This window comes from Leptinotarsa decemlineata, unplaced genomic scaffold (genome assembly GCF_025532065.1).
Source record: "Leptinotarsa decemlineata unplaced genomic scaffold, Ldec_3_MD MMD2_tig00004433_RagTag_RagTag, whole genome shotgun sequence".
Classification (NCBI taxonomy): Eukaryota; Metazoa; Arthropoda; class Insecta; order Coleoptera; family Chrysomelidae; genus Leptinotarsa; species Leptinotarsa decemlineata.
This window is the reverse complement of record NW_027412608.1, coordinates 170,976-243,064: the sequence shown is the minus strand read 5'-3', so window position 1 is coordinate 243,064 and position 72,089 is coordinate 170,976. Positions and strand designations below refer to the sequence as shown.

General features: G+C 35.2%; 2 protein-coding genes across 2 annotated transcripts; both read right to left on the bottom strand.

The window, feature by feature from the left end:
- Positions 1-25,018: 25,018 nt before the first annotated feature.
- LOC141484107 (uncharacterized) lies at positions 25,019-26,303 on the bottom strand. The gene is made up of 2 exons (XM_074179166.1): positions 25,923-26,303; positions 25,019-25,859 (listed from the first exon to the last, which is right to left on the bottom strand). Exons 1-2 carry the CDS (start codon positions 26,072-26,074, stop codon positions 25,559-25,561), a joined length of 453 nt encoding a protein of 150 aa, XP_074035267.1. The 5' UTR covers positions 26,075-26,303; the 3' UTR covers positions 25,019-25,558.
- Positions 26,304-27,224: 921 nt separating this feature from the next.
- Positions 27,225-31,217, bottom strand: LOC141484106 (uncharacterized). The gene is made up of 2 exons (XM_074179165.1): positions 30,656-31,217; positions 27,225-30,597 (listed from the first exon to the last, which is right to left on the bottom strand). The coding sequence occupies exons 1-2, from the start codon at positions 31,215-31,217 to the stop codon at positions 27,323-27,325; spliced, it is 3,837 nt and encodes a 1,278-aa protein (XP_074035266.1). The 3' UTR covers positions 27,225-27,322.
- Positions 31,218-72,089: the final 40,872 nt, after the last annotated feature.

Here is a 72,089-nt window from a genome sequence, read left to right as displayed (position 1 = left end):
ATGAATTACATGACCAGTATAGGAAATGAATTACATTGCAGATGTGTAACATACTTCATATCAGATCAATATATATGGCTACTGCTTGTAAATAAGCTAACATTGGAAAACACAGAATTATCAATATAGTCCCCCCATCATGAAAATGAAGTATTGTTGCTTATTTTCAACTGAGCAACAAATTTACAGAAATACTTTATTCACGATTTTGCAAACAACAAAATAATGTTCATGTGATATATCAATAATATATTTATCTATGTATTATCATTGCATAAAGAGTAAAGTAAATATGTCTTCAGAACAATTTCTTTGCGTGTTGACATTTTTGACGGCGGCTAGTTAAAATAATATTAGTGTTCCTTGTTGTGAACTGTCATGTGTGATGTCTATGGTGTTAAGCGTATTGTTTAAGAGTCTCAAACTACACTTCATATTGAGTGTTGTGTGGACTTTAAACAATACGCTGAAATTTACAAAAACAATGTAAAAATTATAGTTAGAACAAATTCTTAACCACTGCTTTATGTTGCAGGGCAATAAGGTTTAAAAAAACAGCTGAATTATTATAGATTTTTTATTCAGAACATTTCAACATTGAACATTTTGTGTTTATATGTTCAGGTTGCTTAGAATTATTTTTCTTTATTCTGTTCAAACGAATTTTATTGGCTTGTGATTTAATTACATTTATACCTGTATACAGTTTCGATTTTCCCTGTATAATTTGATTTACACGCTTGCACAAATTATGTGTGATAGTTATTATGGTGAATTTTATAACAAATTGAATTATATTATTTTTATGTTCCTCTTTGTTGCAAGATAAGAATTCAAAGCTAACCTTGCCTTTTATTGTATTTTCAATTATACGAATTAAATGTTTGGAGTATGGTTGTTTATCTAAACAATAGTTTATCACTTGGATAATATCATAAAAAGAAGTGAGAAATGATAACGTTGGGTAACACAATCTTCTAGTGAAAGATCCACCATATTTTCTAAACGAAATTAACAAATTTTGGTGTGAATGATAATTCATTGAGAACATACAATTCTTACAAACTGAACATGAAACAGTTTTCCTGATTTTTTTTCAGAATATAACCAGCTACGTAATTTGTGGCCAATTCATGTAACTTATGTGACAAAGATTGTTCAGATTCTGCTAATTTTGTACATTCCCCAATATCAGATTCAATGATGGCTATTGTGCTGTTATCTTGATTTACAAAAAGTTTCTTAATTAAAATAAACATATTTTCACATTTGTCATCCTCACAATTAAAAGAATTTTTGTAAAAAGACAGAGCAGTGTTAAACAGCAGTATTTTAAAATTTCCTACAAATTGGTGTGCAGAAGGATTGACATTTTGAGCTCCAAAGCTCCTTAATTGACCAAAGGCATTTTCCAGGGGATCCAGATTCAACCTTCTTGTTAATAAGTAAGAAAAATCTTCTGATTTCAAAATACCCCAAATTGATTTCATGTTCTTTAAAGTGAAAGACCAGTTTTTCAAACTTGGAGGTCTTGATTGATCTCTAGGTGACCTCTTTTGAAACTGTCCAGAAGGGGCAATGCTTCTCTATTCCAGAAATCAAGATGGTCAGATTCATCTGGTAAACCAGCCCGTAAACATTTTCCAAGATCAGGAAGTTTGGTGGAACCATTTACTGAATCAAATAAACGGTTGAAAAAATACAATAATTCAGCATTGTCCTCAACATTTTCCTCACATCTTCGCTGCAAAACACGACTAAAACACTAACAGCATACAAAGGTATATTTTTTGTGAAAACTTCAAGGGGTAACTTATTTTGATGGAAACATTTGTTTGTCACTACTTCCAACATGGAGAATTTCAATAGTATGGTTGAATTTTAGTTTGAAACACAAAATGGCTGAAAATACACCCATATTCATTATTTTCTTACCAAGTTGACTAACTAAACGCAGTGTTGCAGCCAACCTTTGGCTAAATATTTGGGCAGCGTGCTTGACCTTCATCCATTCAGCCATTAGAAGGCATTTGGGATCGGCGCCCCACCACACCCTACTGAAACATCGTATTACATTTATTCCTTGATTAGCGCGTTTAATAATGTTAGTAATATGTTTATCCCATTTGAGGTTGTGTATGATTGTTACCCCTAAGTATTTAATTTCTTTTATAAGTGATGAGTTGTTTGAATCAATGCTGATTGTGAGATTGTGGTTTACTTTTTTATTGTTAAAGAACCATATAGCGTCGCATTTATGAATGGCCATCTGTAAATGATGGTTGTCCATCTATTTCTTTATTTTTTGTAGTGTACAGTTAATTTCGTTTTCCATTACTTTTATATTTTTTCCTTTGACCAATAAAACTAAATCGTCCGCGTATGCAATGAGTTTACTACTGGAAGAAACAACATCATACAAGGATCTCAGATAAATGTTAAATAGTACCGGACTCAAGGGAGATCCTTGGGGTAATTCCCTTGTTGTCAATCCAGGACCATGTAAATTATCTTCATTATCTAAGACATATGTCAGTCGATTATTAAATATTCTAAAAATTAGATTGGCCAAGTCGTTTTGTATTCCGTAATGTATAAGATAACTATGCAATTTAGATAAGTTAATATTATCATATGCACCTTTTATATCTAGCAAAACTGCTACCGCCATCTGATTTTGCCCAAAAGCAGTCTGTACGTATGTTACCAAGTATGCTACTGTGTCCATTATTCCTTGTCCTCTTCTGAATCCTGTTTGGAGGGGAGACAGAATCTGATTATGTTCAATATACCATTCCATTCTATTTTTGATCATCTTTTCTGAAAATTTTAGTCCGCAAGCTTGGAGGGCTATAGGTCTGAAATTGTTAAAGTTATCCGCTTTCCTATTTTCTTTCAAAATTCCTAATATAATGTATTCCTTTCAGTCATGAGGTAAACTGTGTCCTTTTAAGATTTGGTTGTATTCTTCTAAGTTTGAATTTCATTATTTCTGGGAGTTTGAGAAACATGATATATGGAATATTATCCCGACCAGAAGCCGATTTCTTTCTTAACCTGAGGCTGATATGTAATTCGTTCATCTGAAATGGTTTAGAATAGTTGGTCTCATTGGTGAGTTCGAAATCTGGATTAATGTCGCACACCATGATTTTTTCTAGAATGGATTTTGCAATATTACTATCAGGCAGTTTATTTGAGAAAGATGTAATTATTTTTTGATTCGAAAATTTTTTAATGACCCCCCATACATAGGAAATGTTCATCTCTCTATTTAATGGAGCACAAAATTTTTGAAATCTTAACTTTTTTTTTCTTTTTAAAAATCGTATGGTTCTAGCTATGATCTGCTTCACTGAGATGTAATTTTCTAATGATGGAGTGTTTTTGAATATTCGTATAATTTTTTTCCTATCCTCTACTTGTCTGTCACAATCACTATCCCACTATGGGCATACAGGATTTGTGCTCTTATTTGTTTTTTTAGGAATACTTGATTCTGCAGCATTTTTCATAATGTCAATAATATCTTCATATGAATAATTATGATTATTATCAATTTTGTCCGACACATAATTATAATATTTTTCCCAGTTGGCTTTGCGATAAATTCTATTGTTTTTATTGTTCGTGATTACATTTGTGTTTTCATATTCTCTGTATGTACACATAGTGGGATAGTGATCACTGTTACTACAGTCTAGTAGTACTGTCCAGTCACACTTATTAGCAATATCGGCCGATACTATGGTTGAGTCTATAGTGGGCTAGGAGAATGGGAGGGGTTAGTGACTCTGGTGGAGGACCCATCATTCAATATAACTAAATCGTTTTCCTCTAAAACTGACATCAATACATTACCGTTATAGTTACTATTATTGTTATGTCTGAAGGTGGGCCGGGAGTTAAATAATACTTCCAACACTAGTTGATCAGGTTTTACTTCACTTTCTTTACAACTCACACTCCATTGTCCTCTACATAGCATCCCAATTCCCTTCCGGAAGTTATATGTGCGCATGCTCGCCTGTGTGGCGGCAAATACAAACAGTATACATCAATTATTGCTTCCCCACATGGAATGATGAGCATTCATGTCTCCCATCCATATTATTTTCCTGTTTACATTTCCTATCATTTTGTTCAAAATATTTTCTGAAGAAATATTATTCGGAGTACAGTACAAATTTAGTATATGAATGTTTCATTTGAAAGGGTTATATTTTTAGGAGTGATTAATTTTTTGGGAAAGAAAGTTTTTGGCTTTCTACTACTCCATCTGATACAAAAAAAATGGATGAGAGAATCTTCCAAAGAAAGGAAGGATTAATCAATTTGAAAATAAGTAACTCTATACATGGATATGTAGATCATGCAAAGAAGTAACTTTCAGACACAAACTGAAAGAAAGTCCTCCTGAAAGAGCTACTTTCATATAAACATTGAATTACACGAAAGAAAAAAAATCTTTCGAAACAAATACTTCTATATGAACACTGAATGATTTTACTACCATTCATTCAAAGTAGAACTCATGTGAATGATATCTGATTCTTATTCCTCCACAAATGTTCGATATACAAACTGAATAGAGAAAAGTATCTTCTGTATAATTCAGTGTTCATATAGAAGTATTTGTTTCGAAAGAATTTTTTTCTTTCGTGTAATTCAATGTTTATATGAAAGTAGCTGTTTCAGGAGGACTTTCTTTCAGTTTGTGTCTGAAAGTTACTTCTTTGCATGATCTACATATCCATGTATAGAGTTACTTGTTTTCAAATTGATTAATCCTTCCTTTCTTTGGAAGATTCTCTCATCCATTTTTTTTTTGTATCAGATGGAGTAGTAGAAAGCCAAAAACTTTCTTTCCCAATGAATGTTTCCTATTTGTATTACTAAAAATTGGTAGTTATCATTATTAGTTCCTCCATCAGAATTGATCACTTTATTTTATAACCCGATCTGATAAGAATGCAACCCCCCCATATCCATCATCTCTGTCTGCTCTAATTATATTGAAGGATTTAATAGTGAATGTGTACCCACGTTTCAGCCAGGTTTCATTTAATAATATAATGTCAGGGTTGTAATCATTATAAATTTTGATTATTAAGTTATGTTTATTAGCATTCACACTTCTAACATTCCACTGAATGATCTTCAGATTTTCCAGAGTAACTATTGGATCCAGATTGATAGATTTACCGCTCATGATTTGGGACATCCCGATCCCTATATGCTTTTAATTGATTTATTAGTTTAACTACTGTGTCTTGAATGCTAGGAGGAATTTCTGTAAATAGAGTCATGAATTGTTTTATAACGTCGTTGTCTGAGGGAGGGCTTATTCTGACATTTGATGAGCTGGCACCCGTTGGGCTGCAAAGTCTATCCTCATTTTCCTCACCACTACTTTTGTTGGTATTTATTTCGAAGTTATTGTTGATAGGGTTGTTTATTGACATAATTCATCATCACCTCTTGTAACAGAACAATATACATCTCGGCATCATTTATAATCTACCAACAATTATTATAGAACTCAAACCAGAATTGGAAGGGTTGCGCCTCTCGCCTATAGGTAGGAGAATCAAAAGGTACGAAAATCTTCAGTTTTGATATTTATAAAAAGCCACCAACTCTGAAAAAACTGTGTGCTTCGATCAGGAACGAGATTAGGAATTCTTGTGATTCATTGAATATTTCATGTTAGAAGCCTTAGGGTGTGTAAACCCAGATATTTTTTTAAAATATTACGTTGTTACCTGGTTCTAGGTGAGTCTAGTCGGTTTAATTATTGTTCGATTCTATTAACTAAAAATTCGATTGTTCTAGCTCTTTTGTGAACCTCTCAACTCTGTTATCTCTCTGTGAACCCACCTACAATCTAAACCCAGCGGGATTAAAAGAAGAGCCTTCTTTTAAAGTTCCTCTACAACTTGTCGCTCAACTTGTGGCCGAGAGACTTGAGAGGGTACAGTGTTTTCAAGGACACTTCAGTACACACCGCAATGGCAGAACGAGAACAGCAGAAAGAAGGCATGGTTAGAAACTACCCTTTGAGAAATAGAATGCAATCAGTGCAAACAATTAACACAATTACACAAAGTCTTAGTAGAAGTAATCCAGAGAATGATATGAAAACCACGGGAACCATTCCAAAAACTAGTCAGGCAGGTGGTAATGTAGATGGTCAAAAAACACCACTTACTTCAAGAAACTCAGGTAGGAGACGGTTTTCTCTGTCAAACAATTTCCCCAACATGTTAACCAAGTTCAATCAAGAGAAAAAGAAGATTTACAAGAGATACAAGTGAAATAGGTATTTGTAGTGATCCACCTCTAGCTAACGATAGTAATAGTATTTTTAAAGCAATCAGTCAACAGAATGTGGGTAATAATAATAATAACACGAGTGCAGAATCATTTTTGCTTCAAAATCAGACTGGGTATATTGATAATGAAAATTGGCCACTAACAACACAAGTTCATACCTCAAATCATGTATATGGAAGCACAAATGGATCTGCTTACACCACAAATGCTAATACACTGAATACACAGCAAAACGAACCAGTAATTAATAGAACTCTTCCTATCTGGAAAAATAATAATGTTAATTTTGAAAATAAGAGCAGGAAGGTATCAACTTTTATTGTAAAAAATTCACAAAATGGTCTTGAAAACGTTTCTTGTATGAATCAAGGGGTAAATGCATTGGCATACACTGCTCCACATATGGTGTGGAGTCAAGAACATGCTAATAATGAGGATATCCAAGTGATGAGAAATGAATACTATAGATACAAGGAACCACATTGTGGTGCAAATGCACATGCATTTACTGTTAATAACAATAGGGTTAATTTTCCTACCTTGAGTACAAACATGCCACAAAATAATCAGTATATTAATGTAGGAGGCAAAAATAAGGAACATCCCAATGATTTCGGTTTTGTTAATAGTCTAGCGATAAATAATAGCCCATTATTAACCGAAAACAGTCGGCAGATTTACACTGCTCAGCGACCGTCAAGTACCACACATCCAGCTGATAACGAGGCTAATATTTTTCGTACAAATTATACACATTCATATAATAACCAATATTCTGGTAATGAAAATAAGGCTAATGTGACTGAACAAATAGATTTATCCTCTATAGTCAATCAAGTGATTGAAAAAGTGCAATCTTCAAATTATAGAGGTATGGTTAGAAATGTAAACAATCTGGAGGCGAATAGGCGTTTACCCATTTTCGATAATTCGGAAAATCCAGCACCAATGGAGTTTTTAGAGCAAATTGAATATGAGTTTTATCAAGTAAATATGCCATTTGAAAGATTCCGCTTTTTGATTAGTTCTCAGTTCAAAGGCACCGCAGCATTATGGAGCCAAGCATGTATGAGTACTTTTTCAAACTTTAATATGTTCAAAAAAGCATTTATCGATCAGTTTTGGTCTGAAACAAAACAGCTCGAAGTAAGATTGGCTCTACATTCAGGTCATTATCGGGAAAATGAAACTTCATTTGTGGAACATTTTATGAAATTTGTAGGTATGTCCAAATATTTAGAACCACCTTATCCAGAGCATATTACGATAAAAACAATTGCACGTCATTTTCCACCAACCATTTCAGCAGTGTTAGTCGGGAGTCAAACGTTCGAGGAAGCTACGGAAAAATTGCGTCAGGCAGACTATTATTTCAATTTAGAAAATAAAGTTTCGAGATCCAACAACTCATCATCAGAGACAAACCGGGAAAGGGTACATTTTCCGAGCGGGAATAATCAAATTTCAAGTTTCAATCAACAACCTTCGGAAACTGATCGCGAAAAAAATCGTGTAAACACTTTTTCGAAAGAAAAGCAATATCCTAGGAAAGAATTTTCTCGACAATTCGAACCAAAACGCATGTCAATAATAGAGGTTGCAAAAAATGAAAATGACTGTTCGGGAAACGAGTCAGGGCCTCTCGGTCTGTGAGTCCGGATCAGGAGGCGGGTCAGATAAGGAATAGGGCCGAATCGTGTCTAAATAATCCTAGGGATGATCTATTAATGGACTGTGATTTTGAATTTGATCAAGAAACTCTAAACTCGCGGTCACCTATAATCTCATTAAAAATGTTTCATTACAATTTTCCTGCTTTAGTCGATACCGGTAGTGAAATATGCGCTATCAGTTATGAGGTTTGGTCACAGCTGGGGGAGTATCATGAACAATTTCCAACATTTCCTTGCGCTGGAGTGAAAGTCACGGGGGCATTCAAAAATAAACAACGACGAATCAATCAACTGTCGTTAATTTCTTGTTCGATATTAAATTGTTCATTTTTTCACGAGTTTTTATTAATACCGGACCTAGCTCATCCAGTTATCGTAGGATCAGACTTACTTAGATTGTTCAAGACTAAAATAGACTTATCAGAAAATTTGATTTTGTTTAATATAGAAGGCAAGTTTGTGATAGTTCCGGAAGAAAAAACAATGTGTGAATTAGTCGTTCTAGAATCACCGGAAATGAAGCCTACCGCTAGCAAAAATATATACCGATTGAGTTATATTAAAGAAACTAGTTTTCCCAAAATATCTGAAGTGGAAGACATGGTTGCGAAATGTAAAATTTCAGTAGATCAGCAAAAAATATTCAAGGATATGTTATTAGAATTTCAGGAAATTTTTTCTGAAGTACCTGGTAGTACACATGAATACGAACATGTTATTAAGCTAAAGGATAATAAAGAATTCTGTCAGAAACAATATCCGGTACCTCTTAGCCACCGAAACGCGGTTAGTGAACAATTAGAGACGATGGAAGAATGGGGTGTGATCAAACGCATGGCAACTTCATATATTTCACCTATCATGACAAAAGTTAAAAAAGATGATTCGGTTCGGATTTGTTTAGATGCACGAAATTTAAACCGAGTTATGGAACGTGAATATGAAAATCCGCGGTCTATAGAAAAGATAATGCGTACTTTGCCAAAAGTTTGCTATATGTCTTCTATCGATTTTACTCATGGCTATTGGCAGATCCAACTTTCCCCTGATTCACAACAATATACAGGGTTTAAATTTAATGGAAGAACGTATTGTTTTTGTGTACTACCCTTCGGGCTGAGTTCAAGTGTTAGTACCTTTACACGTTGTCTCTCGAAAATGTTTGGTTCAGAATTTGAAGTTTTTGTTACAATCTACGTGGATGATGTGTTAATAATTTCCGATAGTTTTGATTCTCACTTAAGTCATCTCAGAAAAGTTTTTTCGCAGCTACAACAAGCAGGGTTTACTCTAAAGTTGAAAAAATGTTCTTTTTTCCGAGAAACGATGCCTTATCTTGGATACGTGTTGAGTGCTACCGGTATAAAGCCAGACCTATCTAGAACACAGGCTATAGTAGATTATGTGGCTCCACAAAATGTCAAGGAATTACAGCGATTCTTGGGGTTGGCTAATTTTGATAGATATTTTTGTCGGCACCATTAACTAATCTATTACGGAAAGAATCGAAATGGTGTTGGACCACCCGAGAACAAATAGGATAGTGATAGTCGTAGTGGTCGGACGTATTAAAGTGCTCCACAGTTAAATTCAATTTCCAGTGGGTTATAATTTACTTTATACAGTGTGTTAGATATCAAATGCTTCAGAATACAACTATAAACAACTTCATGTAAGTCTCAATCAAGCATAACACACGCTAAAGAAGCAATTTGATGAAATTTAATCAATTATACACACGAAACATAACTCCAAATATTGGCGTACTAAAGAAGTAAGAGCACAAAGATATGAGTCGGTCGTGTGACGATATATACAATCTCCTATTAGATATTAAACAGGAAATTAATGTGATTCGTAGTGACATTGCCGAAATAAAGTCGAATAATACCTGTTTAGAACTGAAAGTCTCCAAACTCGAGATTCGATTAGAATCTTCTGAGAGATATCTCAAGAAGTATAATCTTATATTGTATGGCATATAAGAGAATAAGGACGACTATCAAGAAGTTATACATATTATCAATAATATTCTGAATGTAAATTGTGAAAAAACAGATTTGAGGGATTTATATCGTATTGGCAAACCTGAGGAAGGTAAAATCAGACCTATTATCATCGAAGTCGTTCACTACTCATTGAAACAAACCATACTTAATAACATTAAGTTTCATTTGGAGGAACTGAAATTGAACAAGTTAGGCATCTCGCAGGACTACATTCAGAGCGATTATACGAAACGTAAACTCTTACTTGAACACCTTAAAGCTGCCCGCACAAGGAATCTGAAAGCATCATTAATAGGAACAAAGTTGGTAATTGATGATCAAGTTTGTACATACGAACAAATAATCAACAGAGCAGGTCCGTCGGTAACCTCCCCCGAACTCAATAGTGAGGAGAAAAACAAGGCAGAGTTCAATCGTCCAAACAACAGGAGTGCAGAAGAAAAGAAAACCAACAAAAAAAAGAAAAATACATGAGTCGAATGCTGCCGCTGAATTTCTCGAATGAATTTCTATCAGACAACACTCCAAAACTCAGAACTCCCTTCCTAAAAGTCCTACTTCTTTTATTGTTCTGAATTATCTCAGTATTTCTTTGTTTTATCTGTTTCTTATCAAATAAGTTTTTTTTTTATACTGAACATTTATGTTGTTATTATTTTCGATAAGGATACCTCTCTCTCTCTCTCTCGAACTTGAAAATGATTAATATACCTTTTACATTTTCTCACATTAACACAAGATTTATGTTGTCAAGCTTTACAGATTTCAAAAATGCAGTTCATAATTTTTTCGATGTAATTACTGTTTCGGAAACCTGGTTGAGTAGTTATATAACCGATGAATATGTTACGCTAACTGGCTATAAGTTGTATAGACGTGATAGGGCGTTGGGAGAGGACGGATCGGTGAAGAGAGGCGGCGGTGTGGCAATATATGTAAGAAATAAATTCAACTGTAAACGCATCAAAGACATAGGAGCAACATGTATAGAACAGCTATGGATAACTCTGAAATATGAAAATAAAACTACTAGTATAGGTGTAGTATACAGACCCCCTGATTTTCAAGTACATCAATTCCTCGATGAGCTTGACAGTACTCTCAACATATTAACTCCTAAGTCAGATTTCATATTACTTGCAGGAGATCTTAATATAGACTTATTGAACGAAAGCAGCAATAATAGCTGTTGCTTGCAAAGGATTATTGATTCTTATAGCTTAAAACAAATCGTAGATCACCCCACAAGAAGAGATAAATTACTAGATTTCATTATATCATCCGAAGAACTTAAAATTAATAACGTTAAAGTTCATGACTGTTCTTCTTTCACCGATCACGCTTTATTATCTTGCTCTGTAGGTACCGTTAAAATTAAACGCGAGCCCTCAGTCCATTTTTATCGTGATTTCAGAAGTTTCGATCCACATTTATTCGAAAATCACTTGCTCCACACAGATTTTCCAGAGATATTCCGTACTGATAATATTGAGGGGAAAGTGAATTTGTTCAGTGAGATTATATTAAATTTGTTTGATATCCATGCTCCGATGCGAAACGCTACAGTCACAAAAAAAAGGGCACCTTGGCTCACGGACACTCTGAAAATGATGATGAGGACACGCGATAATGCATATAATAGATTTAAAAAATCTCGAGAGTAGGAGATTTGAGCCGGTTCTAAGCCTCCCCCCACCACTATGACGTATTAATTGCTTTTTTATTGGTTGTTGTTTGGTGAAGTCACTGTGATGTGACCTTGAAGGGTGTGGTGTATGGATCGTTCAGAAATTTTTTCCCGGTTCTAATCCTCCCCCCACCAATATGACGTGTTATTTGCTTTTTTTTGTTGTGCAGTGAAGTCAAGGCGTTGTGACCTTGAAGTGTCTGGTGCATGGATCTTTCAGATTTTTTTTTTCATATGAGATTTTGTGTGTGTATGTGTGTGTGTGTGTAAGAGAATGCACGGTACAGGGTTTCATCATGTGCTTGTTTGTCTATGTACAAACATACGTCTGCATACTTCGAAGATCCTCCAAGTAATGAATGCTCCATCGGTGTGAGGGCACCAAGTTAGTAGTGGAGTGACGTCACAGCAATAACCGTTCAACGGCTAGAGAGCGACATGTTCACTCCACGACGTGTGGCAGAGTAATGCGTATTCATCGGTCTGCTCTCACCTCCCTCGATGTAGTGAAGGATGTGACGTAACGCATCGCCCCAGACTCGCCATCAATGGTGACACGCAGGCGGGCGAGGACTGTGCTAACGTCTGTCCTCTCCGAATGCGCAACGACAATTGCTTGTTCGTGTCGCTCTTGAAGCAGTGAATGATGTGACGTAACGCATCACCCTACCCTCGCTATTGATGGTGACACGCAGGCGGGCGAGGACTGTGCAAACTTCTGCCCACTCCGAGAGCGCAACGACCACTGCTTGCTTGTGCCGGCAACTGTTATCGCATCAAATTGGGAGATGGGCTTGGCTGTGACGTCAGGCATCTCTAGTGGATAGCAACTAGCAATGTGAACCTTTCACGGTTTCATGGTGGGGGTGACTCGCACTGTTTAATATAAAAGAAATGCGTGGCACACTATGAAATCAGTAGACGAATATATCTGCAGCAGTTAGCAATTGGTAGAGTGTTATTCAGTTCGTAATAGAAGGAAGACGGTGAGTGTATTTGTCTGTTGGAAATTGTTTATATTTTCATATATATTATCATCATGTCCGTTTCAAAAGTAGACTTGAATAAAATTAATAATTTGATTGTACAGGAGGTTGAAATACTAGAGCAAAAGGCCTTATCATCATTGCCAATTGATGAAGTGTACATAATTAAAAATATGTCAACTTATTCTACACGATTTGGTAAATCAATTTTATTAACTTTGCAAGATGTGAGCAATGATAAATTATTTAAAACATGGCTACCAAAACGTATTGCAATTCAGTGATGACGATATAGCTTGTATCAACTCATCAGGTGGTAAATATACGATGGTGTATTTAGGACAGAGCCAACAAAGTTTTGCTGGCATGAAAACGCGATCTCTAGTTAAATTCAATATGATTGAATAATAATTGTAATAATTTATAGCGAATTTCTTTAGGTCATAGCTTACAAAGTTTTTTGGTGTGAAAACGCTAACTCTAGTCAAATTCAATATGATTGAATAATAATAGTAATTATAATGAATTTCTTATTGTTTTATTAATATTCATATATTAGATGATAATTATATGGAAATATAAACATTACTAACTTAGTTGAATACACCCACTTTGTAACTACAAGTAAAATGGGAATGTGAGTATTATATCACTGAAAAATTGGAGGTTGCTTATTGTTTTTTTATTCAATTTCAGTTCCACCATTTAAAGATGTGGATGCAGTACGCAAGTCAAGATTGGGTCGATGTTGTAGATCTCAAATCATCGGTTCAACATTTGTCGTCTAAATTGAAGGTGTTGGGTGATGGAGCCGAACATGCAAGCAATTATGATATGAGTGTATGCTATGATGAAAAACAAATCGAATTATGCCTTCGTGATGCTGAGAAATATTGGAGTGGTGCAGAAGTTTGTAACAAATTTTTGGATAATGAATTGGAATTGTGGCAACTTTGTGAGGTTATGATTGAACTGAACCTATGAAGATTCCTGTATAGCCTCCAACCATACTTGCCAGAATGGATTATTCATCACTTTGAAGATGGTCGCGAAAATGATGATTATGAGGAAGAAGTTATTTTAGATAGTCTGTATGTTCCTGTAAATCATAAATAATGTCAAATAAAAAACTTTGTATTATTTCCATGTTTTATTTATTTAAATCTCATGAAATACAATAGAAAATGATTACAAAACAATAAATATGATTTAAAATACAATACATGATATAAGTCAGTTACAAATAAAAAAAAGATCATAAAACAGTATATGATAGAGTGAAAAAAAGTGTCAATATCTGCTATGAACTGAACCATCCAATGCATTGTATGTTAAAACTGTATCATGCAAAATTAATGCATATACTTTAGTGTTGTCTGGAAACTTGGTCTTCCTCGTCTCAAACTCAATCTTTATATCAATAGTTGATAAATTGCCCAATGTCCATCAGAGGTTCACTCATATCTTTATCATAATAACTTCGCTGGAAACTCTCAAAAGCATAATAAGCAGGAGCATCAAGTTTTTTATCGAAATTCAAATTCCAACGCTCATATGGATAAACTTCAGAATTCAAGTATACTCGAATACTATTGATATCAGCAGTTGTGAATTTTGTAATATCTTGTGTTCTATCTTCAGATGTGGTAGTACTTTGGAATGTGATGATGACAAAATGAGGAGTTTCCAATGCATTAGTTGTTTTGATGGCCCATATGTCTGAAGAAGTCCCACGTAATGCTGGTAGTTCATAGAGGTCCCACATACGATACGCCAACTTGATTTTGGCATTCAGACCGCTTTTGTTTATTCTACTCAAAAGTTTGAGCTTGTGTTTATCATCTGGTACAATATGTCTTATTTTCCATTCGATTTTATTTATTTCCAAATCAGCATCAACCTCACCTATATACGAGTTTTTGAATGATCGAGCGATAATCAAAATCAATTCCTGTTTGGCATTCAAGATACTTTTGTTGTAATCTTCAGCAAAACCCATCAAATATTTCAGTGGTAGTTTTCCACTAAAAACATGACTGTTTGTATCCAAGATATCTTGCTTCAATTGTGAAAGTCCCAACCAGATGTCAATAATGTGTTAGCATGAGATTGTCCAAATGATATCATGGTTTTCATTGTAGATGTTATCCCAGGTTTTCTAACAACAGCCACTTGTTCACCACCCATTTCATAACGAATTTCATCAAAGAGAAATGCAATTGCATTATTCGAGAGATAGCATGTTTTCGCTACATCTTTGGGGGTGAATTTACCTTCTATGTAAATGAAGCTGTCGGCAATATCTAGTATAACATCTTGATTATTGATTGCAATTCTGATTTCATCCGAATTCCTGAATAGCGGTGATCCATAGGGCTTATATGTGTGCTCATGTAAACTTATGAGAGAATGATCGAGCACTGGTTCATTGAATATATTCAACTTTTCACTGTTTGTTTCGAGCACCATTGTTATTTTCTCACTTTCAATCCAATTGATTTCAAAAATTTAAGATCACTCACAGACAGAGCGTTATGTGCTTACTGTTTAGCATACACTTGTGGAATGAGCTTCTTTTTATGCACACACTTTTCGAATGAGAAAAGAATGTGAGATTCTTCACCATTTATATATGAACCAGATATTATATTGCAATCTAAGCGGATAAGTCTCACAGTTGTAATGTTTATTGGTAATGATGATTCATGTATCTGATTTGGTGGAAATATTCCATGAGCGAACCCCATCATTTCTGCTATAGAATTTGGATGTGTCAGATCAATTTCATATTTGGATCGCATTTCACATTTGAATGTATTATTATTGGCGTGTAGATAGAAAATATCATCTGCAACGACATCATTTGGTTTTTTATCATGAAACAATCTGAACATGATATGTTTCTGTATGACGGCATTGATCTCTTCTATTTCGTAAGCACCACATGGAATTTCAATTGTCAACTTTTGGGGTATCGATGAGTTGTCATTACTGATTCTGAAACTAACTAAGTTATTAGCTTCAGTTATATTATTGATTGTATTGCATCCATAGAATCCCAAAAGTCCTAATCCATAACGACTGTTCCTATCCAATTCAATTGGTGGAAAAAAATCCGCACTCAAGACACTTGTCCCGACAGCTTGAAGCTCGAACTTTCGTGACATGACTGATGAATATTTTGAAACACATTTCAATTTATTATTGTACACAGCAACAGCACATTTGAGACAATTTACACTTTTTGGAAGGTGTTGTATTGTAATAAGTATCATTTTTATTGATACCAATATTCACATCCTCTATATTACAAATACAACACATAGATTTTCGAGGTATAGGACCATCATTAACATCCGAATCTGAATTTTGATCGTGGTGGTGCTCATAACAATATCTATGTTTCATTATATCGATGTCATCTTGCAGATGCTTAGGCAACTTTTCCCAAACATATGCAATCTCATGTGCAACACATGCAAGTATCACTTCCTTAGGCATATTTGCAAGCATCACTTTATCCATTTTTTTCAAGGTACCATATTTTGAAAACATTCTAAGTGAAAACCCCATTCCCTTGATAGCCTCCCGATCCAGTTTTGGTGTTGAATCCATTTTTATTTGGAAAATTATTTAGAGAGAAACTGCAAGCACAAGTGACCACAGAGAACTGTATTAAATTTCTGTTGTCGATCATAGTTATATTTGATTTTTACATTCGAACATTTTCGAAAGAATCGAGTCAATTCCAATGGTGGGGGTAGATCTCCAAAACAATCGAAATATGTGACTTCTTTCCCACATTTTTTATATGCCACCCAATGTGTTCCTGGTCCGCTTATTCCATCTAAATTAACAATAGCTGTCTCGTTTTGTTTTGGACCTGAAGATGGTAATCTATCACGCATAAAAACACCACGAAAATGTGGAATTTTCATTTTTTGTGCATAATAACTGAGATCGAGATCAGTAAGAGGCCTCTGAGGTAGGGGTTCAATCAGTTTTTTGTTTTGTTTGTGGCTTTGTATGGTTTTAAATATAGTCCTAAACCTTTACGGTATGGTTTGAGATATATTCCACTTCCGCGTTTGCCTAATGCTACAGCCTCCATGGTTTTATTGTGACGATTGGCTTCCATTAAAGCCGCTCTGCTGGCTTTTGCCGAATTCACGGCCTTGGCAATACCAACAGCGGCTCCCGCCAAACTTCCTAGTGCGGATAGTCCAGCAAAAATTGGTATCAATGGTAAAAGTCCACCGATCTTGGGAACAGGAATTATGCGTGGTGTGCGGATTTTCTTCTTTCCACCGGCAGCTTTAAGGTATTTACGTGCCGCTTGCAATGCCACAGTGATAGCTTTATTGCTAGTATTCGTCACAAATTGATTCCCACCAGCTTTCTTCAATACATTTCGCACTTTATGGACTATCCCAGCACCAAATGCAACTTTTTTAATATTATTTTTCTTCGATTGTTTCCTCTTACATTTTTTCTTATTGGTACTACAACCCATGCCCATATGTCTTTTCGCTTTCATAATGTTGGTGACAAGTAATGCAGCTGCTCTTTCCCCAATACTCGCGTCCTTTGATTTAACCCTATCCCAAGCGCTGTATTCAAGTTCTTTGTCGGCTAAATGTCTTGCTGCAAGATTAGATGGATGCTTAGAATATTGAATATCGTGTTTTTTGCATTCAATATCTAATTTATTGATTCCAGGATCGTTACGAGCTAAACGTTGTTTCAATTTTGTACCCGGTCCACAGTATTGATATCCTCCAGGTAGATGTAATTCGAAAGGAAGTTTGTTTATTAAATCATTAACAAAACCACAACCTCTTTTAATTTTACGATCACTTTCAATACGTCCGTATCGTTTGATGGTACACATTGAAATGAATAAGCTAATAACATTTATATAGTCTCCAACCACGGCACGATGCGCATTGTAAAACAGAAAGAAAAGTTTGCTGTAGATAATCTAGATGAGAAATTTGGGTGTGGATTGAATGGACAAAGAGTATTCAGACATGGTCCACTACTTCCATCATCAGTTCGAGGACCTTCAAATTGTGGAAAGACGAATGCAATGATATCACTATTAACACATCCACAAGGATTGAGATTTAGAAATATGTATCTCTATTCGAAATCACTCAATCAACCTAAATATCAGTACTTGCGAAGTGTTTTGGAACCTATAAAAGGATTAGGTTTTTATACATTCAGCAATAATGCAGATATAGTGGAACCCTCCGACGCTAAGCCTAATTCTGTTTTCATTTTCGATGATGTGATATGTGAAAGCAAGATATTATTAGATCATATTTCTGTATGGGACGTCATAAGGATGTTGATTGTTTTTATCTAGCACAGACATATTCACGGGTACCCAAACAGTTAGTGCGTGACAATACCAATTTCATTATAATGTTCAAACAAGATGAGACGAATTTACATCACATTTATTCAGATCATGTTTCACCCGATGTAACATTCAAACAATTCCAATTGATGTGTGTTAAATGCTGGGAGGATCAATATGGATTTCTAGTAATTGATAAGGATAGAAAAATAGATGAAGGTAGATATCGCAAAGGATTCGATAGTTTTATATACCCATGATCTTGTTTTTGAAACTTATTCGATCACTGAATATTGTAGAGGTCACTTCATCAACGAATTGAGCTATAATTTAAAAAGGGCATTATGAATACAAAAAACGATTCTGAACATAAAAACAATGAAATGAATTGGAAACGTCAACTAATAGAGACAACAGAAGCTGTCAGACAGAAATTCAACTCTATCAAGAATGATAATATTGAAAATCGTTCGACACTTGAAAGATTCTATGAGCCCATAATGAAACCATTGAATGTTTTATCATCAAACGCTACTTCTAAATCAGCAGTGTTATCACCAAATCGTGGATCTGTTCAATCTACTTCAAATTATCCCATGAGTACTCCAATAGGAAGAAAACAATCTTTTGATGGTGTATCATCTGTGAATAGTGACACGAGCACACTTCAAGACGATATGAGAACAACTCTATTCGAAACACCATCATCGTCCCACATCGATTCCTCGGATCCTGACATCTCACCTGTTATGAAAGAAAGTGGTGAAGATGTTTTGATGAAACATTTGAATAATGTAAAATCTAGAAATCCAGCATATGATGGAACATTTGGCGTACGTATGGATCCAATTACACAAAAGCTGAAAATGGGAAGTCTAGTGGTACATTTCAAAGATGGAAACATTTCATTTTGGGATGCTAATAAAGTGAAAAAATATGAATGCGCAGGTTGAAGAATCCACAAGATGTTGATAATGAAGAAACTCGTCAAGTATATTCCAAAATATTGAAAATAACGAATGCTCCATAAAACAATATCATCTGAAGAATGGTTTTAAAAATACAAATTCTAAAAAATTTCGTGAAGTTATCAAACCACTATTAGACTCACGACAATATCCAATAAGGAGTAGAAGTAAAATTGGTGGAGCACTCAAACGAGTGAAAATGGAGAAAACATATAATTCTAAACCTGCGAATTATGTGTACTGGAATTCACCGAAAGAGTTAGTTGCTCGCCTACGACTATTGGTAGCTTCAAAGTCAGCTGGACATACCGGACATGATAATGAAATAATTTCAATAATTGAAGAATTACGTGAAGAAGGTATAATATGTTAATATATATCCACAAGTAATGATCACTGTCACATCATCATTCAATGCAGTAACATTATCACTTTTTTTCTCTTTAATCATATTGAAATAGAATGACTAATGAAGTAAGTGATATCAAACGACAAGTTGTTAATGAATTACATAGACCTGCAAGACGTAATTTTCGTAGAAGAATAACTACCATCAAAGGTTTTGCAGATCTATGGCAAATAGATCTAGCTGAACTACAACCTTATGCAAAAAGTAATGAAGGATACAGATATATACTTGTAGTAATTGATTGTTACTCAAAATATCTATGGACTGTGTCAGTTAAAGATAAAACAGGTAGTACAATAACTAATGCAATGAAATATGTACTGAAGAAAGCCAAATTTTCCCCTAAACATATACAAAGCGATCAAGGGAAAGAATTTTTTAATAGAAGCTTCTCATCTCTCATGCGAGAATATAATACCAATCATTATTCAACATTCAGCACAAAGAAGGCAGCTATAGCAGAAAGAGTGATTCGTACAATGAAGGCATGGCTCTACAAGGAATTTTCGATGAGAGGTCACCACAAATGGCTTGATATTCTTCCAATTATAACTAGTAGATATAATAATAAAGTTCATCGTACAATAGGTATGGCACCCATCAATGTTGAGTCAACAACAAAATTGAAATTCAAGGGTATCAATGGAATTGGAGGAAGACAAAGTAAACCCAAATTCCAATTGAATGATATTGTACGTATAAGTAAATATAAAAATATTTTTGAAAAGTCTTACACTGCGAATTTTACCACGGAGCTATTCAAGATTGTTAAAATTAATAAAACCATCCCAACGACTTATAATCTTGAAGATATGAATGAACAGCCGATTAGAGGATGTTTTTACGAAGAAGAGTTATTACGAACCGAGAATCCTGACGTATATCTGATTGAGAAGGTGTTGAAGAGAAGAAAAAATAAAGTATATGTAAAGTGGTTAGGTCTTCCTAGCGAACAAAATTCTTGGATTGATGAATCAAATATGGTTTAAATGTATCTAATAGTGACTTTTATGAATAAAGTAATATTAAAGTTCATTATTGTTTTCATTTCAATTATAAGTATGTGAATTGAAAAATATTGCAGCGGTAAACATTGCCCCAGCCATTCGCAATGTTCTGTGTATACCAAACCAAATTAATTGTATACTCCATTCCCGCTTATATTTTTCAACTCACGATATTGAAAACACATTATCATTCCCAAAATTAATCGCCGTCACTTTGAAATGCAGTATCCAACTCTTTTTGCCAATTATCTCTCACTGATAATGCCGTCTCATAAAGCTTAGTCGACTCCTCAAGCTCAGCCTGAGCTTGCATTCTCGAACGTTGATGGAATTGCTTATCTTTACCAATTTTTGAACGGAGTTCATCAGCATCTTTAGACATTCTAGCCAATTCAACCTTCGCTAATGCAATCTTGGCATCTAATGCTTCAAGAGTTTTATTATCAGCATTAATAGCTCGCTCACTCTTTTCAAGTTCAGCAATAGTCATCTGTGCCTTTACAAGACGGCATTTTGCTTTCCTTTTCATTTCCCCAAACCGATGGAGGGGACTGAAAGAAGATAGCGGTTCAGCTTTCAAATCACTCTTCATTTCTTTAGGAGTACCTTTTGGCTTCCTCTTCGATCTGTCACTTTTCGTTGCGGGTTTTTTCTGTCGCACAACACTTTTGGATTCTTTCTTTTCTTTAAAGTCAGTGACAATCGATGAAGATGCCTTAGTAACCTTTCTCTTGATTGTTCTAGATTTCTTATCAACACCAAGAGGAAGGGTAGATGAAGAGTGTTTGAGTGATGATAATTGCGAAACGATCGGATTTTCAATAATAATTTGCTCATTTGATTCTGGCACATCTGCAAAGTTAACGAAGTCGTTAATATCAAAATCATTTATCGAATCTTGACTCGATAAATGTAATACTGGAATATTTTCAAAATCAGTCTGATCGATATCAACAAGTGGTGAACCATCTTCAGCAATCAATAGCGGCATAGAGCTCATGATTATTAAGGTCTGAGGAATGATATGTGATAGCAATAGAATGTGGATAGGAAAGGTGATGATGTTACTGAGACCTCACCATTTATAGAAGAAAATAAACTAGCGCATGCGCTCTTTCATCAACTGGCACATGCGCTCTCTCACTAAACTATTCACGCATGTAACAATCTTTGTCATTTAAGAGGAAAACTTTGTGTTGCATGCATGTATTTTTAAATGTTAGAAAATAATACAAATAAATTCAATATATATATATATATATATATATATATATATATATATATATATATATATTGGTTGGTGTTGGTGCGTCAAACACCAACATTGAAAAAATGGATTCTCCTATTGGGGTAGAGTTGACCAATCTTCTCACACAGATCCCAAGTACTTCTACATGCATTGCATACATGATTCCAACAATTCATGGAATATGTATCACAACGCAAACAACGTTGCAGTGGAGCTGGAACGGCAGCACAGGTACCACAAATATTTCTACAGATACCTATATTGTTAAATATTATAGGTTCGGAACACTTCAGACACTTTAACTGTTGTTGACGATAATCCGATTTTGTTCGCTTCGGTGGATGAGAAGGAGGCGATAGTTGAATCCGCAACACGCAATCACTACACATACCAGTACATGGATTGATTGAATCCTTAGGTCTACTTATTTGACAAAAGTAGCACACAATAGCCCCTGCAATCATCATTGGGTAGACACACACTTTTGGCTTTTCATTCCACTCTTTTGGAAACGGCATTTTACTAATTCGATTAGAAATATTAAGAGATGACTTACAGAAACTCTGAATGCTCTCTCCTATACCTACGATCTCTATTTATACAAATCAACATCATGTGAAAGTATAGTGGGATAACTTCTCCTACTCTTCCACCCTAAACGAGTCAAGTGGGAGTCGCATCACTACCTATATAAGTCGACTTGCAAACCTAGAGTTCATTCATTCACTCTGCAACTGTGAGAAAACGTTAAGATGAATACTCAAAAAATAGTTGCTGCATTAAACAGAATATCTGCTATTGATACAAATAATTGGATAGAAGAGACAGATGATGAGGATGTCAACATTCCGCTAGAGGAAGTGATACTTGAAGAAGGTGTTGGAGTTGAAGAAGGTGTTGGAGTCGATGAAGTGGAGATTGACCTTGAAGTCAACGAAGTTGAAATTGAGGCTGAGAGCGATGAAGATGAAGACATGGTCGTTGAGCTAGTCGTAGATGGTGAAGGTGAAGATGAAGGGGTTGTAGCAGACTCATCTGAAGGTGATAGCGCTTTGAGAATCGGTCACCGAATGCTCAACATCACCGATACCTTAGAAGATCCTGCCGATTTATATTGCGTGATGAATGCGCATGTGCAGATCGAAACGATTGATGGCAGCATAAAAAAGTTATGTTGGTGCTGTTTCCGATTTTATTCAATAAGGAACAATAACGGTGGCTGGTATCAACACGTTAATATCCACGATACGGTCTCTATGATGGAGATGGGTCAATATTGGTGTGAGGCATGTGAAAGACCGCTTACAAATTTCACGAGAGTATCAGCTTGCGTAATATGCAATAATGTGAAACCTGTGGCAGAATAACCCTGGACCTATTGGTCAAAAAAAAACAACAGCCCTTTTCAGGGCTACATTATTCACACAAACAGTAGTTAGTTGTATTAGTATTCATAGATTATATGACAAATGAATACTTTGACTAATAAAAAGTCTAAGTTGGAAATTTGTTAGTCTTTGAATATCTATACATTATATGACAAATAAATTACTACTTTGACTGAAAAGTCGATATTTGGAATTTGATAGTCATTGAATATCTATGCATATGATGAGTACTACTTTAAATGAAAGTTGAAGTTGGCATTTTGTCAATCATTGTATGCATATAATGATGAATACTTTTACATACATACATTTTGTTTGAGACTATAATGTTAACAATGGTATGAACCTGTTTCTGTTTGAAAGTATAATGATAGCTCTGAAAAGAGCTATTTTTTTTATTGTTTCAGTCTTCAATTGTAGCCCTGAAAAGGGCTGTTTTTTTATTAATCCATGCAATGGTATGGACTAACGCTCCTCATCATCATTAGAAACAATGATGATTGTATCATCATCTGTATCTGATGATATACTGATGATGTCATCCTCATAATCATCTGAATCAGACGATATACTAATGGCATCATCATTAGCATAATTATCTAGCTCGTTATCCTCTAGATCGTCTAACTCATTGACATCCATCTCTAACTCTGCCTCTACTTCCTCTTGCATACCTTCTTCCATACGTGCCGGGAAATCATCAGGTAGATCATAGATACGTTGCAGCATTTGTGCAAAATTTGTACTGAAATGATCGAACGTTGAATCTATTCCATGTACCTGGATGGGGCCTGTACTCGTCATAGAATACTCTGGTACACTCATCGGTTCGGTGGTGGAATCAGCACTCGACATTGTGGAAGAATGATATAGAACTGGGATTGATGCTTTGTTTATATTGGAAAAAAAAAGGAGGGGGTGAAGTGTAAATGTAGAACAATTCAGTGTTTGAAATTCGAAAGCAATAAGAATGACAATTTTCTTGAAATTCTAAGTGATTATTATTATGAGAAACTCTGAGTGATTATTATAAAAAAACTAATAAGAGAGAGGGAAAAAGACACTGCCCCAACCTCGCAGTGCCTCGTGTACACCAACCAAAAAATGTGTACTCCGTGGAAGGAAAGGAAAGGAATAGAAAGGATGGGAAAAACGAGGAAACGATTACATATCATCGTCTGAATTCAGGACTTCATCAATCAGGATAGGGGATGGTGGAGGACTATCATCGGACTCATTGTCAGCGTCACCGTCATCATCGTCATCGCTGTCGTCGTCGTCTGTGTTTCCGGACTGTGTATCCCATTCGTAATCATTCCGCCAATCATAGGGATCTGGATAATCCCCATCAGACAGGTCCGCTTGATCGGTTCCAGTAACGTGAAGCACTTGTATCCGATCATCATAAATTATGTTATCATAATTCATCGAGTGAGGTGCCGTCGTGGAGGTAACGAAACCTTCATGGATAGAAGCCCTGTAAGGATGTTGATGCGCTGGGTCACTGTACGGCTCAGTAGTTGAATCAGGTTCCATGTTGAAGGTGGCTGATCAACTGAATATTCCAACAGATAATTCCTACTTTTATACTTTTGAAAGGGAGTGGGGGAGGAGAGGGGATTAAGTGGGAATGAATTTCAAAAATGACATGAGCTATATTCCATGAAAGAGAAAATTGAAAATACTATATGAATTATATGAAATATACTTATTGATTTCATTATGAAACATATTTTCTTCCCAAGAGATTATTTACAATAGATTAGAGAACACAAAAAATGATGTGAGGTATTTGCATAGAAGAACTTGTAATTGAAATAAAAAAAAGGAAATAATAATAAGACGAAGTGAAGAAAAATGCTCCAACCATCGCATTGTTCAATGTGTACCAAACCAAAACAATGTACACCCTTAATTTCACTTCTTTTTTTTTATTTTATTTTTATTTCCTAAAACTACAAACATAAACTTAAAACTATCTTAATTAAATATTCCTAACTAACCTAAAACTAATCTTACTACACTTACACTTAATCTATGGGAAAGTTTTTATAAAAGTCACTAACTTTTTATAAGTCTCTATGGAAGAGGTATCTGCTTCACACTTTTTCTCCAGAGATGCATACTTCCGATCTAGTTCGGCTATTTCTTTTTCTACTTCCCTCCGTCGGTTAACAATTTCAGCCATTTCACGCTTCCTTTTAACCAACGCGGCCTCACTAGCTCGAGAAGCATGTTCTGCTTCCTTACATCTCTGTAGAAAACTGTCCAACATTTCACTAACCTCTCCGATAGGCTGTCGCACTTGTGGCACTAACACTTCAGGATTCGTCACCGGTGTTGCCAGCATCGGCGAAAGCGGCACCACCGACGGAGTGAATACGATGGGAGCCTCCTCCGATGGGGACAATACAACTGGTGGCTCCTCCGGAGAAGGCGCCCTAGGTTGTTCCACTACTGCTGCGGGTGGTGTGGAGGGCCTTAAGCTGTTTGGAGCGGTCGACCAACTACCTGCATAAGGATTAGTCCTATTGCAAGTAGCTCGGTACTTAGAAATAGAACCACCTTCGCTGCAGGTCGTTGGCAAACCTTCTTCACAGGCCTGACTTCCTCCTCCTCCTCGAATAAGTCAGGGCTAGCAGATCTGCACCTAACTCGCGAACGCGAAGTGGTTGCCTGGTCACCCGGCACCGCTCCCGAAGATGCTGCCTCCTCCTGGTCAGCGGACACCGGCAGAATAGAAGCCACAGCATTATTCACCTCCTGTGTATTGGTTGCCATTCTGAAAAAGAAGAAATAATACAAAGTTAGTTGATATAAAAAATAACATTCTTAATTTACTTACTCAAATATCAAGTTGGTCGTTGGAAGGTACTGCCTTGTTGTGGAGTGGACTGCTCTCGATGAGATGACTTCTCGAACTGAATGTTGTGGAGTGCTCTCCGGAGGGTATCGACTTCGATGCGTGAGTGGTGGGAAAATGGTGGGAGCGCACATGCGCGTTGAGGGTAGGGGTGTACATGCGCAAATGTTGGGAGTCGGGGGGGCGGGGCTCCGGGGAGGGGCGGGGCGGGGCTTCGGAAAGGGGGCGGGGCTTCGAGAAGGGGCAAAAAACGCGCCCCGGATGCAAGTGGCGGATGTTGAGCGCCCCAGGCCGCGAAGCGGCCTGCTGAGCGATGGCTTCACGATCGCGAAGCGATCGCTTCGCGATCGCCTATTAACCTAACGTAAGTATGCAGCTAACCTAACGTAACTCTTAACCTAACCTAACGAGGAAATACTAACCTAACACCTAACCTAACGTAACTATGCAGCTAACCTAACGTAACTATGCAGCTAACCTAACGTAACTATTAACCTAACCTAACGAGGGAATACATTCACCATGTTGGTTCCATTAATACATCATCAGTTGGTTTTGGTTTTGGTTGTATTATTCTATGATTTGGATTAATGTTCAGTCCTGGATATCCCAGTCCACCTGATGATGATGGCCTGACTTTATAGTTTATCTCCAAAACTTCTTTATGGTTTTTCTCCAATACTTCAACTCTCTGTTCCAGTACATCATACTTTTTCATTGTAGTCCCTGTTATGTTTGACATAGCATCAAATTTTTTATTTGTAGACGCTGTTATGTCAGACATTTTTATGTCTACATCACTTGTAAGTTTGTCAAATTTACGAGTGAAAGTTATCCGAGCCTCTGCAATTTTATCGTCAAATGCTTGCCGGGCGTCCCGAGCAATATTGCCTATTGTGGATTGTATTGCAGCTTGTAGGGCTAGAAGTATAACCTCCTTTGTTCCGTTAATTTCCCCCTCAAGATATGATACAGTTACACAATCACTCTTGTCAATTGGTTCGCTTATATTTTTCAATATTTTTCTTTGCATGTCATAATGACCATCTTTTGTTAATTTAAAACCAATCCCGGGAGGACCTCGAATGACATTACCACCCAATTTTCTTTTTCTACCAAACTTATCGATTGTTTTAGACATTGTGCACTCTACGATGATTCTTTTCAAACTGATATTTCTTTCATTTACATTATGCTATATACTTTACAGTAATTGGTTAGGAAAATAGAAATGAAACAAATAATATTTTTATCATTTTTTATTCATCTAAGTAACTTGGTAAAAGTGATACATATACAATACATAATACAATAATCACAAATAATCACAAATAAGAATGTTCCGGTTTGAAGGAATAAGCAATAATACTTCGAATTATAATTCAATTATTCATCTCTACAGTCAACAAATTGATTAGTTGGTCTAAGGCGCTCTCTTGAGAAAAAGAATGAACGATTTCAGACACCCAACGAATGTTATCATTAGGATCATTTCGATAAAATTCTATATCGCTATGACCCCATGGAAGAGTTCGAGTGGTATTCGGAATGATGAATCTCTTGTCGTCATGATACGATAAAGCGACTTTATTTTTCAATTCAGTGTAAATATCATGCAATACGCTTCTGAACGAGTTCATCTTCCTGAATATCATACCTCCCTCTTCAATGATTTTTTCATAGTCTTCACATGTCAATTCATTCTTTATAACAGATCGTTTCACACCTTTGGCCTTCTTCAGTTCACCATCAACAGATTTCACGTAATACGCTTTAGCACCTGTACCGTAAAAGCTGATTATTGGATCATTTGGGAATTCATCTTTGAAATTACCCAGAACTGACTTTGTCACTGGAATATTGAATTGGTTTCCTATTTTATAATTAGATGTATCGAACTTATTTATATTATTTTTGATAAATTCATAGAAATTGTCTGTATTTACTTTGAGAATAAGGGAGTCGGTATCAGTGTAGAGTAAGGACGCATCTTCTCCAAACTGTTGTTTGATACATCCATAGAAAAAATCATACATAACTGTTTTAGATAATTCTAGAATGGAAAATCCTAAATAAAGTGGTTTATCATAATGAACTTTTACTCTGGCCAATTGAATGGCAACAAAATTTTCTGTAAAAATAGAGCATTTTTTATAATTTGGTCGCGATATGAGACAACTAGCACCTATAGTTCTTTTTATATTTTCCCAATGTGTAATGAGTCTAACATCAATTCTATTGTCTACGTTTTCCATTGTTTTTCCATAGACTGCATTATTCATTAGTTTGTAGAAATCTTTTTCAGATTTGTTATTAGACCTATTACGCATTTCAGTATTCAAATCTATATAAGGCTTCATCCAACATGATTGCTTAAACCTCAATACTCTATGTGTGTTCATCACTATCAAACCATGATTGACAGCTTGCTGTAAGTTTCTATAGTGAACAATATATTTTCTTTTGTCGTTTAAATTTGGAATTAATTTGGGAACTTTCGATTTTGCATATGGAGGTATCAAACGTTCAACTAAGAATGGTAAATCGGAATGTTTATCATGAAGTTCTTGGGGATAATGTATATCCACTTCCAATACATATCCATAAGGACTATTAATATCCACATTCATTATATCAAGATTGAGAATTTCATGAGGTGCTAACCATGAAAATTCACCTGTTGGTAATGGTTGTGACATGCTGTGACCATATAGATTTGTTGCATCCAAATATGAAATGAATGAAGATGGTTCATTTGGATTATAATCCGGTAAAAATGTATTGTTTGCTTTATGTTTCCTTTCACTACATTGACTTATTCCACCACGAATACCTTTTTGAAAGAAGTGAACCATATCAATATCAGTTAGTAATTCCAATTCAATATTAGTATATTTCAACATGGCATCCCACGATAATCCGGGTGCAGTGAAGTATTGTGCCGGATCCAATTTATATTTATCAACAGATATATTTCTAAAGTTTTCAAAAATGTCACATAATAGTAACACATCTGACTTTAAATATAAATCAGAGTATTCACCCAAATCCTGACATTCGAATAAATTCCAAACAAGTTGAGCTCTCCCATAATCATTATCTGATATATGTTCACAATTGAGTTTATCATAAAATTGATTTTTGGTTGGAAGTCTTGGATGATTCAGTTTTTCGATGTCATCAACAAAACTATAGGGAAATACACCTTTCTTTCTCATCAAATTGAAATTTTCAATTTGTGGGAAATGTTTGCGCATCTCGATACACTGATCAGATGTTAAATTTGCACCTAAATTCTCCAAAGAACTAGGCATGAATCTGAAACTATCAATGAATCTCATTTTCAAATAATTCTTCTTCACCCTACCATCTTTATCCGTATAGGAGTGTGTAAAGAGATGTTTTGTGAAAGATATATATTTCTCATTAGTTTGTGGGATGACATCCACTTTATCTTTGTTTTTATACAATTCCTTTATGAATAAATGACAATCATATCCACTGAGATTGTGAAAAATTATAGGAATGAAATTTGGCAATTTAAAATTAAAATTACAAGATGAATGAGCAGCAGGGGACCTTTTTTTTCCTGTGAGGTGACAATGATCCCTCACTTTGACTTCGCCATCATTAAATTGTTTGGAACAAATGCCACAATTTGTGGCAGAAGCAAACTGTTCCTCTTCTTCAGGAGTTTGTACATCCATAGGAATAGGAAACCTGAGATGATTTTCATAAATATTTTTCAAATCATCTTCGATTTTGCTAACGAATTTCTGGGCTGCATCCACACCCCTATACGAAACAAATTTTGATAAATCATCATTGTATGAACATTTAATCAAATAAGCAAATGAATAAGGCTCATGTTTGAATGTCTTGATCGAATACGAGTATTCAGGATTTGGTTTAGTGGTTTGAATCGGCTTCAGTACTGATTCAAAATCGGCATACACTACAAATGGCACCTTCATTTGTTTCTCAAAGTTTTCAAAAGTTAGTATATTTTCAGGTACCGTTTTCCCATATTTATTGACTTTGAAATTAGTTGATGGTGTTGTAGTACTCAAGTGATTACAATCATTTATCTTATGACGTAATAGTAATTGTTCATTAGAAAAATATAATAAACAGCCATCACAAAAATATTTCTTATGTTCATGAGCCGATAATTGACTTGAAACTAATATTGAAAGATCTTTGATCCAACAATAATGATTATTACCGAAATCATCTGTGATAAGTAACAAATTGACATGTCTTCTAAGTCTTCTCTGAGAGTAACGTAATGGTCCAATTATTTCATACATTATTTTACCCTTCTCGAATTTACTTTCTAAACCGTACACATTAACTGAAATATCATTCTTGTCTTCAAATTTCACAATATCTTTCAACTTTACCGGAAAATTCATACCTGTTACATCTATGACTGTACTGAAATGTGGATACGATGAAACTTCTGATGTTCTATCGATTGCAGGATGTAATGCTGAAGTGATAGCCCATGCAAAACAATGCTGATCTTCATTACGGACATTAACCACGGCCTTCCTACGCTCGATACATTCAGGCAGCTTCACATATGAACATCCACTGAGCGGGCTGTATTTATTAATGTTCAACTCCAGAAACATGATTTTTTCACAAGTCCAACCTTAAAAACAAAACAATATTACTAATCCATCCAATTAAAACTTGGTAGAAATGTTTACCTGAATCGCGTTCCTGGAATTCTGTAGTTTGAGCGATAATCCCATTTCGAAATCCATCAAATAAGGAATTCAAATCAGTAGATTGATCAACTGTTCTATTCTGTGAATTAAATGATTTCGTTTCCTTCAGGTCTTGTGTTTGTAGAATATAACTCCCAAATACTTCCATATTCACTTTGATGATTTTGTGAACCCTGATGGCCGATTCCAATAATTCTATAACTTTCTGCCTGATTTCATTAAAGAATAACATGTAATCGGTGGAAACAATGGAACTCTGCACCCTGTATGTCGCAATCCGACGTTTGAAGGCGCTCTTTATAATTTGAACACCATCACTGAATTGAACACATGTATTATTCTTATGTTGTAGAGTTATATTGTGAGAATTCACTTGAGTCAATGGAATCATCACATTACAACAATTACATGTGTACATAGGTGCTGCAGCGTCATCTAATCTCACTCGTTTCACTGATGGACCTCCTTGGCAACTCTGGAGCTGATGACGACGAAGGTTGTCACTACGGGTAAAAGATTTACCACATTCACAAGAATACATTTTCTATGATATGTTCTCACTAACTCACTCGATGGAAACTGACATAACCAACACTCGCCCGCTTCTTAAATACCATAATCCACGTCGCCTGCGCATCACCGTAGAGAGTGAGGGTAGGTAAGGACACATCGATGCATCCACTAGAGATGCCTGACGTCACAGCCAAGCCCATCTCCCAATTTGATGCGATAACAGTTGCCGGCACGAGCAAGCAGTGGTCGTTGCGCTCTCGGAGAGGGCAGACGTTTGCACAGTCCTCGCCCGCCTGCGTGTCACCATCAATAGCGAGGGTAGGGTGATGCGTTACGTCACATCATTCACTGCTTCGAGAGCGATACGAACAAGCAATTGTCGTTGCGCTCTCGGAGAGGACAGACGTTAGCACAGTCCTCGCCCGCCTGCGTGTCACCATTGATGGCGAGTCTGGGGCGTTACGTCACATCCTTCACTACATCGAGGGAGGTGAGAGCAGACCGATGAATACGCATTACTCTGCCACACGTCGTGGAGTGAACATGTCGCTCTCTAGCCGTTGAACGGTTATTGCTGTGACGTCACTCCACTACTAACTTGGTGCCCTCACACCGATGGAGCATTCATTACTTGGAGGATCTTCGAAGTATGCAGACGTATGTTTGTACATAGACAAACAGGCACATGATGAAACCCTGTACCGTGCATTCTCTTACACACACACACACACATACAGGTTTGATAATATTAGTGGATCCCGTGCATGAAAGGTATTTGTGGAGCCAGCTCTGAAATATAGCTGAAATGATGCTAAAAAAAATCAGAACCATGGAAAACTAATTTGTTTCGCTTAACTCCCCGGGATAAGACATATATGTTGAAAAACTATTTGTGGCACCCTGGATCCACTAATATCATCAGACCAGGGTGTGTACGAAATATTCCACAAATATTAATCTTCGAGGTGAGTGTGTATCAGATATTCCACTAATGTAGCACAACATATATTTTGTGCAAGGAATATACCATAAATATTATTCTTCGAGATGAGTGTATTAGATACTCCACTATCATAGCACAACATGTATTTTGTGTGAGGAATATTCCACAAATATCATTCTATGGGTTGAGAGTATCAGATAATTCACCAATAAGTATAAGAAAAAATTTATTTAACACACAAATTTATTTATCTGGTGAATAGATGATAGTTAAAATAATAATTGGAAAACTAAAAATATTATTTGCTGATTTCAGGGACACCTAATTTGTAATTAGATTTATCGTAAGCTAGTAATTGATGGATAGAAAATTAAAATTCAAGAATTGTGTTCATGATATAATTTAGTATATTTTTGCCTTGAAGAAGCCATTGTATGGTGAAACATATGTCGCGGTTTTGTAAACTATCAATCTGTGAAAATCGATTATAAAGTTATATTATGAACATTTGTTTCTATTTTGTTCACCAACTTGTTGGATATCTATACTAGAACTTCTGCCAAGTCCAAGGACGATGTTTTTCTTCGTAATGGTTGTATTAAGGGAAGTAAAAACCTAGACAAGGTTTGAGTAGCCGAATCTCTGGAGCTGATGATCGGTCTAAGCGGAACGTCCTTCTTGTGGATTTTGGGTAGACCATACAAGTGAGGGGGCCTACTGTGGTGCAGTGTTAGCCATGATCTTTCCTTGTCCGAAAAATAGACTTGGTGTTTTTTTCAAAATCTGGTACAACTTCCTTTCGATTGATGCAGTAGGGTCCCGTACGATCTTTGTGTATCGTCCCTTCTGCAGAACCTCTTCGATCTTCTGTTCGTAGAGAACGGTATCCATTACCACAGTAGCGTTTCCTTTATCTGCAGGTAGGATCTTGATGTTGTTGTCTCTACGTAGGCCGTTCAGAGCTCTACGTTCTTCCTTGCTGATATTAGATGTTGGAACTGGTTCTCGATCCAACTGCTCTCTAATTTTCCATCTGAACTCTTCTGCCTCGGTCTGGTCAATAAGGGAACTGGTGGATTCCACTGCAGTAATTATCTTCAAAGTGGGCACAGATGTTGGCGTAATGGCAAAATTCAGGCCTTTCCTCAACAGGGTTTCCTCTATTCCCGTGAGCGGGCGGGAACTCATGTTGATGACGTTGGTGGCTTCATAGTTGTCCTGTTAATTGTCCTGTTAATTATCACCGTTGGAAGAGGTCAACTTTGCTGCAGGATGCCACAGAACGATTCGAAGAAATAAGAAGAGAGACATTGGAAGAGGATCATGGACCAATCTTCGCCAAGATTGAAAGCACGTGCTTGAAGATCCGCCAAGACATGGAGAATACCCACAACAGAAAGTGGGGGAAGTTAGTAAGGAAACAATGCCCAAATACAGACCGAAAACACTGTAATACAAAGGAAGGTCTCGAGAAGGAACTAGACATCATCAAAAATGATCTTAAGCGGAATGGATACTCCAAAGCGATGGTAGAAAAGACTTTGGCTAAAAGACAGCAGGAGCCTCGCAAGGAAGAGAAGCCGTCACAACCAGTGCTTGCACTTCCCTACATCAGAGGATTATCGGAGAGGATAAGAAGAATTGGTTCCAAGTACAACATCAGAACCTGTTTCAGATCCGGTAACACTATCCGTAGCAGCCTCACGAAAACCAGGCCCCCAAACGCAGACTGCGATTCCAAGAATTGCATTTACCGGATACCCTGTGAGTGCGGAAAATCCTATATTGGTGAAACTAAGAGACCATTGAATGTTCGCATTGCCGAGCACAAGAAGCACACACAGCGAGGAGGAACCAGCAAATCAGGAATAGCAGACCATGTTTGGACCCATCAACACATCGATTGGTCCCAAGCTGAGATTTTGCGCAGAGAGGAACATTGGTTTAGGAGAAAATTTAAGGAAGCCGCATACATGTTGTCCAACAACGTATTCAGCCAGGCCAACGTAGGAATACGAAACATATGGAAACCCATCATCAAACGAAAAATGGCCAACTCCCGCCAAAACGGTCATCTCTCACGGAATCAGTGAAGCGGAAAATAGAAAGCAGAGAAAGTGAAAGTATTTCAACGATCTATAAATAGTCATCTCTCGGAGGAATCAGTCCAGTCATCACCCGAAGACGATTGTAGATACCAACAATCGAAACGTCGTGAACTAACGTGACTTGGAATCTCTACACTTTTTTTATTTTTATTATTTTCTTTTTTCATTTCTTTAATTTTTATTTATTCAATTATTATATTTTTACTTGTAGGTTATTTCACTATCATTTCATTTCAGGTTTATTGTTGCTTAATATAATTGTTATTTTCAGCTATTCTTTTTTTAATTTATTCTTTTTTACTTGTTTCAGGGATTTCAAATCATTTTATATAATAGACAATGGAAGTCCGAACTAGTGAAATTCAAGTTCATCTGTATTCTGCAAGATTCCCACATATTTTGGCTCGGCAAATTGTCGTCCGTGAATAGAAAACTAGTTTGATATCTCTTTTTCTGAATTTGACGGAGTTCTCTTGGACATATATTGGTTCCTTCGATTGAAAATGCCTGAAATCTTGGATTTGGAATTATATTTTTAGCAAAATTTGTATCAAATCAAACTTTCCTTTGAAGTTTCCTTGATAATAATGGATGATATTGGATTAAGAACTGTAACATAAGATCATAATATTCTCAATAGATCTGGGGAAGTCACAGTGTAGATAATTCCAAGTCCACAAATCCCATACAAAATTATTATTTTTTTATAAAAACACGAAAACAATGTCACTGTTACTCTACATGCGTTCTACTCGCCAAGTTGAAATCATCAGGATCTATAAGCTATTGATTATCTACAAAATTACCTGCTCATATCAATTACTCAGTCTGGGAATGAATAAAAATATATATATATATATATATATATATATATATATATATATATATATATATATATATATATATATATATATATATATATATACAAATAGGAAAGTTATTGAGTGTCTTGATATAGAAAGAGAAGTTAATATCGGACATAGCACTCATGAAAGTGGCAAACCATAGACACGTCTTTCGGGCTTTTGGCCCATCATCAGTATGGTGCAGCCAAGTGTAAGGATGGGCAACACTTGGTTACCAAAAGATAGAAATACAAATGCACGGAGCCACCAACAGGAGCCAACCGCACATTTGTGGTTTCAGATGATAGATCTTGTGTTTACAAGAAAACTATCAAAATCACCACGGAGGCAGTTACAGCTACCTGCGTGACATCCGGGTCCAGGAAATTATACAAATAGGAAAGTTATTGAGTGTCTTGATATAGAAAGAGAAGTTAATATCGGACATAGCACTCATGAAAGTGGCAAACCATAGACACGTGTTTCGGGCTTTTGGCCCATCATCAGTATGGTGCAGCCAAGTGTAAGGATGGGCAACACTTGGTTACCAAAAGATAGAAATACAAATGCACGGAGCCACCAACAGGAGCCAACCGCACATTTGTGGTTTCAGATGATAGATCTTGTGTTTACAAGAAAACTATCAAAATCACCACGGAGGCAGTTACAGCTACCTGCGTGACATCCGGGTCCAGGAAATTATACAAATAGGAAAGTTATTGAGTGTCTTGATATAGAAAGAGAAGTTAATATCGGACATAGCACTCATGAAAGTGGCAAACCATAGACACGTGTTTCGGGCTTTTGGCCCATCATCAGTATGGTGCAGCCAAGTGTAAGGATGGGCAACACTTGGTTACCAAAAGATAGAAATACAAATGCACGGAGCCACCAACAGGAGCCAACCGCACATTGTCTATGGTTTGCCACTTTCATGAGTGCTATGTCCGATATTAACTTCTCTTTCTATATATATATATATATATATATATATATATATATATATATATATATATATATATATATATATATATATATATATATATATGCATTCAGTTTTCATTAAGAGTGGATTTGATGTATTTAAATCTATCTCAACTCTTACTGATACATAAGATCATTTTTACGATTTTTCATACTTTTTGAAAAATAGTTTTTGAATTCTTTTGTTTTACCTCAATTATTTTGCATGCTGTTTCCTGTACCAATAAATCCAAATAAAGTATTCATGAATCGATTTTTTGTACAATGGTTATTATAATAATGAGAAAGTATCGATTGTTTTTCTCTCCGAATGTATAAGTAACAAAACTTAATAATCCAGTTGGTATTCCACTAATATACACGAATAGATAGAATATTATTTACACAGCTACAGCCAGAAATTCTAAAAACTTACTGGAAATAACCCATATAGAGGGCGCTCAAAGCAGTGACTTTCGGTATTCCACAAATATTGGTGTGTATGGCAACATGCATGAAGGGTCTTAGTGGCATCTTACACATTGAAACTACGAAGTAGGTATAGACAGACTCGTCATCAGCTGAACTATGCGAAAATCAACGAAAAAATTGTGGCATGAGCGTGCAAGTATACCACAATTGTGAAGTCTGCCACAAATACTGTTTTTTATATACACAGTGTTCCACTAATATATGTAAACGTACACACACACACACACACATACACACACAAAATCTCATATGAAAAAAAAAATCTGAACGATCCATGCACCAGACACTTCAAGGTCACAACGCCTTGACTTCACTGCACAACAAAAAAAAAGCAAATAACACGTCATATTGGTGGGGGGAGGATTAGAACCGGGAAAAAATTTCTGAACGATCCATACACCACACCCTTCAAGGTCACATCACCTTGACTTCACCAAACAACAACCAATAAAAAAGCAATTAATACGTCATAGTGGTGGGGGGAGGCTTAGAACCGGCTCAAATCTCCTTCTCTCGAGAGCAGTGCCATTAGGTATATTATAAAGCTTTGCGTAACGAGGTAAACTATGCAATCAAACGTGAAAAAAAAGCATATATTCAATTCCAACTCACCCACGTTGGCAGAAACATATGGAAGGAACTTAAAAATCTGAACATTATTTCTAGTAGTAAGAGGTCTCTTATTCCAGACAGTTTAACTGGTGATCTCAATGTACTGAACGGTAACTTCATCTCTGGTACAGGTTCGAACATCCCTGACAAACATACCGTCAAATATTTCTCCAATCATACTTTGGAGAATACTAGACAGCTCTCGTTCTCTCCTATTGACGAATTTAAGGCTCAAGAAAAGTTACTTTCTATCAAATCCACGGCCACCGGCCCAGACAAAATTTCCTTAACGATGATCCTGTATTGCTGTCCTCTGATATTGCCATGCATCGTCCACATTTTCAACTTCTGTCTAATTAATTCTGTTTTTCCCTCCGTTTGGAAACAATCAAATATCATCCCATTGCCTAAAAAACATGACGTTTCAAGCATGAATGATCTAAGGCCTATAAGCATCCTCTGTACCCTGTCAAAAGCTCTTGAAAAAATAATTGACGAACAGATTCGTGAGCACGTCCTGATGCACAATGTTCTTCCACCAGTCAGGTTTTCGTCCAAATCATAGCTGCGCCACTGCTCTCCTCAAAGTGACGGATGACATATTCTCATATATAGATGCGAACAATCTTTGTGTTCTCGTACTTCTTGATTACTCAAAAGCTTTCGACAGGATTAATCATGAATTGTTGTTAGCTATTCTACACTATATAGGTTTTTCTCCATCTTCGCAGCAACTTATGTCTGCTTATCTCAATAAACGCACACAAAGACTCATACTGAACTCCACATCATCAGACTTCATCGAAACCTTGTGTGGTGTACCTCAGGGATCAATATTGGGCCCGCTACTCTTCACTATTTACACCTCTCAATTCTGTGAACATTTGAAACATGTAACATCACATTTCTATGCGGATGACACGCAGCTGTACCTCGCATTTGATGAAAAAGATATCGTTGCTGCCTGCAATGAGGTTAACGAGGATCTTGCGAGACTTGTCGATATATCAGAAAAATTCTGTTTATCCATCAACCCAACCAAATCCAAAGCCATACTTTTCGGTAGGAAATCGACCAAAAATAGATCCCGACCTCTAATTTCCCTTTACATCCGAAATGAAACACTCGAATTGTCAAATTGCGAAAAAAATTTAGGCTTGTTTCTTGATGACTCCCTCACGTTTTCCACGCATATATCACATATAATTAAAAAAGCTTTCGTAAACCTAAAACTGATCTATTCCAACAGAGATATTTTAAATAAAGCATGCAAAATCACCCTATGCGAGTCACTCGTCCTATCCCAGCTAAATTACTGCGATGTTGTTTATGGGCCGGCTATAAAAAACTACGATAGAACTCGCCTACAAAGACTCCAAAACTCTTGCACCCGACTGATATGCGGTATTAAAAGACGGACTCCGACCTCGAGTTACATTACTGGACTGGGCTGGTTGCCTATGAACAAACGACGTATTTTGCATTGCTGTGTATTATATCACAAAATTTTACCCACAAAAAAATATTAAAAAATTCAGAGGCGTTCTGAAGCTCACAATGTTAATGTCCGGTTTCGACAGAAATTATCTGTACCCAAGCACAACACTTCGCTTTACCGATCTTGCTTCTCCTATGGCATCGCTAAAATCTACAATTGTATTCCCGAGGATTTCAAAAACTTGTCAATCATCAACTTTAAGAAAAAGGTTAAAAGTCTTTTGTTGGATGGTACTTTAGCAACAGACTTGTGATACATTGATGAACTTATGCGACATTCATTGCACTTTGTGACATAATTATTATTTTTATTTATATTTATATGTATATTTATATGTATATTTCAGTTGTACTATGTTTATGAGAAGGTATATTCTTTTTTCTTCTGGAGGGACCAGTTTTTGTCACTGGTCCCTTGACGTGGTTGCGTGGAAGAGCGCTATTCTATCTTTCTCAGAAGATAGAAGAGCGAACGATGCCATTTGCTACATAACATCAATCAACCTTGTTCTTTGTAACTGCTTTTTGTGTAGCAATAAAAACATTTATTATTATTATTATTATTATTATTATTATTATTATTAAAATGCATTTCAGGATCTGAAAACAGCTCTAGCGCAGAATACCTTAACTATACCATCCAAGGACTGACCTTTCGTTTTGTTTAGCAACAGATGCTTGTGATACGGACTTAGGCGCACAACTATTTCAGTTGGTAGATGGAGAACGTCGGGTGGTAGCATGGGCTAGTCGCTTATTATTGGACCGTGAGCGACGTTATAGCATTAACGAGCGTGAAGCATTAGCTGTTGTTTGGGCGTTAGAAAAATTCCGAATTTATCTATTAGGGAAACCTTTTATCATTTTTAGTGATAATAGTTCCATCACATATTTGAAAACGTGTCGCTTACTTTCACCCCGCCTAGCACGATATGCTTTAGCCATTCAAGAATACGATTTTGAATTGAAACATATTCCTGGAAAAGCGAATGTTATTGCGGACGCATTGTCAAGATACGCAGCCGTGAGACCCTCCACTCCAGCAGATAAAATGTTTAAAATATTATCATTGCTAAAACTCCCTACAGAATTTCAGAAAACACTCATGGAAATCGGTCTTTATCAAAGATCAGATGAAAAACTTGGCGACATTATAAACAAATTACCCGGCGACATTTCTTTACAGAGGTCATTCGTTATGCATCATAATTTTCTATATATCCGTCGTGAGAATGACGAGTTTTGTAGACTGTGCATACCGAAAAAACTAATTTCAGAATTTGTTAAAGTTTTTCACGAGGCTTTGGGCCATTTCGGTTCGTTTAAGACTTGGAAGGCTTTACAAGGAGAAGTTTGGTGGAATAATATGAATGTAAAATACAACTAAAAATTGAACAATTGAATAAATAAAAATAAAGAAATGAAAAAAGAAAATAAAAAGTGGAGAGATTCCAAGTCACGTTAGTTCACGACGTTTCGATTGTTAGTATCTACAATCGTCTTCGGGTGATGACTGGGTCATCACCTAGGAATAGCTTGTATTTACTTGTATTTAATTTCACTATTATTTCATTTCAGGTTTTATTTTGGTTAATATAATGGTTATTTTCAACTATTCATCTTCAATTCTTCTTTTTTAGTTGTTTCAGGGATTTCATATCATTTATATAGTAGACAATGGAAGTCCGAACTAGTGAAAGTCTAGAAAGACGTTTTTTTGCTGGGCTCCCGTCAGAAACGACGCCGGGTATTGCAGAACTGTTCTGATGGTAAAATGATGCATTTTCTTTCAATTCAGAAATAAATGATTCTAATGTTTCCACAGGCATACATAGCTTTATTTCTTCTCCAGTAATGCATTCTGTTGAGAAAAGTGCTTTTGATATGCCTGATAATGTTTTGGGAGATACTATGAATATGTCTGATTCATTTGTGTCCCATAAAATGTAGACTTTGAGTCCTCACCAGCTTCTTTAATTTCAACGGCATACTGCTTTGATGATGTTTTTGGCTATTGAAAAAATTGTTTTTCTGAATTTGTGTAGCAAATGTAATTTCAATGTTGAATGTTTACATTTTTTTTTGTAGAAAAAAGACTGTGAAATCTTCAAAAAAGTATCTTTGATAGAACTTCAAATAATCGAATTAAAAAACATGATGGAAAGATCAAATACATTTGGCCTACAAATGAATGAAATAGAAACGATCAGGGCATATATTCCCATTGAAACAATTGAAGATTTACACAATGTAGAAGACCTCCTAAAAAAAGAAAATGAAAAAATGCTAATGGTATAGACTAACTTTTCTGTTCAATAGGCTTTCACGGGTATCAAACAGATTATTTCACTCAAAAAAATCAGTGTACTAATCAACACTCATTTTGTCTTAACAGTGGCCTAGTTATTTGGCATTTTATCAAATTTTCAATAAACTATTTTAAAGAGCATAAAGTTGCATAATAATGTGATATAATCATTGATAATACACACTAGACACTATTATGAAATATGTATTAAAAGATACTTACTTTTCTTGAAAATTTCATATGCAAAAAATCATTTATCTATATAAATGACTTACATAATTATTGTGAATTTATCTTTTCATTGTCAATGTTTACATAAAAATAATATATAAATCGTCTCGAAAAAAAAAAAATATTTTTTCTCAGATTGTTTTCCTTAACATAATTGGAGGATCCAACATGAAAGACATATAGGTAAATAGAATTTCTTGGACAAAATTTAGCACAAAATTTAGCATCGAAAATATACTGAGAATCATGAAATAACAATAGTAGAAAGCAACCACTCTGAAATAATCGCTTGGAAAATAGGTTTACAAGGTGGAAAAGATTAGTAAATTTGAATAATTTTTTCAATCAATATAATATTTTTTTTAAATACTCTCCACAAAGTATAGCACCGGAAATATATGGATAAGCAAGAAATAATAATAGTTGAAACTCTGTGAAACAATCGCTTGGAAAATAGATTCATAAGGTGAACAAAATTATTTAAATTTAGCAGATATTTTCACATTCCTATTACTCAATATAAACTCAGATCAACCCAGTTACTGGCAGAGCAAATTTCCACACCACCCAAGAGGTATTGCTAGACCAGATTCGCATTAATAATTTATTCTGGTCATGGCGTGTTACTTTTTTATAATTTTATAATCGCTTGCAAAATTGGTTTACAGGGTGAAAGGAAATAGTGAAGTTGACTCATTTTTTTACGTAAATAATTCAGGTTTGTATATACTCTGCACAAAATTTAGTGACGGAATTCGACATGAAATCATGAAGTAACAATTGAAGAAAGCAACCATTGCGAAATAATCGCTTGCAAAATTGGTTTACAGGGTGAAAGAAAATAATGAAATTGACTCATTTTTTCACGTAAATAATTCAGGTTTTTATATACTCTGCACAAAATTTAGTAATGGATATCAATAGAAAATCATGAGGTAACAATTGAATGAAGTGACCAATAAGAAATAATCGCTTGCAAAATAGGTTTACAGGGCGATAAAAATTATTGAATTCAAATAATTTTTTCCACATAATATTTACTTTTTCATATGCTCCGCACAAAATTAAACAACGGAATTGTATAGGAAATTATGAAATAACAATGGTAGAAAATAACCATTGAGAAATAATCGCTTGAAAAAACTGTTTGTTCGATGGAAAAAATGTATTGAGTTGGCTGCTTTTACTGCTTTGTTACATATAATTCAATTTTTCATATACTCTGCACAAAATTTAGTAACAGAAATCAATCGGAAATCATAAAGTAACAATTGAAGAAAGCAACCACTGTGAAATAATCACTTGCAAAATTGGTTAACAGGGTGAAAGAAAATAATGAAGTTGACTCATTTTTTACGTAAATAATTCAAGTTTTTATATACTCAGCACAAAATTTAGTAGCGGATATCAATAGAAAATCATGAGGTAACAATTGAAAAAAGCAACCACTGCGAAATAATCGCTTGCAAAATTGGTTCACAGGGTGGAAAAAAATAATGAAGTTTAATAATTTTTTTCGTATATAATTCACTTTTTCATATACTCAGCACAAAATTTAGTAACGGAAATGTATTGAGAATCATGAATTGACAATAGTAGAAAGTAATTAGTGTGAAATAATCGCTTGCAAAATTGGTTCACAGGGTGGAAAAAAATAATGAAGTTGACTGATTTTTTCCGTATATAATTCATTTTTCATATACTCTGCACAAAATTCAGTATCAGATATCGAAAGAAAATCATGGAATGACAATTGATAAAAGCAACCACTCAGAAGAAATCGCTTGCAAAATAGGTTTACAGGGTGATAAAAATTATTGAATTCCAATAATTTTTTCCACATAATATTCAGTTTTTCATATGCTCCGCACGAAATTAAACAACGGAATTGTACAGGAAATTATGAAATAACAATGGTAGAAAATAACCATTGAGAAATAATCTCTTGGAAAAACTGTTTGTTCGATGAAAAAAATTTATTGAGTTGGCTGCTTTTCCTGCTTTGTTACATATATTTAAATTTTTCATATACTCAGCACGAAATTTAATAACAGAAATCGATTGGAAATCATGAAGTAACAATTTTAAGAAAGCAACTACTGCGAAATAATCACTTGCAAAATTGGTTTACAGGGTGAAAGAAAATAATGAAATTGACTCATTTTTTACGTAAATAATTCAGGTTTTTATATACTCAGCACAAAATTTAGTAGCGGATATCAATAGAAAATCATGAGGTAACAATTGAAAAAAGCAACCACTGCGAAATAATCGCTTGCAAAATAGGTTTACAGGGTGATAAATATTGAATTCAAATGATTTTTTCCAAATAATATTCAGTTTTTCATATGCTCCGCCCGAAATTAAACAACGGAATTGTATAGGAAATTATGAAATAACAATCGTAGAAAATAACCATCGAGAAATAATCATTTGAAAAAATGTTTGTCCGATGGAAAAAAATCATTGAGTTGGCTACTTTTACTTTCTTTACTTTTTTAGTTTTCTTCATAATTTATTTTCACCCTGTGAAGCAAGTTTGCATGCGAAATAATCGCATGCAAACTTGCTTCACAGGGTGAAAATAAATTATGAAGTTGACTAATTTTTTTCGTATTTAATCAAGTTTTTTATATAGTCCGCACATAATTTAGTAACAGAATTGTATAGAGAATCATGAAATAACCATAGTCAAAAGCAACCACTCTGAAATTGTCACTTGCAAAATAAGTTTACAGGGTGGAAAAGATTAGTAAATTTGAATAATTTTTTCAATCAATATATATACTCTGCACAAAGTATAGCACCGGAAATATATGGATAAGCGAGAAATAATCATAGTTAAAACACTGTGAAACAATCGCTTGGAAAATAGGTGAACAAAAGGTGAACAAAATTATTTAAATTCAGCAGATATTTTCACATTCCTATTACTCAATATAAACTCAGATCAACCCAGTTACTGCCAGAGCAAATTTCCACACCACCCAAGAGGTATTGCTAGACCAGATTCGCATCAATAATTTATTCTGGTCATGGCGTGTTACTTTTTTTTTAGTGGGTGTTCGCCAGTTGCCCTATTGTCCCACATATATCACGTATAATAGAAATTCTTTATGAAAAAACAACGAACAAAACTGCTAATCAGAAAGCCAATCATTAACATATCATTGTTTTGCATTTATTCAAAATTAATATAAATATTCCGCTCTTCTAATGAGGTGACAGAGACTTACCAAAAATATATTTTTTGTCAAGGCTTTGCTTTTAGCAAAGGCTTGGCCTCCTCCACCCCTCACAGCCTTACCCTAGCCACACATATTATACCCTTTATATTATATTCCAAAACCGCATTCATTTATTCAAAGTTAATATTGATTTCGTTTATCAAATGAGTAGACAAAGACTTGCCAAAATATGTACTTTTTGCCAAGCCTTCGCTAAAAGGCCTCTTCTTCCCCTCACAGCTTCACCCTAGCCACACATATTATACCCTTAGAATATATAATTTTCCAAAACCGCAAATCCGCAAACTGATCACTATCAAACCGCCGCGCCGTGTGACATTTATTCAAAGTTAATATTGATTTCGTCTATCAAATGAGTAGACAAAGACTTGCCAAAATATGTACTTTTTGTCAAGCCTTTGCTAAATGGCCTCCTCCTCCCCTCATAGCCTTACCCTAGCCACACATATTATACCCTTTGAATATATAATTTTCCAAAACCGCAAATCCGCAAACTGATCACTATCAAACCGCCGCGCCGTGTGACATTTATTCAAAGTTAATATTGATTTCGTCCATCAAATGAGTGGACAAAGACTTGCCAAAATATGTACTTTTTGTCAAGCCTTTGCTAAAAGGCCTCCTCCTCCCCACACAGCCTTACCTTAGCCACACATATTATACCCTTAGAATATATAATATTCCAAAACCGCAAATCCGCAAACTGATCACTATCAAACCGCCGCGCCGTGTGATATTTATTCAAAGTTAATATTGATTTCGTCTATCAAATGAGTAGACAAAGACTTGGCAAAATATGTACTTTTTGTCAAGCCTTTGCTAAAAGGCCTCCTCCTCCCCTCACAGCCTTACCCTAGCCACACATATTATACCCTTAGAATATATAATTTTCCAAAACCGCAAATCCGCAAACTGATCACTATCAAACCGCCGCGCCGTGTGACATTTATTCAAAGTTAATATTGATTTCGTCCATCAAATGAGTGGACAAAGACTTGCCAAAATATGTACTTTTTGTCAAGCCTTTGCTAAAAGGCCTCCTCCTCCCCACACAGCCTTACCTTAGCCACACATATTATACCCTTAGAATATATAATATTCCAAAACCGCAAATCCGCAAACTGATCGCTATCAAACCGCCGCGCCGTGTGATATTTATTCAAAGTTAATATTGATTTCGTCTATCAAATGAGTAGACAAAGACTTGGCAAAATATGTACTTTTTGTCAAGCCTTTGCTAAAAGGCCTCCTCCTCCCCTCACAGCCTTACCCTAGCCACACATATTATACCCTTAGAATATATAATTTTCCAAAACCGCAAATCCGCAAACTGATCACTATCAAACCGCCGCGCCGTGTGACATTTATTCAAAGTTAATATTGATTTCGTCTATCAAATGAGTAGACAAAGACTTGCCAAAATATGTACTTTTGCCAAGCCTCTGCTAAAAGGCCTCCTCCTCCCCTCACAGCTTTACCCTAGCCACACATATTTTACTTTTTCATTGAGGACTGTTTCATAATCGGTAATCCGCAAATCAGGTCCATCAAGCCGCTACTCTGCATTTGTTTACAATTTACAATTTTTCAATAGTTTTAAGTCGTATCTTATCTGCATAACTATTAACGGATTGAAACCTTTTATAAATATAATTTTCAATAACGGGAACATAACTGACATATATTATTATTATTTATGAAATTCCCTTTTTTATTAGACACGCATTTTTTATGAATAAATCTCTTACAGTAGTCGCAACTGAATTCAATATTTTCGTCGATATTACGTGAGTATATCAAGCAACACTTCCTAATATCATCCGATTTAGCCAGTATCATTGTTTTCAAATCATTGCGGTAAATTGCCATGCCTGTTAAAGACGTTACCTTAATATTATTGACTATGCACTCAAAAAATGTAATACAGAAAGCTCCACAATTATCTGAATCATTTTGTCTATCATGATCGTAAATACTTATGGAAAGATTGTCATTAACACGTTTTTCTGCATTGTGTTCATTGTAAAACTTCAAAAATTTAAGAAATATATTCCGGTATACTGTAGTATTTTCTACGTTACTTCCTAATGGATCGAGATAAGCAAATGTTGAATTTTTAAAATCTACTATAGCGAGGCAATGATGATTTCTGTCCTTGTTTATTGGTAAAGCAATAAAATTTTTATTGAAATGTATTTTGGTCACTAGGTTTTCATTAATTTCTGGTTGAAATATATAAGTCACAGTTTCTTCAGGAATTATTTGAAATTTTTTACCTACATTTAATAAATTGAGACAAAAGTCTATTACGAAATTTGTAAGCCAGTTATTCCCAGAAAGCCTGGCAAAATCTGATGAGCATAAAACATTGAAGCAGGGTAGATTTTTGAAAACTGCTACAACATAATCGCGATCAGACTCTTTATAGTAATTTATATCATCTATTAATCCGTTAGCTAGAAACTTCAAGTCATTAATTGGTCTCCATTTTCGTGCGTCATCTTCAACGTTTTCGAACTCAAGTAAAGTTGGTAAATAAAAATAATAAAAAAATTCTTTCAATTTTGGAGTTTATTTTTGAAGTTTATCTCTTTCGATCTTCTCCGACAATTGAATTCCTTGAAAATTATAAATTATAAATTCGCACCATGCCCTATCAGATATTTCCAAAAGACCTTGAATTTGATAGTAATAATCTGAATTTTTTTTCAATTTTTTATCTTTACCGATGTATTGAAGTTTCTCTAATGTTTCACTGGTGTTACAGTCGCGCACCTTGAAGGGACATTTAATCTCTATAATGCCATCTTTACTCAAAAGTCCATCTGGAGACCCACCTAAATACGAATATATTTCATGTATTATTAAGCCACTTTTTTCATATTTGAAACCTGTCCGATGTGGAAATTTTTTTAGTGCTAATTTTTCACAATCAATACCATGCCTCATAGCTGCATTTGTAGTATTCTTCGATGATATTAATGATAGTGCGATATTCTTTTTTGATGCTGATGTTTTTGATTTACATATTTTACCGAAATTTGATGCTGTTAATCTTTTTTTCCTTTCTTCAAACCACAATGGAGACTCTCTCTGATCTCTGGTTTTGCGTTCAATTAAACACCGATTGGAACTCTCTTCTTCTAATTTCTCAAGTGCTTTCTTACACATGAATTTCAAATTCTTAGATGAACAATTCTTACAGTAAAAACTACCACTATATGATTCATTTTGTTCATCACAGATCTGATGAATCCACATATCACATAGATCGCATTGTACCCATTCTACAGAATACTCCAAATCTCCTAGACCACAATAAAGACATTTATATGACGCGTCATTTAAAAATGATTTTTCCGGAATACAGAAGTCGCACACGAAAGATCCGCTATACGTTCTATTTCCGAAGGAAGGATCACATTTGATGTGTATCCAACGACTGCAACTATCACAAGCTACCCATTCCTCTGTAGTGTCAAGTCTACCAAATCCGCAATACAAACATTTTTCCATGACACTATCATCCGTAAAAATATGTGTACATTCATAATTAATATGTTTCGTAGTATCCGAATTCGATTCGACCTTTTCATTACGCGACGCGTTGAGTAAAGCCATTTTTTGAAATAATTTACTGAAAAGTGCGTACTTTATTATTTTTTTTGTTCCACGATTCTTGCACTACATGATCTGAAATGGGGTCTACCCGCTTTCGCTGTTTTGTTAATTTAGATTTTGGAATTTTAAAAATGAATTCTTCATGTAGGGCCAAAACATTTTCCCTGCTTTTCCTCAGATACCTGGAACATTTCAAATTTTTGATACCTTCCAAAATATTTTTCTTTAGATTTCCGAAGTAATTTTCAACATAGGTATTACTAATATGGCGTACCATATTCTTCTTTTTCAGAATTATTTCCGTCCATAGTGAACAAAATGGTAAATATCTCGAAAGTATGATGTGGAGAAATTTCTCACTTAAATATTTATTAGAATTTACAATTTCAACGGACGAAGACAATTTATTAGTTTCAATTATTTCTTGTAATATATTATTGAAATGTTTATAGAAAATACTTCTTTTGTGCAAACCGACATATTTTTCATCAGGTCCTTCTAAATTATTTTCGATATGATTATTACTATCCTGGATTTCATTGTCTAAATCAGCTGAACGGATTCCACAATCTTTAATTTTCAATAATTTGTTTAAATTGTACTTTGTACACGACCATGGAGCGAAACCAATCTTCAATTTCGTAAAAGTATTCCATATTTATCACGCTAGCCAATATGTCTTTGAAAAATCCACGCATTTCATTATCAGCCTAACATTCATTTATATCTTTACTGAAATTTTTAATGATATGGGCGCAACACAAATGCAAAGTTACGAAATTATTGTTGAAGTCAGCTTTTCCCAATGCAATATCGTAAGTGATTCTCAAATAATCTATTAATTCTAATCTATTGCAAGCCTACAAGATGGCATGAATATTAGCAAAACTATTGTCTGTAACGACCGATCCAAAACTAGGCCATTTATCATGTTTTTCACAAAATACTCAAAATTCATAAAATAGAGAGGAAATAGATTTGGTAAAATGGGTACCTGAGATCATTTCAAAAACAGGAAAAATTCTTCCTGTGACTATTGGTAAAACTGCGCAGTATAAATAAACTCTCTTTGTTTTAGGGGTTGGTTTTCTCACTATGCCACCAGTAGCGTCAAAAAAAATCACTGGTAATTTATCCACCCCGCTCTTATCTAAAACGTGGAATTGTTCTTCGCTAAGTATTCAGAATGTTCTTCTTGCATTTTCAAAACATCAATCAGGTCATTTTTATCCCTATCCCAATGTGATTCAGCTTCAGATTTAATTTTTCTAATAACACAATCGGATTTTATGTCTTGGAGATTTCCTTGTTCCAAAATTCCTTCTTTTGCGAGCAATACCTGTTTTTTCAAGACTTTTACAATTCCCTTTACACAGGAAGTAATTTTATTCGGATGACAAAAACGAAGAGAATTACTGAAAACATAGACGGAGTGACAAGTTACAAACTTTTTACATCTGGAGTTATTGTTTTTATTAACGCAAATATTTTGATTGAACCGTCTTTCATATATTTAGGATATTTCATTACTACAGTACAAATATTATTGACATATTTATTGAGCCTGTTCCGAAAATAAAAAGGGTAAAATTCAGTTACTAATTTATTATCACGAATAAGATACTGCATAACGTCACTTTCAATTTCAAATTTTCCCTCCAATAGACTGCACATCTTGAATGTATTTAGCGGTATATTTCCAACGTTATGTGAGTTTACTGGAAGTACATCATTGTTACTGGATGGAGATAAATTTCAGGGGTAACTTCATGTTTTTTATTCATTGACGCCGATGATAGTAGTGTAACAAAGAGACTTCTGGCGCAATGGGAGTGGGGGTAACCTATCAGCGTCATCGAAATCGACGCAGGATGGAACGAGTATAGTAGCGATTTAAGCGTGGAACTCCGCCCCTCGGCCCCCTTGGTACTTCACCTAACCTATCGGCCCCCTTGGTACTCCACCTAACCTATCAGCTCCCTCGGTCCCCTTCAGTCACGTGATTTTAAATAAAAAAAGGTTATAGTTATGAGATTCGAACCTGGGTCGTCCGCGCCGTAGACATTGTCCTTAGCCTCTACACCATCGTAAGATATTGAAGTTAACTGCGAATGTTGGGATTTATAGCGTTAGTTTTGTCAGGACCGAAATTGACTCATTCATTATACTTGACAGCATTTTTATTTTTGATTTCCGTAGATTGTAATCGTCATTATCATATTGAAGATAGGAAAATATACTTAGATTTGGGAAATAATTAATATTTCATGTAAAGAGGTGCATGTGTGTGTGTGTAAGAGCGAGAGGCGCGTGTGACGTAATCGATGCACAAATTTACGTGGCTTTGCGTATATTGAGAGATTCATTTGAATAATTTATCGTACAGAATTGTTTCATGTCCTGTTATCAATAACCGCACAAAAATAGGCGCTCGATTCATCGATACAAAAGTATCGTTTCATTTGAGATTGTACAAAATTAAGGTTAGTACTGTTTCCAATGCCAGCATGGCAGGTTCGGCGTTGCCAGTTGTACAATAAATCATTGTTTATGGGGCAATGTAGCGTTGCCGGTTTTGGAATTAATCGTGAACTACTCGACGAAAATTGGAAGCGCGAAAGTGATATATTAATAATAATGAATCAGATTTAAGAAAAAACATTACAGATTAATGAGGCTGTATCGTTTCAAAGTGTGATCCCTCAATGTTACAAGGTATCTCAAAATACATCATTGAAAACAAATATGGCGTCGAAGTGTACAGGGTGCGTCAAAATACATCATTTAAGAAAAAACACAACAGTTCCACGAGGCTGTAAGTTTTCAACATGCGATCCCTCAATGTGTACAAGGTATCTCAAAAATACATCATTGAAAAACAAATATGACGTCGAAGTGTACAGGGTGCGTCAAAATATATCATTTAAGGAAAAAAACATGTCGATTTGAAATATGATATTAATGTGTATACAGGGCGTTTCAAAATACATCATTTAAGAAAAAAACATGTCGATTCAACAGAAGTCTAGCGTTCCAACATGTCGGAAGTCTCGTATCTTTGTTAACCAAGTTAGCATCATCAGGAGAAAGAGGAGATCCAAAAGTGTCGAGAGGTTAAGCGTTGTGGACTCAACGTGAGGGTGATGGAAGAGCGAAGTATTCGACAATGACATTTCAAAATACGTAGTTTTACGTGCGTTTTCGATCGTTTTTCGTGCGTTTACGATCGTTTTTCGTGCGTTTACGATCGTTTTTCGTGCGTTTTCGATCGTTTTTCGTGCGTTTTCAACCGTTTTCCGTGCGTTCATTCGTTATCGTTTCATCGTTATTGTCGTAACGGTTTTTCGTGTTTCAATATGACAGTCAATTATCATTTAACGCGTTTCGCTAACCAAGTTAGCATCATTAGGAAATGACTAAAGCCCATGCTTTGTCGTATGAAGGTTCGTTTTGCGAATTTTCAGACTCTTGAACGGAACCTTGTGGAACACCCGACCTAACTTCTGTTACAGAGTGGTGTCGGTCAGCCAATCAGAATGAAGACATCAAATATTGCTCGATTGATTGTGCTAGATAAAATTGAACTGGAGAATGAGGGTCGAATCATAATAATAATAGTGATAAAACATTAAAAGCTTGAAAGTGACGTAGTCAGCGTGGGAGGTGGTGGCGTGTGTGAGGATTTGTGGAAATAAATGAGTTATTACAAAAAATAATAGCGCAACTGTCAGAAGGGCACTGAGTTGTATATTCACTAATAATGATCGGATCGTCGCACACAGCACGTCAAATGAAAGGATAAGAAATGGAGGAAGAATTGCAAATTCAACAAACTTGTAATTAAAAAATGTTGGGTTATGAACAACTATAAGTTTATTCCAATTGCAGAAGCTTGATTCAAAACGCAGAATTTATTGACAAAGAAAATGAAAAAATCATTGGATACTGAAACATATGATATATTTGGATTCCTTAGTGTGAGAAGATTTCGAATCCATCAAAAAACGACCACTTCCGGTTTTCACTTCCGGTCCTCCGATTTCGATGACTTCAACATCAATGGATTCGTTTAGATGTCATGAAACATAATTAATCATTTGTCGAAGCCAAAAGGGCCTTATAACCTATTTTCATTATACTAGCAGCAACAGACCGATGTGGGTACTCATTTCAAATGATTTCATTTTTAGATTATGAGAAGTATAATATCGAGCATCTAATGTGAAATAGCATAGAAAGAATTGCACATTTGAAGAAAATCATTGAACATATTTGAAATTAAAAGTTATTGGGTTATGAACAACTACGAGTGTAATGTAATTGCAAAAGTTTGATTCAAAACACATAATTTGTTGACAAAAAAATGAAATAATCATCGTATACTGAAACATATGGTATTTTTGGATTCCTTAGGGTGAGAAGGTTTCGAATCCGTCAAAAACAGGTCACTTCCGGTTTTTACTTCCGGTCGTCCGATTCCGATGATTTTGATATCAATGGATTCGTTTAGATGTCAAAAAACATAGTTAATCATTTTACGAAGCCAAAAGGACCTCATAACCTATTTTCGCTATACTAGTCGCAACAGGTCGGTGTGGGTACTCATTTCAAATGATTTAATGTGTAGACTTTAAAGAGTATAATATCGAGCGCCTAATGTGAAACAGCATAGGAAGAATTGCAAAAAGAATCATTGAAAAAACTTCGGATCGCCACGTACATCATGTCAAATGAAAGAAGAAAAATTGCAGAATTCATCGACAACGAAAAAACAAATATGGTGCAACATGTCAGAAGGGCACTAACCCACATCTTTATTAATTATAACTGAATCTCAACGTGCAGCACATCAAATGAAAGGGAAACGAATGCAGAATTCATCAACAGAGAAAAAAAAAACGGAGACGATGCCAAGAGGGCACAAAGTTGTATCTTCACTAATAATAGTCGCATCATCACATGTAGTACTTCAAATAAAATGGGGAAAAAAAGCAGAATTCATGTGTTTGTTGCGCTATTCAAATCCAAGGTGACATGGATCAATGTCAACGCTGAATATGCATCTAACAAAGACTCTTTGATTTTCTTTTGTTTCATTTCAGAATATATCATCAATAATTTTTATATTCAAACCCAAAGTGACATTGATCACTGTCAATGTCGAATCTACATCCGGAGATACGCAGTTCTCAAAGCGACGAAACAAAGGCTCTTTGTTTCATTTTAAAATATGTCATCACTTATTTTACTATAAATACGTCATGCATGGCGAAATGAGTTAGTTGCATCCGTTGAAAGTGATACCAGTGACAAGTGCACCGATTCTACTTGAAAGTAAGTGTTTTAGGTTTGACTTTTTCCTCAGATGAATTTATTCAAATGTAATTTAATTGAAAGTTGTGGAGAATTGTTGAATCCTTTGATTTCCAAAATTTTTCTCGATATATATGTTGGATGATTTCAGTCAAATGTTTCACATGTCGTGGTTTGTTTGAGATAGTATTCGCATATATTGTGAATCAAAACATAAAGCTTTCATTTTTTATTTTTCACAGATGGATTTACAAAAGTTGAATGCAAGTTCGATCGTGAAGAGAAAGCCAAGTATCAAAGTAGCAGATTTGCCTGTGCAGATGCCGCAGAGGATATTCACTGCCAAAATCGTGAAAGGAAAATTTGGTGAGGCGGTCTTGTTAGATTTGGGAGATAAAGTATCATTTCTGCCCCACCGAGTGACGGAGGCGTATCGTCCTCACTTAGAAGAATGTTCATCAGGAAAATACGCTATTGTGTTCAAAGGGAAAAAAAAACAAAGACAACGTAACATGTCAGAAGGGCAATGAGCCGTATTTTCGTTGATAATGATTTGTTCTCAACGTACAGCACATCAGATGAAATGGAAACGAATGCAGAATTCATCGACAGAGAAAAAACAAAGATGGCGCAACATGTCAGAAGTGCACTAACCTGCTTCTTTGTTAATAAAAGTCGCATCGTCACGTGCAGCATATCAAAGAAAAAACAAAAGAGGCAACCAAAAGGGCACTGAACCATATTTTCGTTAATAATAGTCGGATTGTCGCATTTGACATGATTCATTCACTCAAAACTGAAATGTTTAGAAGATACCAAAGGAGATCTTACGGTGACTATAAGTTCTGGTAAGCTTTGTTAGGTATCGAATGATGCGTGCAATTTCGTTAATTCCAGCGACGTGATTATTTCAAGATATATTGGTGTCCATTTGAACCTCAAAAAACTTATTGAAGCAGAAGGTGGAACCCCAAAAAAATATCAGATATAGTACAACAAGTCAGTGAAGAGCGAAGAGTGAAGAGGGGGCCAAGTACCAAGTACTTCACCTTACCTATCGTCCCCCTTGGTACTCCACCTAACCTATCGGCCCCTTTGGTACTCCACCTAACCTATCAGCTCCCTTCAATCCCAATAAAATTGGATGTTTGGTGGTCATACAATCGGGATAATAATGAAAATATGGATAACGGGTGTTGGTCATAGAGCATCAAACACGTCTACAAAGCGTTAAAACGTTGTTTTTTTCTATTTCCAAACCCCTTGTATTCAACGGATTCGAAATGATAAACAATAAATATTGTCATCTATGGTGTATCGCAACAAACATCCTCCAGAGGGCGCAAGCAGTGAATTTAATGGAAACCTTCGTTACACACTACCGACACATACTTAACTTTAGTAGATAGAAGCGTTCCGCAGCTGAGTTTTGTCTTTCTGTTACAGATATTTGGAAAATTTGAAGAAATTCAAACATTTTTCTGCAGAAAAAAGCTGACATGTTGCGCCATCTTTGTATTCTCTCGTCAAGGAATTCTGGATTTTTTGTCCTTTCATTTGACGTGCTGTAAGCGAAGATTTGATTATTATCAGCGAATATACAACTTAGTGCCTTTCTGACAGTTGCTCCATTTTTTTTTTCTAATAACTCATTCATTTCCACAAATCCTCACACATTTTCTACCACGCCACCACCTCCTACGCTGACTACGTCACTTTCAATGTTTTAATATTTTATCATTATTATTATTATTTTTCGACCCACATTCCCAGTTCAATATCATCTAACACAATTATTAGACCGATATTTGATTCCTCCATTCTGATTGGCTGACCGACACCACTCTGTAACACAAGTTGAGTTTTAATGTTTTATCACTATTATTATTATTATTCGACCCACATTCTTCAGTTAAATTTCATCTAAAACACTCATTCTACTGATATTTGATTTCTCCAGTCTGATTGGCTTACGACACCACTCTGTACCAGAAGTTAGGCTGATTGTTCCTCAAGGTTCCGTTCAGGAGTCTGAAAATTCGTAAAACGAACCTTCATACGACAAAGCGTGTACTTTATTCATCTCCTGATTATGCTTACTTGGTAAGCGAAACGCGTTAAGTGTTAAATGACTGTCATATTGAAATAGAAAAAAAAAACGACAATAACGATGAAACGATAACGAATAAATGCACGTAAACTGTTCGAAAACGCCCGCAAAACCGTCGCACGCAAAACTGTTGAATACTTCACTTTCCCCAATTTCGAACGTTAACTCTACAATACGACTCAGCATTATTTCTGCCAAAATTCGATAGAGAAGGGTTATGGGGGGTTCCAAACGACATATTTCAAATATTGATTCACTCTGTATGTATGCTTTTATATTTCGTAGAATTTTCAATACGATTTTCACCACACTATGGCAAAATTTCCAACATGTGTGGGCTATTATTTCTGCAAACTGGAACTCACTTTTCAAATGTAACTGAAAAAATGAATTGCAAACGTGTTATGATTTCGATATATTTTGAGGTAATAATATTTAATATCGAACGAATAGTCATAAAGAAAATTATTTGCATTGTATTCCGAAAGCTTTGGACACCGAATGAATTTCTTAATACCTGCTGATGATCTTGACCTTCCCTAATATTTATAAACATTCATATTATGCTGAAGTTGTAACTTTGCCCCGGTCACCGTACTACGACAAAATGCTTGATGTGCATTCATGCAACTGTATTTGAAGATAGTTTCATATTCCTATATATATTATAATCGTATCAATTTTGATGACTATGAACTTGGAATAACGAAAGATGGAATTGTGAATACTGTGTGTTTTTGTTTCAGAATATCGAAGTTGAGGTTAAAATATCTTTCAATTCATGTATTCACTTGAATGGATTTGAATTATTTTATGACGATTTTCCATATTTCTCTGTATCGTTACTTTGTTATGTTTATATGTACAAGAACTCAGAACTCCGAACAATTGAAACTCAGGTTATCTACACATAATAGACTCGTCCGGTGGTATCTATATCAAAGGATGCTATTTTGAATGGGAATTTCGAAAAAACTACAATACGAAATGAATTTCCAAATATCACACTTGAAATTTAAAGACAAATGTCAATCATCTATAATAATGTCCTGAATAAAATTCAAGATATAAAATGCCACTTTTTGTTATATCGACCCAACGAATCAGAATTTAAAATGACAGACAAACTTATTTCCTTTATTTCTAAAATGTCCTGTTTTTGTCAACTTAGTATCTTTCAATATGATGTTTCTTCATCTCTATAAAATCTGGTATATAATTTTTTGTTATTGCATATTTTTGACAACTTTCCCTGTATAAGATAAGTTTTCATTTTCAAAAAAAGATGTGTGTGATATGTATTTTATTTATTTTGGTAGTATATTATAAAGCCATTTATATAAAATATCAACGTTATTGAGACTGCAGCTGAACAAATTTCCCTTGAAATGACCCATACAGAACGGCGTGTTTTTCTTGAATTTTGGAACACACCACGATGAATCTTCAAAGTCTTCCAAATTCATTACGGTTGTGTATATATTGAATAGATGCAGTTTGTCCAACAAATCACTGAATATCGACAAATTCTAGCCTCATAATGTGCAACTATAGACTGAAAAAAATGGAAACTGCTGATATTTGAATCTCGTTCTGGAAAGGTTGCTATGACGGTTTTGAATGTTGTTGTTGAGATGACTCTGACTGATACTGCACACGTTGATGTATTATTCTGAAATAAATTCGATTTTTCAATAAAAAAATACACTGAAATAAATTCGATTTTTCAATAAAAACATACACTAAAAAAGATGTTTTGGCAACAGAGAGGGTAATGTCTTTTATGAAGTAATTGCTACACTTATAATGAAAATAAAAAATCAAGTGTCATTCAAAATAAAGAATTTAAAACACATATTCTGCACGTACTAAGTGAAGGAAATATATTGTATGAAAACACTACTTTATGCGGATCATATCTGTGAGTGAGAATTTTTGACCCGAATGAAAAATATTGTATACACCCAAAAACTCTTTGCCTATAAAACAAAGAAAAAATTGGAAACAATACTAACCTTAATTTTGTACAATCTCAAATGAAACGACAAGATTCGGTTTCCCAATGTCTATTAACCCTTTGAACACAATAGCGTATTTTCCTGATGAACATTCTTCTAAGTGAGGACGATACGCCTCCGTCACTCGGTGGGGCAGAAATGATACTTTATCTCCCAAATCTAACAAGACCGCCTCACCAAATTTTCCTTTCACGATTTTGGCAGTGAATATCCTCTGCGGCATCTGCACAGGCAAATCTGCTACTTTGATACTTGGCTTTCTCTTCACGATCGAACTTGCATTCAACTTTTGTAAATCCATCTGTGAAAAATAAAAAATGAAAGCTTTATGTTTTGATTCACAATATATGCGAATACTATCTCAAACAAACCACGACATGTGAAACATTTGACTGAAATCATCCAACATATATATCGAGAAAAATTTTGGAAATCAAAGGATTCAACAATTCTCCACAACTTTCAATTAAATTACATTTGAATAAATTCATCTGAGGAAAAAGTCAAACCTAAAACACTTACTTTCAAATAGAATCGGTGCACTTGTCACTGGTATCACTTTCAACGGATGCAACTAACTCATTTCGCCATGCATGACGTATTTATAGTAAAATAAGTGATGACATATTTTAAAATGAAACAAAGAGCCTTTGTTTCGTCGCTTTGAGAACTGCGTATCTCCGGATGTAGATTCGACATTGACAGTGATCAATGTCACTTTGGGTTTGAATATAAAAATTATTGATGATATATTCTGAAATGAAACAAAAGAAAATCAAAGAGTCTTTGTTAGATGCATATTCAGCGTTGACATTGATCCATGTCACCTTGGATTTGAATAGCGCAACAAACACATGAATTCTGCTTTTTTTTCCCCATTTTATTTGAAGTACTACATGTGATGATGCGACTATTATTAGTGAAGATACAACTTTGTGCCCTCTTGGCATCGTCTCCGTTTTTTTTTCTCTGTTGATGAATTCTGCATTCGTTTCCCTTTCATTTGATGTGCTGCACGTTGAGATTCAGTTATAATTAATAAAGATGTGGGTTAGTGCCCTTCTGACATGTTGCACCATATTTGTTTTTTCGTTGTCGATGAATTCTGCAATTTTTCTTCTTTCATTTGACATGATGTACGTGGCGATCCGAAGTTTTTTCAATGATTCTTTTTGCAATTCTTCCTATGCTGTTTCACATTAGGCGCTCGATATTATACTCTTTAAAGTCTACACATTAAATCATTTGAAATGAGTACCCACACCGACCTGTTGCGACTAGTATAGCGAAAATAGGTTATGAGGTCCTTTTGGCTTCGTAAAATGATTAACTATGTTTTTTGACATCTAAACGAATCCATTGATATCAAAATCATCGGAATCGGACGACCGGAAGTAAAAACCGGAAGTGACCTGTTTTTGACGGATTCGAAACCTTCTCACCCTAAGGAATCCAAAAATACCATATGTTTCAGTATACGATGATTATTTCATTTTTTTGTCAACAAATTATGTGTTTTGAATCAAACTTTTGCAATTACATTACACTCGTAGTTAGGAGTATAATATCATGCTAGACCCCTTTAAAAGTGTTGCATTCAAACAAGCGCGGAATGCACGCGACGCAGCACGAAGAAATTTACAAACAGATTCCACTAAACGCAAAACAAGCTCAGTACCATTAACTTCAAATGAAATGAGTAAAATTATAAACTTTTGGGATGAAAATACCCCTATAGGACTCCTACGCAAATTTTATCACATAGCAGCGGTGGAATTGGCTTGGCGAGGTGGTGAAGGTGCTGCTTGCTTAGTTGATTATTTTCATATCGAAAAGGACAACAATAGATCTCCAACTAATAGGATAGAATATAATCCAATTTTCAGTAAAACCTGCCAAGGGGGTTCAAAGAACTGCGCCTCTAGCAAATGGTTAGTTCAAAATAGTGATAACAATGCTTGTCCTGTCAGATTATTCATTAAATTATTATCAAAACGAGGCACAAATATCAAGACAAATAGACTATTTTTAAGGCCAAATCGTCACTGGAAGACAGGAAGCGATAACTGGTATGACAATATGCCTCTGGGTAGAAATATAATCAACGGATGGACGAAATCTTCTGCTGAAGCAATTGGCTTGGATACGAAACAGAGGAAAATAACCAATCACTCTAATAGAGCAACTGCAGTCAGTCAACTAGCTAAGAGTGGAGTTCAAGAACAGCAATTGTTGAAAATTACTGGGCACAATAATGGAAATTCCATAAAACCTTATTTGAATATTGATCAGGAACATCATAACCAAATAATCAATAGTATGCGTGGAAACACCTATGCAGTAACCGAGGCAAATACAGCAAGATCAACGGAATATCATTATACGAATTGTTCTTTTAATAACTGTGTGTTCAATAAATAATTTTGTTCGAATTGCAAAAAATTTCCTCACCGAATATCCCTCGAACATTGATAAATAACTCATAATTTTATCACAACTTCCTCAAGCACGTTATTTTAGGTAACATCCCTCCGCCTTCGGCGTCGGGATGTTACCAAATAACGTGCTTTCGAAAACTGTGATAAAATTATTTCGTTAGTTATCAATGTCCTTGGGATATTATAGCTGATAATGAATTCGCCTATATACTTGACTCGGGTATTTAAGTTTTCTAATTCTTATTTTTGAACAAACGAAAACGAAAATTGGATGACTTGGCTTGAAACTGAAAACAGAATTGGATATATCTAGCCGTGAAATGCTTTTTAGAAATAAATTCTAGAGTAAATCACAATGCACAATTCACTATCTGAAAAGTTTCGAAAAACTGATTTCTTAGGTTGATGACATCGAGTCGTCTGCACATTTGAAGAGAAGGGGTTTTCTCAGTAAAACAGTGAAAGTCATATATTGTATTCAGGGGAGATAGGCGCCTCATTGGAATTACTTATGGTTGAAGACATTGACAATTGATTCGATGAGGAAACAAGGGTAGTATCTATCAATAATACCCTTTTTATTGATAGCATCATTTCATTTCATCAATGTTTTTACTGTTTTCATATAAATTCACTTTTCATTGTTCTCACGATAGTAAGTGTGAGATGTCATCATGTAATATGTAATTATTACCCATGTAAGTATATCTTTCACTTGTTCTGAAGAAGGCAATAAACATTGCCGAAAGCTTGACATATACCAAAAAGTATATATATATATATATATATATATATATATATATATATATATATATATCAGAGTAATTAGTGACTGGATTAACTATAAATCGATTTAATTCCTGAGGTTGCAGTCAATAGCTGGGCTGTTACAAAGAAAACTCTTTGTTATATGTCAAGCTTTCGGTATATTTCACACCTTCGTCAGGACAACTACAATAATAAGATTATATATCTTGTAAAAAATATATAAATATGGAGAACTTACTAACGTGAGAATAAAATATAAAATGGTTCAAAAACAGATAGAAAAAACATTAATAAATGACAGTTGATAAAAATTTTGGCTGATAATGTCAAGTGGAAAAATTCTGAATGATACTCGAATTACTAGATTTTTTATTTTCTTTATCATATTTCAGTAGGTACGTGTAAATTTTGCTAAGACTATCAATATCAGCTCGTTTATTCATTGAATGTTCTTCGTTATTAATATGTATCATTTCCAAAAATATTCTTTTCGTTGTATTGGTTTCTCTATCTAAAATATTTGGATTTTCAAAATTCATTTTATGATCCTCCGAATTAATATGTTCTGTTAATGCACAAAAATTAACATTTCGTCTACAGTCGCTCTTATGGGAAGTGATGCGACTACTTAGAGGTCTAGATGTTTGTCCTATATATGTTTTAGAACAATCCATACAAGAAATTTCTTTTGAACAAGAACAATACAAAATTTCTTGTATGGATTGTTCTAAAACATATATAGGACAAACATCTAGACCTCTAAGTAGTCGCATCACTTCCCATAAGAGCGACTGTAGACGAAATGTTAATTCTTGTGCATTAACAGAACATGTTAATTCGGAGGATCATAAAATGAATTTTGAAAATCCAAATATTTTAGATAGAGAAACCAATACAACGAAAAGAATATTTTTGGAAATGATACATATTGATAACGAAGAACATTCAATGAATAAACGAACTGATTTTATATATATATATATATATACAGTGTGACCCATTTAAAATGGAACCACCCCTGTAGAATGTGCATTTTTCAATCAATCCCAATTTTTTTTTATTGAAATATTAAGCATGAAAAACTGTATCTTGACACTAACTTTCACAATTTTAGTTTCATTTCCAAGGCACTCTATGGTTTTTTTGTTTGTCAAAAACGGCAAAAGTTTATTAGGCAATTGTTGTTTTCAAATTTGACTACACCACTGGATTCGTAGTCGTTATAAATCAAAACTTTCAAATTTTCATTAAAAAATATTTGTTAACAACGAAGTTACAACAACTTCAATTTTGGAAACAAAGTATTTGTTTGTAATTTTTATTCAGATTATAGACATATTTGAGATCTGACAACACTGTCATCACCAAGTAGAACACCAGTGAATTTGTACAGTGAAAATCCGAAGTCAACAGCTCAATGCGTTCTACAGTTATAACTCCTGAAAATATGGTAATGTGAGGGATTTGTGGTGCAAGCGTTTTGTAATAAAAATCTGACTACGCCACTGGATTTGTGGATAATATTCCCTTAAAATCATTCATTTGAGTGTAGGTTACGAGAAGTGAAAATAAAAATAAAAATTGAATAATTGAATAACAGAAAATTAAAAGTTCATTTTCAAGTTACGCAGTAGTAGACCAAGTTCAGAATCTCATGTCATGGGATCTCCCAATTGCGCTTTTACCAAATCTTGATAGAATCTTGAAGTATTAATGGTCATACTTGTAAGCTTTTTGGAAGTTTCCCAATAATAAATAATAGTACTTTTGTAACAGCGCACCTGGAAAATCACATTTTATGAGATTCTGAACTTACTCTACCTTCTTCTATAGCTGATGAAAACAACATGTATACAAACAAGTTTCAAAGTATTTATTCAATAATTAATTGCCATTAAGAAAAAACTGATACTAAAATAAACATTGATTTAAAACTAAACATTCAAATTTTTGTGGCTTCTACCAAACCTCCATTAAGTTCAATACATTTATCGTATCTCTTCCGAATATTGTTTACACTATTTCTTATTTGTTGAACTGTAATTTCGGCACAAGCTTGTCGTATCCTTTGCATGAGTTCAGCTCGATTCGTTGGTCTTGTTCTGTATACTTTTTGTGTCAGAATACCCCATAGAAAAAAGTCTAATATTGTTAGATCAGGCGATCTAGGTGGCCATTCAATTAAGTCACTACCTCGTCCTATCCAATGATTTGGAAACTGGTTATTTAGCCAGTTATTTAACAATCCTCGAATTGTGCACGGAACAGCCGTCGAGCTGAAAATATAAATTTACTTGTTCCGCAAGAGGCATTTCATCTATTTCGTCCGATAATTGGTTATTTAGACATTCCAAAAAATTTTGCCCGTTTATGTTTCCATCAAAAAAATATGGACCTATTATTCTATTTTGTACTATACCACACCAAACGTTAACTTTTTCGGAATATTGACTTTTACAATTTATGATCCAGTGCGGATTTTCCGTAGCCCAATACCGAGCATTTTGCGATGAAACTACCCCATTGGTGCTGAAAGAAGCTTCATCACTGAACATTATGCAGTTTAAAAAATTTCTTGTATTCAGGTACTCGCCTTGTGCCCACAAACAAAATTCCATACGTTTCACTTCATCACCTGCCTTTAAAGAGTGAAGAAATTTAGGTTTAAATGCTCTCATTTTGTTTTGTTTAAGACATCGTCGAATAGTCTCTCTCGGTAAGTTTAAATCCAAACTGGCGACTCGTAAACTTCTGTTTGGGTGGTTTCTAAAATAATCTAAAACAGCACCTTCGTTTAAATTTCTTCTTCGGTGATTATTTTTTAAAATATGTTTGCTGACTGCACCGGTTTCTTTAAATGTTTTGTTAATTTTACTGACGGTGCTTCTGTCAATGGGAAGTCGATTTGGATGTCTGTGATTAAATATCCTAGCTGCTTCTCTTTCACTATGATAATTGTCCCCAGAAATTCTCACAATTTCAATTCTTTCTTCTAATGATAATTGCAAAGCCATTATTAAATGCACGTAACTAACAACTATTATTTTATTTATGATTAACTGTCAAAATCACAGCCTACTGTTGATTTATTATAAAACCTTTGCATAATGAGTTCAGCTTCCTCAAATTATTGATATCTCCTCTAAAAGATTGTTTTAGCTGAGTTATGAAGAATTTACAGGGAACAATATTTGTCCTGCTCTCTGTTTTATTATTGAATAAATGATTTCCATGCTTTAAATCAATTTGATTTTAGCGGCTATGCGGAAGAATGTACTAAGTACTGCATAACTTGAAAATGAATTTTAATTTTCTGATATTCTAGAATACACTTCTTGTAACCTACACTCAAATGAATGATTTTAAGGGAATATTATCCACAAATCCAGTGGCGTAGTCAGATTTTTATTACAAAACGCTTGCACCACAAATCTCTCACATTACCATATTTTCAGGAGTTATAACTGTAGAACGCATTGAGCTGTTGACTTCGGATTTTCACTGTACAAATTCACTGGTGTTCTACTTGGTGATGACAGTGTTGTCAGATCTCAAATATGTCTATAATCTGAATAAAAATTACAAACAAATACTTTGTTTCCAAAATTGAAGTTGTTGTAACTTCGTTGTTAACAAATATTTTTTAATGAAAATTTGACAGTTTTGATTTATAACGACTACGAATCCAGTGGTGTAGTTAAATTTGAAAACAAAAATTGCCTAATAAACTTTTGCCGTTTTTGACAAACAAAAAAAACCATAGAGTGCCTTGGAAATGAAACTAAAATTGTGAAAGTTAGTGTCAAGATACAGTTTTTCATGCTCAATATTTCAATAAAAATATATTGAGATTGATTGAAAAATGCACATTCTACAGGGGTGGTTCCATGTTAAATGGGTCACACTGTATATATATATATATATATAATAAATAGATAAGTACTTTTTGATCATTCCCATATTGATTTCAATTTCTGCTACCGCAGAAATTGAAATCAATATATATATATATATATATATATATATATATATATATATATATATATATATATATATATATATATATTGTATATCATACACACTCGACAATAATCTATATCTATATATATATATATATATATATATATATATACAAATAGAGATTTTATCGAGTGTGCATGATACAAATCAAAAATGAAACAATTCGTGGACACACCACTCCAAAAAAAGGAGGGCAAACCGCGGACACGTGTTTCGTCTGGCTATTGGCCTCATCAGCGCGGTGCAGCCAAGTGTAAAGATGGGCAACACTTGTTTGCCGAAAGCAGGAAACAACACATCAGTAAATCAATAGAAGATATAAAGCTTCAAATCCTTTTTGTAGAATTTGATATATATATATATATATATATATATATATATATCAATATATATATATATATATATATATATATACATATATATATACATATATATATATATATATATATATATATATATATATATATATATATATATATATATATATATATATATATATATATATATATACATATATATATATATATATATATATATATATATATATATATATACATATATATACATATATATATATATATATATATACATATATATATATATATATATATACATATATATATATATATATATATATATATATATATATATATATATATACACAGTGTCACCATTAAAGTGCGCACCATATGGGAAACTTTATTTTTGAAAAGTTTCAATGAAGTTTAAAGTAGGAGATTTGAGCCGGCTCTAAGCCTCCCCCCACCACTATGACGTCACGTGGGGTGGATACCTAGACCGACTCATGTGACTTTGAAAAATATGTCTGGTGCATGCCACCTTGATAAATATGTATGGTGCATATGACCTTGAAAAATATGTCTGGTGCATGGGTGGTATGTGTAAATCACAGATTACAGCCGGTTCTGGGCCTCCCCCTACCACTATGACGTATTAATTGCATTTTTGTTGTTGTTTAGTAACATCAAGGCGATGTGACCTTGAAGTGTCTGGTGCATGGATCGTTCAGAATTTTTTTTTCATATGAGATTTTGTGTGTGTGTGTGACATAGTGACGTAATTACATTTGGTTGGTGTGTGGGAATGCACGGTACAGGGTTTACATTTTTCATTTATGTTCATGACCTTGAACATGGAATTCAACTTTGAGATTAGGGAACTAGATTGCATACATGGTAAAGTCAGGGTTTGATATTGTCCTTTATGTGTACTCTGTACCTGTTTGTACAGAATAAACACACGTCTGAATACCACGAAGATCCATCGACTGATGAGCGGTCCTTCTTCACCAGTTTGGACGGTACCCATCGTGACAGAGAGCATACACGTCTACATTCCGTGAAGTTTCAACGACCACTGTTTGCTTATATCGCCTTCTGTCAACACATCGAGTTGGAATTGGTGGTGGTGGTGGGGAGCGCCTGTGTTCGACGCATCGAGTTGGCTTCGACCTCGATCTACGTTACACCCTTAACGTACGTCACAAGGTAATAAGGATAAGGCGACTTTGAGGTAGTGTTTTGGGTTTGACTATGAATGACTTTCATTCACACTTCATATTTTCACAGCTATTTCGAACAATGTTCAAAGTCGCATAACCTTGGGGGTTGACCTTGTGATTTCAGTCTGTCTCGGGTCACATTAACATCGAAATGACCTCTACATACGTCACATGATCATGTGCTTGTCTATGTACAAACATACGTCTGCATACTTCAAAGATCCTCCAAGTAATGAATGTTCTATCGGTGGTGACACGCAGGCAGCCAGAACTGTGTTACTCCCCCACCACTATGACGTATTAATTGCTTTTTTTTTGTTGTTCAGTAACATCAAGGCGATGTGACCTTGAAGTGTCTGGTGCATGAATCATTCAAAATTTTTTCATATGAGATTTTGTGTGTGTGTGTGTTTGTGGCATAATGACGTAATTACATTTGGTTGGTTTGTGTGTGTGTGAATGCACGGTATAGGGTTTCATCAAGTGCTTGTTCATGTACAAACATACGACTGCATACTTCAAAGATCCACCAAGTAATGAATGTTCCATCGGTGTGAGCCCATCAAGTTAGTACGTCTACATACTACACTTTCAACATTGAAATGATCTCTACATACGTCACACGATGTCGACAAGGTGACTTTGAAGAAGTATTTACATGCGGACAAGGCGACATTGAAGTAATGTTTTGAATTTGACATACACGGTAGAGTTAGAATTTGACATTATCGACTGACTAGTGCTCCTTCCTAATCAGTTTGGATGGTACCTATCATGACAGAGAGTGCACACGTCTACACTCTCTGAAGTTCCAACGACCACTGCTTGGCTCGTATCACCAAGTTTGTTCTGGTTCTGCGAAATTCAGGTTCTAGGACGTAAAGGATCATGCGCAGTTGATATAGAGCGTTCTGGTTTATTGAGGATAATTTCAGACTGATGAATCCTCTGTTCTGGTTTTGACTGCGAAATGATCGTAAACTGTTTTGAACCGTCCCGAATCGTTCTTGCTCTCGAGGCTGAACTGTTCCCATTGCTCACGCGCATTCATGTGGAAATTTGTTTGGGCTATTTGCTAAGATGTTTTTTTATATATTTGATTTGAAAAATCGATGATTGAGGGTAGATAACATTTGAGCTGACTATAGGGATACGCTACATAACAAAATGGACATGATTAATAAATAGTATTTTCTCGTCTTCATCTCTTCATATATACGATAGGTGGCACAGTGGTCTCCTCAAAAGCTTTCTGATTTAAACAAGTGTCCGAGACTATTTCGGACTGTTTGAGATTTTTTGTTTGTACGCACCATGTCTTGCGCAGTTTCCAAACGTTTTGGGATGTTAGAACCTACCATCTGTTGTTGTGATGGTGAGGAGGTCGCAAGACACTTTCAATTCTGAAATTACCCCAACATACGTCACACGATGTCGACAAAGTAACTTTTGAAGAAGTCTTCATATGCGGACAAGGCGACTTTGAAGTAGTGTTTTGGGTTTGACTTTCACGGTGAAGTTATGATTTGACATTATCGTTCATATGTACTCTGTACCAGTTTGTACAGAAACACACGTCTGCATAACGAGTTGTGATCGTAAACGCCATAATTCAGTATGTGAGAGCGCATCGAGATGAATTCGACTTGAGTATATTTCTTACAAAATTTTTTTTACATTGTCATAAAACGTATGTGAAACTGCTGATTACACAGAAATTGCTACTTCGAAATTCCTAAAGTAATACAGTGTTGAATAGACAATTGAATCAATTCGATATTCCAAAAGTAATACAGTGTTGAATAGACAACTGAATCAAATTTTAAAAACCCCCTTTCCGATTGGAAAAAAGTTGGTAACGCCCTCTCTCTCTTTCAAAGATCCACAAAGTAATGAATGTTCCATTGGTGCGAGCCCACCAAGTTAGTGGTGTGACGTCACAGCAGCAACTGTTTAACGATAGGAGAACGTGATGTTTACTCCACGGCGTGTGGCTGAGTAATGCGTATTCATTTGACTGAAAGAGCAAATAATAGTCCTAGAGTAGAGTGTTTTACTACAGGTGAAAAGGTTTCATCAAAGTCTATACCTTGTCTTTGTGTGAAGCCTTTGGCTACAAGCCTAGCTCGATATCTCACACCACCAGCACGATCACTTTTGCATTTAAATATCCACTTACATTTCACAATTGGAAAACCCTCTGGAATATCAGCTAATACCCAAAATGCATTATCCTGGAATGACTGTAGCTCCTCCTGCATGGCTCGCGTCCAATAGTCTCGATTTGGCCTGGACATGGCTTCTTCAACTGAATCTGGATCGTCATCATCTCCCATACATAAGTAACTTTCAAAGTCATCAAATATTTTTGGCTTTGACACCCTTTGTGATTTCCTAGTTGAATTTACAGATATCAACTCATCAGGAATAAAGTCACTGTCTGATGTATCTTCACCTGACTGATCAGTAACACTTGAGGTTTCTGATGTTTCACTGAAGTACTGATTATCATCCTCCGAATCTCTCACTGGATGATTCTGAATTTTCATCACCAATGGTCATTCTGATGTCATTGTGTTTTTCATTGATGATGATGTCTCGACTTATCACATCTTTTATTTCTGGGTCATAAAGTCTATACCAACGGTCGTCACACTTTTCTGGTCAAGGGCCACACAGAACAATGTGGGTGTCAGCGCCGGGCCGCTTCACATTAGGTCGCACAACAACCGCGCGTCACTTTTTAGTATGGAAGTCGCGCGGCAGCCGCGCGACCTAATGTGAAGGCACTCTAAGAGCGTTTGTCCACTTGCTTAACCACCTGATGGCCGTATGTAAGATAACATGCTATAATTATAGCTTGTAATTCTTCAAGATCTTTGAATTTTCGATGAAAAACTTAGCGGGCGCGAATAACATTTATAATACTTACATCTTTCAATTTGTTTTTTAAAATTTCACATGCCAAAATGTCTTGACGCAGCAAGTAATGAATAGGCAACAAATTAGGTATATGCCAATCCTTCTTCATTAAAGCAATCAAAGCATTAATTGCACCCACCATTGACAGACAACTATCAGTACACACTGAAATCAACTTTTTTACAGGTATTTTGTGTTTTCCCACAAATTCTTTTATAACTTCCATAAAATCTCAACCTCTCGTGTGACCCTTCATGGTAATTACTACTAAGAAGTCTTCTTCTATGATTCCGTCCATTGGGCAGTACCGAAGAAATGATGAGCACTGAGACATAGAAGTTATATCCTTATTGGATCATGAGAATCACAAGCAAGACTGCTTGTGATTCCAGTACGTTCCAGTTCGTCAAATTTTTTCAAATATCTTCAACATGGCGGCGACAGGTGAATTCAGAAAGCGTAGGGGAGAACAGGGCAATGGGAGCCTACTAAGGGGAAGTTTGAATAAAAACATTGTAAATCAAAATCCTGGTTATTTTTTATTATAAAATCTTACCTTTTTTACAAGGGAACACTTCAATCATAGTTATAATCAACTACAGACATGTAGATAAGGTACAATCACAGTTTTACAAAAAAAGTCAGTCGCTCCTATTACCCGAGAAATGTGGCTAATGAGAACCCATTAATTTTTCCTATTTGAAAAATTTTGAAATGACATTTGAGAAACGGACTATCGTCAGTCACCGTCGCCGGATTCGAACGCAAAATATGTTTTGATATTGTTTATGACATGTAGTTGACTATTGAAATAATTTACTTTGTCGCGGGCCGCAAAAATACTGGCCACGGGCCGCAACTTGACGACCACAGGTCTATATGTATAATCTGGGTCTATATGTATAACCAGCGTGCAACGTTAGTACTTGTATAAACATATATTAGATATCGTGAGCATGAGCACGTTTGTATGTAGTCATGCCCTGTCAACATAACCTGCGTTAACCACGATTGTCCCGTGTTGCCAACTTGTAGTATCTCATATGTATCACAAGTTGCCTAACAGTGACAACTGTTTTAACACATTATATTACATCCTCCCCCATTATAAATTAAGCCGAAAAGGCGACTTGATTCGACGACCAGACCTAGATGTCTTGTGCATTTCCAATACAAGTTTGGGATTTATTTTATTCTGAATTGAGCCTTCAAAGCTAGGAGTAATATCTACAAACTCAGTTTTTTGAGAAATGTAGGGCTGGTCGTTTGTATTACAATCTGTATTAGTGGACAAAGTATCTTCTACATGTCCTGATGAAGTGGGTTCCTTTGTCGGTACAAATATATTTAATGATTTTCTCAAATCAACTCGATTTCGTCTTACACAATTTCCAAATTGATCAGTAACAATGTATGATCTCAGAGAGTCGATAATCTCAACAATCTGACTAGGTTCCCACTTTTTCTGGACATGATTATAAACTGTTACATCACTATCTCTATTCAAAGGTCTTAAATCTCTAGACTTTTTATGATACTGGTCTGTATATGTTTCCTTTATGTTTTCACACAGTCTCGGCTTCAATAACTCTGTGCTAATAGGTATTTTGGTTTTACTAATTTTACTCATCAGAAGTTGAGAAGGGGAATAGCCTACGAATTTAAGGGGCGAGTTGCGATAGTGTAATAATGCAACCTCAATTTCACCACCAGACTCTAATGATTTTTTAACAATATTCTTTCCTATCCCTACCCCTTTTTCGGCAAGGCCATTGGAACGTGGGTAGTATGGGCTTCTGGTAAGTACTTTGAAATTCCATTCCTTCGCAAACTCTCTGAATTAAAAAATGTTAAACGGTATATTATCACAACCCACAAAATCGGGCGAACCAAAAACGGAGTATATATTTTTTAGAGATTTAATTACTGATTTGATTGACTTATCTTTAATGTCGCGTAGTTAAAAACCAGTTTGAAAATGAATAAAAAACTACTAAATAACTCCCACCAGCATATGTAAAAATGTCAATCCCGAGCCTTTCCCAAGGACGTTCAGGCATTGGGTACTGCATTAAAGTTTCTTTTTGTTGTTTGTTTGAGTTGGCTTCACACACCTTACACTTTTTTGTATGGTGCTCTATGTCATCATTCATGCCTGGCCAATAAAATATTTGACGGGCTCTAGATTTCGCTTTTTTATGCCAACATGGTTTTCATGTAACCGTTTTAGCATATCAAAACGAAGGTTATGGGGTACTACAATTTTGTCATACAAAACTAATAGTCCATCAACAAAACTTAAACTATCTTTTATTTTGAAATACTGTCTGGCGAAGTCAGGTACATCATGTTTATTCTCGGGCCATCCATTAGAACAGAAGTCAAGACACAATTTTCAACTGTAAATCGTTTTCCACCTCATTTCTAAATTGACTTTTTCACTCATCGGCCATGGGAATGTTTTTTATTACCGAATGTACGGCGAAATTAAATTCACGGTCGGACTTTAGACCTGCTTCACACAAAAATGCCCTGGATAATGTGTCAGCAATAAACAGATATTTTCCTGGCTTGTAGGTCACTAACAAATCATAATTAAGTACCTAATCTCAGCCTCATTCTTTGCAAGCGTGGTGAAATACATGCCAGATCTTTTTTAAATGTACTCTCAAGTGGTTTATGATCTGTGTTAACTTTAACCTTCAACCCATAAATAAAAAAATAAAATTTTTGTATCGCGAACACTATTGCCAGCAGTTCTTTTCCGATCTGCGCATACTTTTGTTCAGTTTTACTAAGGCTCCGCGAGGCAAACGCAACAGGATGTCCGTCCTGTATGAGGCAAGTACCTAAGCATCTGTTTCAATTTCTATACCTTTTTCAGAGTAAAAAAGCTCAGAATGGGGGCAGACACAAGTAAA

Coding starts and splice junctions, on each gene's coding strand:
- LOC141484107 (XM_074179166.1), bottom strand. CDS start 26,074: ATGTGCGCTCCCACCATTTTCCCACCACTCACGCATCGAAGTCGATAC. Junction 25,860..25,922: donor ACGACCAACTTGATATTTGA/GTAAGTAAATTA, acceptor CTTCTTTTTCAG/AATGGCAACCAATACACAGG.
- LOC141484106 (XM_074179165.1), bottom strand. CDS start 31,217: ATGTATTCTTGTGAATGTGGTAAATCTTTTACCCGTAGTGACAACCTT. Junction 30,598..30,655: donor ATTCCAGGAACGCGATTCAG/GTAAACATTTCT, acceptor TTTGTTTTTAAG/GTTGGACTTGTGAAAAAATC.